At 40.0% G+C, this 72,089-nt stretch overlaps 2 protein-coding genes across 3 annotated transcripts in view; one reads left to right on the top strand and one right to left on the bottom strand.

Annotated features, from left to right (window-relative positions):
* The window catches only part of HOOK1 (hook microtubule tethering protein 1), a 58,395-nt gene extending 33,173 nt beyond the window's left edge, over window positions 1-25,222 (top strand). For both annotated transcript variants that reach the window (XM_081087465.1, XM_081087466.1), the window contains 12 exons: window positions 837-1,038; window positions 1,579-1,689; window positions 5,792-5,879; window positions 5,967-6,027; window positions 8,486-8,626; window positions 10,785-10,878; window positions 13,361-13,395; window positions 13,949-14,031; window positions 14,658-14,758; window positions 17,474-17,575; window positions 20,056-20,124; window positions 23,795-25,222. In XM_081087465.1, the coding sequence (XP_080943591.1) occupies window positions 837-1,038; window positions 1,579-1,689; window positions 5,792-5,879; window positions 5,967-6,027; window positions 8,486-8,626; window positions 10,785-10,878; window positions 13,361-13,395; window positions 13,949-14,031; window positions 14,658-14,758; window positions 17,474-17,575; window positions 20,056-20,124; window positions 23,795-23,965 (1,258 nt within the window). In that variant the 3' untranslated portion in view covers window positions 23,966-25,222. The remainder of the gene's footprint in view (window positions 1-836; window positions 1,039-1,578; window positions 1,690-5,791; window positions 5,880-5,966; window positions 6,028-8,485; window positions 8,627-10,784; window positions 10,879-13,360; window positions 13,396-13,948; window positions 14,032-14,657; window positions 14,759-17,473; window positions 17,576-20,055; window positions 20,125-23,794) is intronic.
* An 8,375-nt stretch (window positions 25,223-33,597) lies between these two features.
* Window positions 33,598-59,566, bottom strand: CYP2J2 (cytochrome P450 family 2 subfamily J member 2). The gene is made up of 9 exons (XM_081088527.1): window positions 59,129-59,566; window positions 57,357-57,519; window positions 54,017-54,166; window positions 52,543-52,703; window positions 48,838-49,014; window positions 46,753-46,894; window positions 42,501-42,688; window positions 39,297-39,435; window positions 33,598-34,418 (listed from the first exon to the last, which is right to left on the bottom strand). Exons 1-9 carry the CDS (start codon window positions 59,324-59,326, stop codon window positions 34,240-34,242), a joined length of 1,497 nt encoding a protein of 498 aa, XP_080944653.1. The 5' UTR covers window positions 59,327-59,566; the 3' UTR covers window positions 33,598-34,239.
* Between the last annotated feature and the right edge of the window lie 12,523 nt (window positions 59,567-72,089).

Genomic DNA, 72,089 nt, shown 5'->3' with positions numbered 1-72,089 from the left:
CCCGCAACCAAGGTACCTGCCCTTGACTGGAATCGAACCCGGGACCCTTTGGTCCGCAGGCCGACGCTCTATCCACTGAGCCAAACCGGTCAGGGCAAGAATGCTAACATTTATTTCAGGATCACCCCCGGGTTCTCTTAATTGTATTTGACAATATAAAATTTATATTTAGCTTTGGCCTATAAAATGTTGCTTAAATAAATAGACTATCCACGTGCTATTTATATGTTTTGTTATATTTTCGTAATTAGCCATTTTGATGCACAGTTTTTAATGTCCATTTGAAACAAAATCTGTATAACTAGTCATTTGAACCTGCACCTGAGGGTGAAGTGATTTGGTTTGTTTGTTTATTTTTGTTCTGGCTCAATTGGTCAGGTAAGCACAAGTCTAAAGGGAAATGCTTTATGAGACAAAGTATAAGTTGAATTAACCTCCAATGCATATCAGTTACTTGAAATAAAACTATATTAAATGTTATTTGTGCACAAAGCACGATTGGTCCATAATCTACAGAGTAGCTCAGAATTATTCAATTATATTTACAAACCCATTCTTTTTATACAACATGCTAGTCCTTGAAACAGTTTTATTTAGTGTGTCAAATTTGAGGCCTTTTTAGAAAAGCCTTTGTAACAAACAGGCTGAATTATAGACAGTGTTATGCCTGAGTCCGGTTCCAAAGTTCTCACAAAGTTTATTATTCTGTCTCTCTTTGTTTCTTTCCTTTTTTTTGCCAATTGAGAGTTTATTTGAAAGACTAATTTTTTCAGCCAGAAGAAAATGATGTGCATTGCTAGTTTTCACACAGTAATGTTTTGTCTTTATTATTATAGGGCTACCTCTGATAAAGCAAATAAGTTGGAGTCCACAGTTGAGATATATCGTCAGAAGCTACAAGATCTGAATGACCTTCGGAAGCAGGTGAAAACGTTGCAGGAAACAAACATGATGTATATGCACAATACAGTCAGCTTAGAAGAAGAATTAAAGAAGGCAAATGCAGCACGTACACAATTAGAAACATACAAGAGACAGGTAAGAAAATATCTTAATTTTTTTAATCATTAAAATATAAAGACTTCAACTTGGTTATTCCATTTGCACAGAAGTGAAGAAACATTGCCTATAGTAAACTATGAACTTATGATAAATTTCTTTTATGTATAATTTCAGTTCAGGGGTTGATCATTGAGTGTGAGTTATCTAGGTCTTCTACATTTTATTGGATCTGAGCATATATATATATTTTTGGATAGTTTATTTTTTTTAAGATTTCTAGTAACCAGTGATAAAAGCCTAGATAATGGGACTATAACCCAAAATATTCTGTTGTTTCCATAGGTTGGATGATAAATAACAATAAAAGGCTGATTGTGTATTTTGTCTAACTTATTACTTGGGTGTTTTAAAATTTATTTTAAATCTTCTTATCTACATGCTATTTCCACGAATGTTTAGACTTAGACTGTAGTCTTCCTATAATTTTATTTACTATCAGTTTTCCATTTATTGAGCTCTGAAATCAAACGATCATTATCATATATTCTTGTGTTTTACTTTTGTTTCTGACAAAAGGTTCAGGATCTACACAGTAAACTTTCCTCTGAATCCAAAAGGGCTGACACACTAGCATTTGAAATGAAGCGACTTGAAGAAAAACATGAAGCTTTACTTAAGGAAAAAGAGGTAAACGTCACTATAATTGATAAGTAAAATGTCTGTTTGCTTTTAGATTTTAATGTGATCCTTGCTGTTCTAAGAATAAAAGTGATATCAACCAATTCTTCTGTCTTTCTTCAAATTGAAGTTGTTGGTGTAAAAAAAAGTCTTGTAAAAATTCTTCTTGCAGTTTTGATAGTTTCCTTCACAAGGGAAAATCAAGTGACAGAGCCAAGGTCATACGTCTTGGTTTAATGTTTTTCAACTCAGGACTATCAACTCCTTGAAAGTGAGGACCATAGATGCAGTTTTTAGCAGCTTTATTAAGATACTACGCCGAAACGGGTTTGGCTCAGTGGATAGAGCATCGGCCTGCAGACTGAAGGGTCCCAGGTTCGATTCTGGTCAAGGGCATGTACCTGGGTTGCGGGCACATCCCCAGTAGGGGATGTGCAGGAGGCAGCTGATCAATGTTTCTAACTCTCTATCTCTCTCCCTTCCTCTCTGTAAAAAATCAATAAAATATATATTAAAAAAAAAAAAGATACTAGAAGCCCGGTGCACGAAATTTGTACACTCGGGGGGGCCCTCAGCCCAGCCTGTGTCATTTGGTAGTCCGGGAGCCCTTGGTGGATGTCTGACTGATGGCTTAGGCCCTCCCCCAAGCTGTTGCAATCAGTAATCTGTCTCTATAGATTTGTCTAGTCCAGCAGTTCTCAACTTGTGGGTTGCGACCCCTTTGGGGGTCGAACGACCCTTTCACAGGGGTCGCCTAAGACCATAGGAAAACACATGCATAATTACATATTGTTTTTGTGATGAATCACTATGCTTTAATTATGTTCAATTTGTAACAATGAAATTGGGGGTCACCACAACATGAGGAACTGTATTAAAGGGTCGCAGCATTAGGAAGGTTGAGAACCACTGGTCTAGTCTATCCAGAATATGTAATCATACACTTGGTGGTCTTGTGACTTGGTTCCATAGTTAGTATAATGCTTTCAAGGTTCATCCATGTGGTAGCATGTATCAGTGCTTCATTTTTACTGCTGAGTAATACTCCATTGTATGGATATACCACACTTTATTTATCTGTTCATCAGTTTATGGACTTTTGGGCTATTTCTACTTTTTCATTGTTAAACAGATAATGTGGCCATGAACATTTATATACAAGTTTTTTATTTGGACGTATCATTTTTTGAGTATGGAATGGTATTGCTTGGTCATGTGATAACTAAGTTTAACTGTTTAAAGAACTAGACTGTTTTCTAAAGTGTATGAGCCATTTTTTCCTCCCACCAGCAGTTTTTGAAGGTTCTAGTTTCTACACATCCTTACCAATACTTACTATTTTTAGTTTTAATTATCCTCCTAGGTATGAAGTGGTATGTCATCGTGGTTTTGATCTGTAGGTTCCTAATGACTAATGATATTGTGCATCTTTTCATGTGCTTATTGGCCATTTGAATATCTCCCTTGGAGAAATGTCTCTTCAAATTTTTTGCTCATTTTGCTTTACATTAATTGCTTTTTAATTATTGATTTTTAAACTTCTTTTTATATTCTAGACACATATCCTTCTCAGATATATGACTTAAAAATATTTTTCTCCTTTTCTGTGCATTATCTTCTCACTTTTTTTGATGTTACTGTTTACAGAATAATTTTTATTTGATGAAGTCACAATTATCTTTTTTTTTCCTCTTGTTACATGTGCTTTTGTGGGTAGTGTTTCTGTGAAAGCATTGAGTAATTTGAGGATATAAACATTTACTCCTGTGTTTTCTTTTATATTTATATTTATTGGTTTTATATTTAGTCTGATCAATTTTTGTTAATTTTTGGATATGGTGTAAGTGTCTTAGCACGATTTGTTGACAAGACTGTTCTTTCCTCCACTGTATTTTGGCACTGATATTAAAAATGAATTGGAGCCCTGACCGGTTTGGCTCAGTGGATAGAGCGTCAGCCTGCGGACTCAAGGGTCCCAGGTTCGATTCCGGTCAAGGGCATGTACCTTGGTTGTGGGCACGTCTCCGGTGGGGAGTGTGCAGGAGGCAGCTGATCGGTGTTTCTCTCTCATTGATGTTTCTAACTCTTTATCCCTATCCCTTCCTCTCTGTAAAAAATCAATAAAATATATTTTTTTAAAAAAATGAATTGGGTGCCCTAACAGGTTTGACTCAGTGGATAGAGCGTTGGCCTGCGGACTGAAGGGTCCGAGGTTCGATTCCCGTCACGGGCATGTACCTTGGTTGCGGGCACATCCCCAGTGGGGGGTGTGCAGGAGTCAGCTGATTGATGTTCCTCTCATCGATGTTTCAAACTCTCTATCCTTCTCCCTTTCCCTTTCTCTCTATAAAAAATCAATAAAATATATTTTTTAAAAAAATGAATTGGCCATGAGACTGTAATGATGGATATGTTATACTAGTACATTTGTCAAAACTCATAAAAGTAAAGCAGAGTTAAACCTAATGTGAACTGTCATCATTAGTTAGTAGTAATAGTGTATCAATATTGGTTCATTTGTTCTTACAAGTAACTATACTCATGCAAGATGCTAATGAGGGAAACTAGGCAGCATAGGAGTGGGAGAAGAGGGAATGTACTATCTACTCAATTTTGGGGGACAAAATTAATATCTATTAATTGATTATTAAAAGTAAAGATAATTTTGACCATAAATGTAAGAGTTTATTTCTGGACTTTCAATTATTTGTCACTGATTATATGTCTAGCTTGATGTTAGTACCACTAAGTTTTAAAATTGGCAAGTATGAGCTCTCCAAGTTCTTTTTAAAGATGGAATTGTCTGAATCTGTAGATCAGTTTGGAAACTTTGCCACCTTAATGGTATTAAGTTTCTCGTCCTTAAATGTTGGATCACATTCTATTTATTTTGGTTTTTAGCTTCTTTCAACAATGTTTTATAGTTTTTATTATATAAGATTTGGACTTTTTAAATTTTTATTTTGAGTGTTTTGTTATTTTTGTTGCTATTATGAATGAAATTATTTTCTTTTTTATTTTTATTGCTAATATACAGAAATATAATTTATTATTGTACATTGATACTGCATTTTGCAATCTTGTGGAATTCACTTCGTATTTCTAATAGCTTTTAGTGGGTTCTCTAGGATTTTCTAGATACAAGATCAGGACATCTACAAAGAAGAATAGTTTTGTTTCTTGCTTTGCAGTTTGAATGCCTTTTTCTTTTTCTTGTCAAATTGTCCTGGCCAGAACCTTGAGTATTATGTTGAATAGAAGTGTCAAGAGTGGCCATCATTCTTTTGGTTCTAATATTATGGAGAAAGCATTCATTCTTTCACCATTTAGCACATTTTAGCCATGGATTTTTTATTGCTGTTGTTTTGTTTTGTAGATACCATTTATGGAGTTGACCAGTCTTTATTCCTAGTTTGTTGCATATTCTTGCTTTTTCTGGTTCATTGAGATATGTGATTTTTGTCTTTTATTGTATTAATGTGGTTACTTAGTAGTGTGGTTAGTAATTGCAATGATTTTTAGATATTAAGCCACAAATTCATAGTTCCAGGATGCTACTTATCACTTTTTCAGTAGAGTTTCACTCTAGTGATAAAAAGAAATAACAATTCTCCAGCATCTTGTACGCATAAAACTATATTTCATGTACTTGATAAACATTATCTTATTGGTTGCTCAAAACACCTTTGCAAGAGTTTGTATATGTCAGTATTCCTGTTTTGATGAGGATACTAAAACCAGAGCGTCACATCTCTTGCCCCAGATAATATAGCTAGGAAGGAGTGAAACTGGAATTCAAGCCACAATCTATTTGCCTCCAAACTCCATGCTTTTTTTATTACTCTGCAGTTGTATATTTTTACTGTGTTGCATAATTACATTCATTTGGTTCAGAGACAAACTAATAGGGAGATCACAAGCTTTGTGTTATACAAAAACTATATAGTTATGTGATTTATACAAGAGAAAATTACCCCTTAGCACTAAAACTAAAACATTGCCATTTTTAATTAAATAAGCAATAATTATCAAATTAAATTATTGTAAGCATAAAGTATACCACCTGTGGGCATAATTAAAAATTTTGCTTATATGAACAATTCTTTTTTAGAGACTAATAGAACAGCGTGATACGCTGAAAGAAACGAATGAAGAGCTTCGGTGTTCACAAGTACAACAGGATCACCTAAACCAAACAGGTAAATTTTGTCGAATTTAGAAACGTGTTTTGTTTTTTTTTAATGGTAGAAATACTGAATTATTCATCTATTTTTGTTGTTATTTAGATGCATCTGCTGCAAAAAGTTATGAGAATCTTGCTGCTGAGATTATGCCAGTGGAATATAGGTAAATTTGTTTTTATTAATTGATAATCTATACTTAATATTAGAAATATGATGTCTTTTTGTTGTTGTTAGTCCTCATCTAAGAATATTTTTCCCATTGGTTTTTAGAGAGAGAGAGAGGGAGGGAGGGAGGGAAGGAAGACAGATACATCTATTGGTTGCCTCCTGCACGCAGTACCCCAACCAGGTACAGATTGAACCTGCAACGAAGGTATATGCCCTTGACTAAGAATTGAACCCTTGACCCTTTGGTGCTCGGGCCACCACTCTATCCATTGAGCAGTACCAGCCAGCACTGCTTAAGTTTTCTAAGTCAGCTTGTTATTGCTACTCTACCAGTTTCAAATTTATCATAAGTAAAATTTCACAAACTAACTCACTTATTCTAGTTTTTATAGTATGACCTTTATTGTGTTGAACTTTTTTTCTTTATTCTTTCAAACTCGACGAAAAATCTTAATACATGGCATTCAAATCCAGATGGTAAAAAGAAAAGGAGAGGAGCTGCCAATAATAGAAGGAGGATTAAGCAGAAGTTAAATTACAAATTTTAGAGGTTCCTCTTGACCCATCTTTTATCTTGGGATTTTAGTGCTATGTTTACGTAGACATTTGACTAATCTGGCATTTTTATGCTTTTCCTTTCTTTGATGACAGCTGTATTTATTCAGTACTGCAAACTCTATTTAAATGGCTTTATTGAGATTCACCTATTTAAAAGTGTAGAATTTGGTGGGTTTCAATATAGTCACAAACTGTGCAACAATTATTGCTGTAAAATTTCAGAACATTTTTATTCCTCCAGAATATACCTTTATGTAAATAGCAATTATTCCCCACTCCTGCCTCTTCTCTACATCCATCCTCAGGCAACCAGTTATCTACTTTTGTCTCTCAATTTGCCTGTAATGGATATTTTATATACATGGAATCATATAATATGTGGCCTTTTGTGACTGGCTTCTTTCACTAAGCTTAATGTTTACAATGTTGTTGATTTTTATTTCAGTTTTTGGTCATGCTAGACAGTAAACCATTTGTACTTTTTAGTTAATATCTAGTGATATTATTAATATTTTTTAAATGGCCATATGAGCCTATTTTTTAAGGTTATAGTGCTAGCATTCAGAAGACTAAAAATTGAGATTGATAGTGGTTGCTTTTGGGGAATGGAACTTAGGAGGGGAGCAGGTAGGCCTGCATTATTTATTTTCATTTTTAAATATATTTTTATTGTTAATAGTTACTTTTTTATTTAATACTAAAGGCCCGGTGCACAAAAATTTGTGCACTTGGAGTGGGGGCCTCAGCCATGCCTGTGCCCTCTCGCAGCCTGGAACTCCTCAGGGGATGTCCACCTGCTGGTTTAGGCCCGCTCCCTGGGGTATCAGGCCTAAGGTTGGCAGTCAGACATTCCTCTGTCAGCCCGGGAGCCCTAGGGGGATGTCCACTTGCCAGGGGGGAGCAGGCCTAAGCTGCAGTTGGACATCCTTAACACTGCTGAGGAGGCAGGAGAGGCTCCCGCCACCACCGCTGTGCTGACAGCCGTCAGCCTAGCTTATGGCTGAGCAGAGCTCCCCCTGTGGGAGCGCACTGACCACCAGGGGGTACCTCCTGCATTGAACATCTGCCCCCTGGTGGTCAGTGAGTGTCATAGTGACCAGTCTTTCCCAGATGTTCTGCTGTTAGGATCAATTTGCATATTACCCTTTTATTATATAGGACTAGAGGCCTGATGCACGAAATTCATGCATGGGTAGGGTCCTAGGCCTGTCTGTTTATCAGGACCCATCGGGGATTTCCTTCCCTAGGTTGCCGGCTGCTGGCCAGGGCCTTCCTTTCCCAGGCTGCCGATGAGGCCTTCCTTCATTCCACGCTGCCCCCTGGTGGTCAGCACACATCATAGCGAGCGGTCAAACTCCTGAGGGGACAATTTGCATCTTAGCCTTTTATTATATAGGATAATTTCTATCATTTGTATTTAAAAAACATGTATAAGTCTTTAATAATTTTTTTCTCTAAAAACAAAAATATCTAGAGATAGTCATATGACTGCAATTATCATAAAAGTGTATTTAAAAATTGTGTACCAACTGTGGTTTCTTAAATCTATTGCTTTTCCTTTACGTGTTCTTTAAGAATATGCTCTATATTAGCTTTGGTAAATAGTTTCTAAATTGTAAAATTAAAATAATACAAAATATTTCAGGAATTTGCATAGTCATTTAACAATATGTAGCATAATCTTACATCTTTACCTTTAAAATATTTACTAATTGTTTTTGAGACATAGTCTTATAATGTACATAGTTTTTTCTTTAAAACCTTTCAGAAGCTATGGTAAAATTTTAAAATGACAGCTATTGAGTTGCCAGGCATTTCCCTTTTTAGAAAGTTAAGAATGTAAAACTTCTTATACTTAAAACAATTGAAAAATAAATTTTACTTGTCAACATTAGGGAGGTGTTTATTCGACTGCAACATGAAAATAAGATGCTTCGCCTGCAGCAGGAAGGTACTGAGAACCAGCGCATCGAAGAACTCCAGGAGCAGCTAGAGCAGAAGCACCGCAAGATGAATGAACTAGAAACAGAGCAAAGGTGACATGCTCCTTCACAGTGAACAAGTCAGGGTGATTTAATTACCATCCACAAAATCGTGGTTCACAGAAGCGGAAAATATCATTGTAGTTCACATAATTAGGATTTTTTAAAAATATATTTTTATTGATTTCAGAGAGGAGGGAGAGAGAGAGATAGAAACATCAATGATGAGAGAGAATCATTGATCGGCTGCCTCCTGCATGTCCCCTACTGGGGATCAAGCTCACAGCCCAGGCATGTACCCTTGACCAGAATCGAACCCAGGACCCTTCAGTCTGTAGGCTGATGCTCTATCCACTGAGCCAAACTGGCTAGGGCTAATTAGGATTTTTAGAAGAAGATTAATTTTTGTTGTTGTTTTTAGTCTCTCACTACCATTTACTTTTAGCAAACTCTGTTAACCAGGTTGCTTATCCTTGAATTTTGTTTGCATGTCTTCACAATTTAGAGAAAATATAACAGATGAATAGATGACAACCTGGCTTTCTACTACAGTCTGGTGCAGAGATGGGACATAGATTGTGTTGTCAAATTTGAATCCCACTTCTTTTTAAACTTGTTAATTATTTGGTTCTGAGCAAGTTACTTAAATACACACTTGGTATCTTCAGCTGTAAATTGGAGGTGATACCTATTTGAAAGTTATGAGGATTACAGAAATGGTTTACTTATATAATACCAATGAGAGGTGTTCAAATATTATATTATTAAAAAAAACTAGAGGCCCGATATATGAATTCGTGCATGGGTGGGGTCCGGCTGGCCCGCCCTGATGGGGGCCGATCAGGGCCAGGCCAGCAGGAGGTTGGCCGTCGGCCCTGCCCCTGATCAGGGTTGGGAGGAGGCAATCAGGGCAAGGCCGGCCAGGAGTGGGCTGAGAGTAGTTGGCTGGCCGGCCCCACCCCTGATCGGGGTTGTGGGTGCCATTCATGGCGAGGGGCCACAGGAGGTTTGGGTGGCCGATTGGGGCCCCCATCAGGCTGGTTGGCTGCCACAGTGCTTGTCATAGTGACCAGTTGTTTTGCCGTTCCAGTCGCTTGGCTTTTATATATGTAGGTATGACATTTAATATAGTGGTTACTATATGCCAGGCACATTTCTAAGCACATTTTGGTATTAACTTAGTAAATCCTCATAATAACTTTATGAAGTAATAAGTATGATTACCACTGTTTTATGGGTAAGGAAGTGAACTACAAGGAGGTTAAGCAGCTTGCCCAGAGTTACACAGCTGATAATTGTGGATCCTACATTGACCCTCTGTCAATCTGATTCCTGAGTCTGTGCTTTTAACCACTATGTTAATCTTCCCTTTATAAATAGCATACTTGGAGTGAAGGTTTTTAAATGTACTTGACCAACCTCCACTGGATTTTAGAAACCACAGGAATCTGAGACACTTGAACCTTGTCTCTCATACTTGTATGCACACATTACATCAGCTGTGGTAAAATGAAGAATGCATTTTGGCTTTCTGAAGAGACCATTAAATGTTACTGACACAGTTTAATATCAATTGAAACTGGAGATACTAATTTTTAGCTTTTAGAGAATTAATATAGGAAGCTAGATGTATCAATAGATAATTATTATATTATGCGATAACTATGTGAAGAAAGTCAGACAGATACTCCTCTTGCTGGTAACTTCCAACAATGGTAACTCTAAAGCAGGTTTTCAAGAAATGAGATTATGGCAAGTAAAAAAATATACATTAGTTGGTAGTGCCAATCTCTTTAATTTAAATAACAAGTCATGAAGCAATGGTTGGAAAATAGTGACCTTCCTCTTTTAGTACACTGAAATCTGAAATAGGAAAAGGAAACCTAGTTTCCATTCATTAAAATTGCAACTGTAGGAAAAGCAAGCTAGTTTTCTAATTTTTATTCCAGTAAGTACAGTGTAGAAATGTTGTATTTTTACTACTGACACATAAAGTACCTTAAAATTTTAAATGTGGGTAAATATACTTGCAGGATAAAAATGTCATCTTTTATTAAATATTTCCTTGAAAGTAGCCTCCTATATACTGTATATTATACCTCACCACAGAACATTGTTCAGCATCTGTTATTGCTATTAAATACACCTCTTTAGACCCTTAACTACTTTGACTTTCAATACAAATAAACCCATATGATTCATCTTAAAATAGGCTGAGCAAAGAGCGCATCCAAGAATTGCAGCAGCAGATTGAAGATCTCCAGAAGTCTTTACAGGAACAAGGCTCCAAGTCTGAAGGAGAAAGTGTAAGTACCTGAAAAATTATGGTGATTCTGCTCTTTGGCCTCTCTGTTAGGTCCTGATGCCCAAATTAACCTTGTATTTGAAAGTGCTACCCTTATCATTGATGACACCCTTAAATACCGTATATATTTGCATAACAGATGCAGTGATTTTGCCAATTTGGAACCTGTAAATTGATCATTTGTATTGGAAGGTGATTTCTATCTGTCCTTCAACAGCTAATACTATGTTCATAGCAATTCCTGACTGAGACCTGCTGCAGTTGAGGCCTTCCCAGTTCTGCTGGGAACCCAACAGGGCTGGCCTGAGACAAACTCTAGTGAGAATAAGCATCAGCTAGAATTGAGGAAAACTTTTAATAAGAAAAAGAAGAATGAGAAAATGATTTCTACCAAAAGAGCAGACCTCAAAAGGACAGAAACCTTAATGCATTCTTGAAGACATTGCCCCTTCCATTCTAGCTCATGACCTTGCCATTTCTAATGGATTTTGATAGCATATATTTTGAGAGCAGAAATAAGAGAACTTAAAAAAAGAACTTAAAAAAGATCAAACAATGTGGCCGATGTGTCTCAGTGGTTGAGCATTTACCCATGAACCAGGAGGTCATGGTTAGATTCCTGGTCATGGCACATGCCTGGGTTGCAGTCTCCATCCGATTGGGGGTGTGCAGGAGGCAGCTGATCAATGATTCTCTTTCTTCATTGATGTTTCTAACTTTCTCTCCCTCTCATCTCCCTTCCTCTCTCTCTCAAATCAGTTTTTTTTAAAAAGGATCAAACAGCCTAAATATACTTAGCAGTGTTCCTATAGTTGGCTCTCTATGTATAGAGGGGAAAAAAGAAAGAAGTAATAATTGAGGGAGGGATGTATTTAACTAAACAGCAAGAAGATAGGGCTAATTGTGTGTTAGGTAGACATTGATTAGATGGAGTGTTAGGTGATTCTACCTGTGTTGATGGGGGGCGGGGGGAGGGAGAAAACTCAGAAGAATAAAGAGATGAAAAGGAAAATTGAAAGGGTTACATTTCCTTTCTGTCTTTTTTATGCTTTATATGATTTTTTCTTTTTTTCCTGGGGGCTTGGAAAATAGAAATCGTCTCATGCATGGCGGCATCTCATATGTGCATATATACGGTATTGTAACCTCTCTAATACAAATATATTTTTAAGGCACATTAGGGAATAATTGAAAAATTGGATCTATTTGGGGGAGTACATATTGGATTAAGATTTTAAATTTCTTTATCTTTTAAAAAATAGTGTTAGTGTCCAAATTATATTTCAAGGATATTTTTTCCATTGATTTTCAGAGAGAGGGGAGGAAGGGAGGAAAATGAGTTGGGGGGGAAAGAGAGAGAAACATCATGTGAGAGAGACACGTTGATTAGTTGCCTCCTACATGCATCCTGACCTGGGCTGGGGAACAAACTATAAATCTAGGTACATGCCCTTGACTAGGAATCAGGCCTGTGACCCTTTGGTCCATGGGCCGATGCTCTAACCTCTGAACCACACTGACCAGGGCTCAAATTATATATTTTTAAGCTCTATAGCTATTTAGTAGGTGATACAGAACTACTATTGCAATTTACATTTCTGTATGTTTTTTTTAAAGAGGAAATTTTATGTTTTGAATTTGATTTTTTAACAAAATCTAATGACTTCATTTTTATATTAATATTAAAGTGTTTGCATTTATAATGATAAAGGTTTATTATAAAGATAAGTTAGTTATTTCAGTCCATTCTTCATTAAAGGCCTAAAATCTTAAGCATTTTATTTTAAACTAGAGGCTTGGTGCACGAGATTCGGGCACTTGGAGGGAGCAGTCTCTCAGCCCTGTCTACACCCTCTCGCAGTCCAGGAGCCCTTGGGGGATGTCCAACTGATGGCTTAGTGCTGCTGCGGAGATGGGAGAGGCTCCCACCGTCGCTGCTGTGCTTGCCGGCCATGAGACTGGCTTCTGGCTGAGTGGCGCTCCCCCTGTGGGAGCGCACTGACCACCAGGGGGCAGCTCCTGCATTGAGTGTCTGCCCCCTGGTGGTCAGTGTGTGTCATAGCAACCGGTCATTCTGCCATTTGGTTAATTTGCATATTAGCCTTTTATTATATAGGATAAATGATTCTGTAGCCATTTCAGTGTTTGATACTCCTCCATATATCACGTTCAGCTTGCATTTTCTATTTTTCAAGTTCAAATTGCATTTGCATTGTATTCAGAAAGATGAAGCATTTTCTTTCTACTATTGTATTCTTACTTCATTTCCTATTCTTCTTTCCCTTTGAAGTGAAAAATACCTAAATTTTATGTTTTTAAAAGTTTATTATTAAAAAAAAAGTTTATTATTAGAAATACAAATTTTTAGCACATTTATATTTTAAATAATATATCTTCAAGAGGAGATAAAGTGATTCTGATGTCTGGAAAATCTATTGTTGCCACAATAGTTATCTTACAGCAACTGTTTTTAATTTTTATAGTCCAGCAACCTAAAGCAGAAGTTGGAAGCTCATATGTAAGTAAAATTGGTATTTCATTTCAAATATGTGAGGGGAAGGGTTTTAAAAGGATCTAAAGTTAATATCCTTTTCTGATTTTGTTTGATGAAAACAAATACGCTGATGTCAATTGAATGTTCACCACTGCCATTAAAAAGTGAAAAGAAAAATGTGCTAGAAGGCTCAGCCTGCCTGCCGGTGATCCCAATGCTCACATTTTTCATTTACTAATGCCATTGAAGAGTTTACAGAGCTGGCAATATCGGCACTAGATTATGTGGAAATGAGGGATGTTTATCCTATAAAATACTTCTTTTAACTTTCTTAGGAATCAAAGGTTGTAGGGGGAATAATTGCACATTTTTAGCACCCATCATGTGCCAACCAATTTACCTCTTCACAACAATCCCTATAATATTTGGCAGAAATTATTCTCATTTCATAGGTGAGGAGAGTAAGGATCAGAAAGTGACGAGCCCACAGTCCACGAATGTTATGTGGCAGAAAACCAGTTTTCATTCTTAAATCTGTTTGGCTCCAAAGCTCCTTGCTCTTCTTTCTACTGCTTAGGGAAAAACTAACAGAGGTACATGAAGAATTACAGAAGAAACAAGAGCTCATTGAAGATCTTCAGCCAGATGTAAACCAGAATGGTAGGTATTTGTAAAAACCTGGTTCTAAGGACTTGCCCTTTTTAGTTGACAAATTACAAGAATTATGTATAAGTTTTTGGACAAAGTATAGATGCATACATTGCAAATAAGTGCTATTATAATTTTTAGTGATTTAAGTAATAAATGATCTAATGTTGATGCAAAAAGTAAGTTTAATAAAGTGAACTTATGATATATAGGAGTATCAAACATTTTGTAATATAGCATTAATACTATGAAAATATAAATAAATGAAAGGATTTAAAATCAGATTAAAATGAACTTCAAACATTGTATAAAAGAATGTTTTATTTTCTCATGATGGCTGTGCTTAAATTGTAAGGTATGTTTGCTCATTGAAATAATTAATTGAAAGAAGAGAAATAGCTAAATAAAGCAGATTATAGATATTTTTAAGAAAAAAATAATATGAAATGATCGAGGATGTGTTGGTTGCAATTCAAAAGTTTTAGATAAAAATTCACTACAAACAATAAATAAAAGGTTTCTCTTTTAAGTTATTTTATGTGTCCCTAGAAAATAAATGTGATAAATGTATATATTTGTGTGTGAGGATGGAATATTTTAAACAGGGAGTAATTGGTTGTTTTCATTTTCAACAATAGCACAAAAGATCAATGAACTTGAAGCTGCTCTTCAGAAGAAAGATGAAGATATGAAAGCAATGGAGGAACGATATAAAATGTATTTAGAGAAAGCAAGAAATGTGAGTCATCTGTCTTACAGAACTCCCACCTCTGTGACGCAGGTGCTAAGTAGGCCTGTTCCACCTGATTGTACTGCTCTTCTTGTTTCCATGTCACGTCACTTCCTTCCCCACTCTCTGTCTTGCCCAGGTCAGTCCTCCCATTCTCTCTCACTCACCAGCCTCAGGTAAAACGACACATGGCTTACAGAAGCAGTTAAGCATGGACAGGGGTGACCTCTTTAGAGAAAATGACCACTATGATATGTGGCATTGTTAGCTTTAAAATGAAGGCATGTTTGCCTTTTGTGAAAATTTAGCTTTTTAAATTTGTTTGAAAGTATTTTAGCATTTAGTCTAGCTTAGGCAATTATATACTGTTCTAGTGTTCACCACACTAATTATTCTTTTTATTTGTATTCTTTACTAAATATCTGTAAGTGATATTCTTATAAAATCTTTTATTTTCATGAATACCATATATTTTCCCAATCATAAGTGTTCTTTCACAAAATGTCAATGTATTGTTTTCAATTTACTGAATGAAAAAAAAAAGAATTTTGTGATGAAGTTTTATAATATTGCTAATGTCTGCCCTTTTAATGTTTTATATAATATTCATTAAGGCGTAAATAGTATCTGCAGTAGCAGATAAACTGCAAGATCTTCTTAAAGCTTAGCAAGATGGATGTTACATGAAATCTAGTCATCAGTGGGGGAGGCACTCTGCTCCATGCAGTCATTCAGTCTTAAAGCGAGAGAGGCACCACCTTCTTCAACATACAGTTCCCAAGTTCACTTGACATTCTCCAACTAGTGGATGAGGGAGTGAGCATAGCTTGTGTGGGAGGTAGGTCATGGGGTCAGACCTGGAAACAGTGTAAACCACTTTTACTTGCCTCAGTGGGCAGAGCTCAGGTACATAGCCACACTCAGCTTCTCGGGAGGTAGTCCATGCCACAGTTCGGTTTCTCTGTTTCAGAAGTGTAAGTGCCTTTAGTAAAAATATAAAGCATAGAAAGGTTCCCAGATACAACTGCTGTTAACCTTTGAAATACTACCTTAACACCGTATATTTTTCAATGGATATTTCTCTATGTTTCTTTACCATAATATACACATATATGATTTGTGTGTTTTTTAAACTTAAAAGAATTTCCTCATGGAATATAAATGTAATTTGATTTTTATTGAGTGTCTCTTATGCTAAGCCCTGGTCGTGCAGCATAAGCAAGACAGACATCACACTTACAGAACAGACTTTGCAAAAGTAAAAGAATGGTGACATAATATTCAGTTGTATGATATATCACAGTTATTTAGTTGTCATCCTATTGTTGAAAATAGCTTGTTTCCATTCTTTTTTCTTTTTTTGTTCCTAGAAATAAGGCTATAGGCAACATAGTTATTCAGAAAGCTTTTGACTTATTTTGGTTTATCATAACCTTGTTCCTAGGTTAATGGGTGAAATAGAATTATTGGGTCAAAGGTTAAGAACTTCTTAATAAGATGCTTTTTCTGTATTTCTAAATGATACTCTAAAAGGACTATAATTAATTGAACAGAGCAATGACAAAATACCATATTCTTGCCATCATTGAATATTCACATTAAAAAAAATGATACTTGTTTGGTAGACATGATTTTTTTCCCCCTCTTACACTATTTGGGGGAGAGTTTAAAATAGTAACATATGTCCATTATAGAAAATTCAGGAAATATGGAAAAGTCACAGCCATACTTTTTATCACTAGAGTTAACAGATTATGATTTTTTTCTTTGTAATTAAATTATAATTTAAACTCTGTATGTTGTGTGTATGATGTGAATCCCGTGAGGGCAGGCACCATGTCACTCATAACTTGCTGTACCCCCATCTGTCACTGTGCCTGCCACTTTCGGCACTCAGTAAATCATTTTGAATGAACAGCAGAAATTGTTAGGCACATTACCTTTGTACTCTTTTTTTTCTATCATCTGTAACTACATACAATATTTTCCTAAATCATTAAATAATTTTAAATATTTTAATGGGTTTTTAATTACAATATGCAGGTGACTTTATTACTGGCAACTTGATTTTGCTGTAATTTATTCCTGATGCTTCTAAATTGATTTACATAGTTTAGCAAAGTCTCAGAACAACATTGTGCTAAAACATATGAGTTTTACTCAACTTTTAGTAATTTAATATGATTGGCACCCCAGTGTTTGCAGAAAATAGTCACCAATATCTATTATATTGATCTTATGTATTGAATTACTACATTTAACTAGATAGTAAAAAAGATTGTTGCTAAGAATTTTTGTGTGTATTACTCTTACTTTGTACAATCAGCAGTTTTCACTATAATTACTGAATTCATTTTAACATTTTAAATAATGTTTAAGGCATATAAAAGTAGAAGGCATCTTACCTCCCTCATTTCTGATATGCTTCAAGACTTCAGTGCTCAAGGTTTGATACGGCCAAATAACTATCCCTGATTATTGAGCCTTGGAGAAGGACATTTGATTTTGAGATGGGGATTTTTTCATTTTGTACTGAATTTTTATTCTCTTTCTCATCTATAGAATAAGTTATTTTGTAATTCAAATTAAATTATGAGACAAATTATAGTTAGTTGCTGGATCACTTTCTGCATAATTTTCCACTTACACTGATTTTGTAGACTGTGTTCTTATATTTCAACAATTTATAAGATAAAGTGAACCTACTTTTTTTTCTTTAAACAGGTTATAAAAACTTTAGATCCTAAATTAAATCCAGCATCAGCTGAAATAATGCTGCTTAGAAAGCAGTTGGCAGAGAAGGAGAGAAGAATTGAGATTCTGGAGGTAAAACTTCATATTCATACCTCTCCTCTTATTATTCTGTATAATCCTGATAATTAACTATTGACATATATTAGCCATTAATTATCAAGTCTCACAAGAAGTTAGAAATACTCTGTTTTAGCACTGTATGGTCATTGCAGAGCATCTCACTGGCCCACAACATTGGTCTCTGCAGTTTGTGCTCCCTCCTGCATTGTATCTCCCTCCCTCCTAACAGCCAGTCTCTGGATGTCTCTTATAAGTTTTTAATAGATTCCACTATCATGCTCCTTTTAAAATTATGTGGATGAGAGTTCAGTCAGAAAAAAAAAAGGAAATGAAAGAAAGAAACCAAGCTCGCCTTTAAATAGAGAACTGTATTCAGTTCACCAAATTTATCTTATCTCTTCTCCCTGATCCTCATGGGGACCCAAAAAAACCTACTAGGTGGAATTCCTGAGAGAAGGAAGTACTTCAAAATCTCAGGAAGCCCTTGAATAAAGTGCCAGTCTGTTACTGACCATGCAAAGTTATGGTGGTAGTAACATTTTTAAATTTTAGAGTTATTTTTATATCAGTAGTTATGTTATTTTTATGAACTGGGTGAAGTATAAGTATGTCAGTATCAAATTGTATATTCTTAGTTTTTTATAATTGGGCATGTTCTACTTTGCAAAGTGCTTCACAAAACTACTGTTCTTAATACTATGGTAAGATTTGATGTTATTCTTGAAGTCAGTGTATACTTCCTCATAATCACATATGGATAATTGCAGAACCCTGTTGAATTCTATATACTCACCTTGAAATTCTCATAATTAATAATTTGAATCAACTAGGAATGCTTTATTTCAAGGAAACATTTTATGTTCACTTATAACTTTCTTCATGTTATTTCTGAGCCAGTAGATATGGGCTGTGGTAAAAATATTTTGTTTAAAGATTTAAAGACTTGAATACTCAGAATATACAACAGTCTTATGTGTACTTTCTATAAGTTCCTGTTCAGGCCATATTGGCTGTTATAAAAAGCACTGGTTAGCGGGTATCTCTCTGCAAAAATGCTATTCATTCTTGAGGATTCAACTCAGGTGTGTTCCCTTAATTCTCTCTCCAGAGTTTGTCCATGTGCTGTGAACTCATGAATTCATTCCACAGTATCATTCTTTGAATTAGGCTAGCAGGCTGTGAATTGAGGCGAGAGGCTGTATCTTATATCTCTGTACTCCCACCATTAAATATTACATAAATCAGAAGCCAAGTTGTCAGCTTTATTAGTAACTTAAAGTGATCATCTTTCTCCTTGGTCAGTGTGGCTCAGTTGGGTGTCATCCCAAGCCTAAAGGCTGCTGGTTTGATTACCAGTCAGGGCAGTCAATGCCTGGATTAAAAGCTTGATCCCTGTAGGGGGTGTGCAGGAGGCAGCCGTTCGATGTTTTTCTCTCACATCAATGTTTCTCTCTCTCTCTAAAAAAAATCCAAAAAAAAAAGTGATCACCTTTCCTCTCTGGTCCAAGTAACGAGACTTGGATTGAGTCTCTGAAATCTAAGTTGCTCTGACTATTCACTTCCCAACAAAAGCCAGTGAGAATGGACAGCATTGTTGGTGCTTGAAATGCAGCTCCCTAACATGTATGGTGACAGAGTGGTGCCTCTACCTCTAGGGCTCTGAGGAAAAACTACAGTTAAGTCACAGCATTTGGGCCTTTAATTTATGTGTATTTATCTGTACACTGAAAGAAGTAAAAAGAAGAATAAGGTAAATAGCAGAGGTTATTCTGTCTGCCATCTTTCTTGGGGAGGGTTTGCCTGGAGCTGGTGTGAGCCAGAAGAAAGGCATCTTGCATCCCTCATTTTCTGTATGCTTTTTGTATCATTAGCATCTTGCTGTGAAAACATTCAAATGTTTTAAGGTTATAATTTTTTTAATGAATCAACTATATCTGGTACTCAGTAAAATAATACAAGTAGTTGTATTAGAGTAATTAAGAAATGGATGTCAGTCACTATGGTGGCTTGTAACTATGACCAGAGGCAGTCTAGTACACAGGTCATTAAGAACTGAGAGATAAAAACCCATGCTAAGCTTTATAGGAGATTTAAAGGATTTTCTGGAATATTTTTTATTACATCCTTCTTCTCCTTAGTTATTACTTTTCAAAATAGGTGCAGCTCTGTAAACCAGTTGTTACTTTTTTCTAGATATAAAGGATAGTAGCATAAAAATCACTAGTTTTTGTGAGCTTTGTTTTTGGTTTTTTAATACCTGTTTTACCAGTAAAATTTCTGAAATAAAGATTTACTAGTTGCAATCTTACTCCTTTATAAAGCTGTTATACATGCATTTCTCCATGATTGAGTCTATATTTCGACAGTTTTTTATACCTCAAAATGCATTCATCAAATTCTCTCAATAATGAGCATACAAAGAAATGTTATTACTATTTTTAGTAATTTGGGGTTATTTGGGGGATTTTAATAGTCTTCGTATCTTTTTCCAGAGTGACTGTAAAGTAGCAAAATTTCGTGATTATGAAGAAAAACTAATTGTTTCTGCCTGGTATAATAAGGTGAGTTGAAATTCAGCTAATGATTGGATGTTTAGAACAGTGTTCATCAAACATTTTGATCAGGAAACATTGATGAAAATAATATTTTATACCACAGATCAATCTATACACACATCATATATGTAAACAAATTACCCTGTGTGCATTGCATTCAGGTATTTTCTGTCATACTCTGTTTTTTTAAAAAAAAGTGTTGGTCATAATCCCAATTAACTATATATTTTAACTTAATGTGTTTAGTTGATTTTTACTTTTTCAAAATCAGTAAATTAATTTCATGACTCATTCACCTTTAATTAAAGCACATGAAGTGTACATGCAACAGTCCATAAATATTTTTAAAATTGCATTATTTGAGTTAAAACATTATATTTGTGTTCCATAAAGGTTTCTTTAGAAATGTGAATATCTCTGTAATGCAACATGAAGTGCTTCTAGTAATCAGCATTTATTTTAATATTCCCTGAAGCCTCTCAGTGTGTCTTTAGTGTATTATTTTTTTTAAATCCAGGGACTACTCCTCAGTAGTTGTTCTTACAAGGAGAAAAACAGTATAAAATAATTTGAAATGTTTTTTATCTTTTTACTCTGAGTATCTGTAGGATGTTTTTAAGAAAAGTAGCATTTCATGGTTCTTTTGGGTTATTCTAATCAGCTAGAATAGATATTAATATAAGCACAACCTACCGTAGATGCTGCTTCTTTAGAATGAGAAAATATCAATTTATAGGACCCCCCCCCCCCCGCATCCTTCACCACATAGAACTAGTCCCTCCTCAGACATGCTTTGTTTCTTTCATGCCTTCACACTTTTTGTTCTCTTTTCTTTTCTTCCGTGCTCTATTTGGTAAAATCTGACTTAATTTAACAAGGCTTTGAAGGAAATTACTTGTGAAGTGTTCCCAGACTCTTTTCCATCATGGGTTAATCATCCTGCTGGTTAATATAGAGGACTATGGATTATTTTCTTTGTTCTGTGGCCCTTTTAAAAAATGTATTTTATTTTATTTTTTTCCATCACCATTAATCCTTCTATACCTTCCTCTGCCTCCACTACCTCCTCGCCATGCAATCACCACACTGTTGTCCATGAGTTCTTTTTTTTTTTGCTCAATCCCTCCCCCATCCCCCAGCCGCTCCCATGCCTGAGCTGTTAGTCTTGTATCTATGAGTCTGTCTCTGTTTTGCTTGTTATCTCATTTTACTCATTAGATTCCACATATGAATGAAATCATATGGTATTTGTCTCTCTCTGACTGGCTTATTTCACTTAGCATAATATTCTCCAGGTCCATTCATGCTATCTCAAGGATAAAATTTTCTTTTTTATAGCCAACTAGTATTCCATTGTGTAAATGTACCAGAGCTGTTTTATCCACTCATCTGCTGATGGACACTTGGGTTGCTTCCAAATCTTGGCTATTATAAATAATACTACAGTGAACACAGGGGTGTATATATTCTTTCGAATTAGTGTTTCTGGTTTCTCCAGATAAATTTTCAGAAGTGGAATCACTGGGTCATAAGGCAGTTCCATTTTTAATTTTTTGAAGTATCTCCATACTGCTTTCCACAGTGGCTGCACTAAGTCTTCATTCCCACCTTGTTTGTTGATATATTAATGATAGCCATTCTGATATCTCATTGTGGTGTTACTTTACATCTATGTGATGATTAGTGAACTTGAGCATCGTTTCATATGTCTATTGGCCATATGTCCTTTTTGCTCTTTAATTGGATTGTTTGTTTTTATTTGGTGTTGAGTTTATAAGTTCTTTATAAATTTTGGATATTAACCCCTTATCAAATGTATCGGCAATTATGTTCTCCCATTCTGTGGATTGTCTTTTTATTTTATGGATGGTTTCCTTTGTTGTGCAAAAATGTCTTAGTTTGATGTAGTTCTATTTGTTCATTTTTCTTTTGTTTCCCTTGCCCAAGGAGATATATCAGAAAAAATATTGCTACAAGGAATGGCCATAATTTTACTACCTATGTTTTCTTCTAGGATTTTTATGAGCCTAACATTTAAGTCTGTAATCCAGTTTTAGTTTATTCTTGTGTGTGGTGTAAGAAGGTGGTCTGGTTTCATTTTTTTTGCATTCATCTGTCCAATTTTCCAACACTTTTATTAATAGACTAGCTTTACCCCATTGTATGTTTTTGCCTCCTTTGTTCAAGCATTAATTGTTGTAAAGGCATGGGGTTATTTCTGGGCTGTCTATTCTGTTCCATTGATCTATATGTCTGGTTTTTTTTTATGCCAGTATCAATGCTGTTTTTTTTAAGTATTTTTAAAAGAATATTTTTATTGATTTAAGAGAGAGGGAGAAAGAGATAGAAACATCAGTGATGAGAGAGAATCATCGATTGGCTGCCTCCTGCAATCCCACTATTGGGGATGAAGCCCGCAACCCCGGCATGTGCCCTAACCATTAATCGAACCATGACCTCCTGATTCATAGGTTGACATTCAACCATTGAGCCACACCAGCTTGGCACCATGCTTTTTTGATAACTGTGGCCTTGTAGTACAGTTTGATGATAGGTAGTGTGAGTCCTCCAACTTTGTTCTTTTTTCTCAAGATCATATTGCTATTTGGGATCTTCTGTGGTTCCATATAAAATTTTGGAAAAATTCTGTGACATATGCCATTGGTATCGTGATAGAAATTGCATTGAATTTATAGACTGCTTTGGGTAGTATGGACATTTTAATGATGTTAATTCTTTCAATTCATGAACAAGGAATATGCTTCCACTTATTTGTATCTTCTACAATTTATTTCTTTGGTGTCTTATACTTTCCCAAGTATAGGTCTTTTACATTCTTGGTTAAATTTATTCCTGGGTATTTTACTCTTTTGAAGCAATTTTGAATGGGATTGTTTTCTTAGTTTTCCTTAAGCATGCATCTGAAGACATTGTTAAAATATTGGACTCACCTACAGAGCTTCTTACTCACTAGGTTTGGGTAGCATTTATAGGTAGAATTTACATTTTTTAACAAGTTCTCATTGGTGCTAATGTTAATCCAGGGGTTACACTTAGGTAACCATTGACCCAAGCTTTTTTTTTTTTTTAAATATATTTTATTGATTTTTTACAGAGAGGAAGGGAGAGAGATAGAGAGTCAGAAACATCGATGAGAGAGAACATCGATCAGCTGCCTCCTGCACATCTCCCACTGGGGATATGCCCGCAACCCAGGTACATGCCCTTGACCGGAATCGAACCTGGGACCCTTCAGTCTGCAGGCCGACGCTCTATCCACTGAGCCAAACCGGTTTCAGCGACCCAAGCTTTTATATTGTGTTATGGGTGCTCAATGTGGGTGGAGTGATTGCCCAAATGCAAAATTTTGCTTTGGAACCTTTTTATTTTAATTGTTCTTGTAATTAAAGTTAGTTTTAGAGCATTATTTTAAGGTGCTGTTTTTAATGATTTTATATTTAATGGCTTAACATAGAGAAACTAGGTTTTATGCCCTTGTTTTCTTCTTACCAGCAGTACCAGATTAACTTCTGCACCCTTATTCTTTAAATTAAAAAATGAGGCCAACACCAGCTTTGTAGTATTGTTTCGAGGATTAAATAACTTTATGTATGTAAAAAGCACTTTAAAATCTAACTCTAAGTAGTCATTTTATTTTTTATTTATTTTTGTTCAGAGTCTAGCATTCCAGAAACTGGGGATGGAATCTAGACTTGTGAGCAGCAGCGGGGCTGGCAGAGACCCTGCTGCATGTCCTCCTGCACGGTCTTTCCTAGCACAGCAGCGGCACATCACCAACTCCCGAAGAAATCTCTCTGTAAAAGTTCCTGCTGCAGCCTCTGATTAAACTGCTAAAGACAACAAGCAGAAGTGCCCTTAAAATAGTTTGTGTCTTTCAACCAACTACCGAATGAAAAAGATGTTTATGATGCTGGATATCAGCTGTTCAAGAGGCACGGAATTAAGTTTGCTGGCTGACTTTGAAAACAAATTTTACAATTAGCTATTTCTCTGAGGGAGCACATTTGAATAATTAGAAGATGTAATTAGGCACCCATCTAAACATTTGTGTTTTGAGACTATTATAATTTCAAATTGACTTTGTATATTTCAGTTTAGTGTTTTCATTTGTGTCAGTAACTTGGTTAATTTGCAATGTGTAATCAGTAATAAGTAATTTAAAAATACATTTATATTCATTTTATTGTTTTGGTTCATATAAAAATAACCTTAAGGTAGGCACATGTAGAACTATACAAGAGTTATATTTTTTTACTTGGTATATACAAGACTTGACCTGTAGCCTCTAACTCTGTCATTGAATAGGTATATCTTATCATGAAGTAGAAGATAGGACATTTGGAAGTTTTGATTGTTGAAATGACTTTGCTATAGCAAAGTGACTAATAGGAAGTTTTACCGATTCAGAAGAGGTTATATACTTCTGTTACCTACCATAAAAAGGGCTTCTATGTGGCAGGGTGGAAATGGGAAGGGTAAATGGATAAACTGATTTTAATGAGAGGTGACTTTCTGATGGGAAACAAGCTAAAAGTATAAAGTGATACTTTGTGTGAAACATCCACATGCTCTTTAATATAATTAATAACAATAATTATTTTACTTTTAAGCATAAAATTATCAGGATTTCTGCTAAAAATGATACAATAATTTTGCCTCCTAAGAAGAAATGGTGCAGCAATGAAACAATTTGGAATCAAGTTAATTTTGTTTAATAAGTAAACAGTCTGTCTTGGGCTGTGTTTATGGTATTCAGTTCGTTTTTGCCCAAAGCCCGTTATTTTCAAAGGTGTTACTTTCTCATTTTTTAAGAGTTACCTGTTGGAATTTTAATTAGATGAGTAAAATATGTGCTGTTCAATATTGTAGCCACAAGCCACATTTGGCAATTTTAGTTAAGCTAATTAAAATTAAGTTTTTGGTTGCACCAGCCACAGTTCAAATGCTCAGTATCCACATTGGCTAATGGCTACAGAATTAGTGCAGATATAAAATATTTCCATCATTGCAGAAAGTTCTACTGGACAGTGCCATGCTAACTCTTCTTATAACAACATTGAAACACTCCTTGCTGTTAGACCACAAAGGTAAAAAGAAAAAATGTCAGGACTATTTCAGTATGAAAAGGAATTGTGGCAAAAACTAGCATTTGCATTCCTTAAAGTGGAATAGCTTGTGTTGTGACATTCATAGTTCATCTTTCCAGTATTTTTCAGCAGCTGCACACTTATCCGCTTGTGCATAGACCAGGCAGGGGTCAGCACACTTTTCTGTAAAGGGGCAGATAGTAGTAACTTTAGGTGTTGTTGGCCATGTGATCAGTAGCAGATAAATCAGCTCTGCCCTTAAGTATGAAAGCAGTAGCCATACACAGTATGTAAACCAAATAGGTGTGGTTGTATTTCAATAAAACTTTACTTACAAAGACTGGTGTTAGGTCAGATTTGGCCTGCAGGCTGTAGACCTCCTTGGGTCTAGAGTTTATTCTTAGCCTTTCCTTGAAAATATAAATATTGTTCCGTTAGCAATGTTACTTATTTAGATTCTTGGTTTTTTTGATTCTCACCAGTAATTTTTCTTTTAATTACTGAAAATACAAGAATTGCTTCCATACTGTATTTTGGTCTCTTAGATTAGGGCACATCTGTCAGGATATTTTGTTTTATCGGGGTTACTTCTGTTGACTACCTCTTAGATTTTGGTGTCTTTTTTCAGTGCGGTTTTATAGTTGGTTTGCTTCTTCATATAGCCTTATAGTCTCTGTGTGCCTATGACTTTTGGTGAAATGAAAATGTATTAGCATGCCAATTAAAATTTTCTAAATATATGGCATTTTAGAATATTTTGGTCAGTGTAAGACATGAGCTCTTTTGGTATTTACTACTTGCTTATAATTGAAAATAAATAACCTTGTCAAACTCCCTTTTACTGAAAGTTATTGTAAAACATCAATGCCAATAAATTAATATTTTCACAATTCAATTGCTCACAAATTTTTGATTATACTTGGAATTTCTACGTAATTTGTGCAATTTATGAATAAGCTAGATTCTTTTATCTTAATAGAGAAAAAGCAAATTTTGTGATTTACTACTTTTCTAGTTTATAAGTAGAATTTAAATTGCTTGATACTTAAGTATTTATACAAGACTAATGTAATTTAAAGTTCTATATTATTGTGATTAATCATATGGAAATTCAGGAATTGATCAGAAGTGAGATTGTTTTCCACATCTGGTTAATAGAGTGAGATTGACACCCTGTGGGTGGTAAAGCATTATAAATATTCCTCATAAACCATGAATTATATATGTCTGTGTTATAAGTGATGCTTAAGTGCATATACCAGGGAAGAGAAATTTAGCATTTATTATGTGGTAATGAGTTGAATGTCCCAGTGATAATAAAGTAAAACCACAGACCATTTGGAAATGATCTTTATTTTGAGCATTTGTTGTGTAATTAATATTACTTTCTCTTTTTAAAATGAAAAGTATGTATACATATGGCAATGATGTTTACCCTGAGATTAACTTAAAGTATTGAGAAATATTTTAAGTTCACTGTATTTTTTTTTTAATAAATAAGGCTGTTGAACTAATGATTTAGTATAGATTAAGAATTAATGTCTTGCCCTGGCTAGTGTTTCTAAGTGGTTAGAGCACTGGCACATGCACCAAAGGGTCTTTGGTTCAATTCCCTGTCAAGGGTGCATACCTGGGTTGCAGGTTCGATCCCCAGTCCAGGTTCGGGTGCATGTGGCAAGCAACCAGCCAATTTCTTTCTCTTTCTCTCTCTCTCTCTCTCTCTCTCTCTCTCTCTCTCTCTCTCTCTCTCTCTCTCTCTCTCTCTCTCTCTCCTCTCCTTCCCCCCATTATCTTCCCCCTCCTCCTCTCTCTTCTACTTTCTCTAATAATCAATGGAAAAAATTATCTTCGGGTGAGATTTAACAACAACAGAAAAGAATTAAATTCTTGTCTAGAAACATTAAACTGGGCATTCCTTATGAAGGTATCATCTTGGATACTGGAGTGCTGATTTGAATGTTAGATAATGTTTGTACACCTATACCTGTTACTGTATAGTGGCACACCTGGCTCTATGGGGTGGCTTATAGGGCCCAATATTACCGTGTTAGGTTCTCTCTGTGTATATTTAACAAGAACCATTCCTGTGTAAAATGAGTGTATATGGTTGTATGTATACAGTCTTATTGTGAACCTTTACATTGCGAAAACGTCGTTTGGGAATTTGTAAAGCACTAAAGCACAACTGCAAAAGACAGTGGTGTGCAGTTATTAAACGTGATGTAGCTTAATTGTAATGTTTAGTTTATTAAAGGTCCTTTCTATTTTCCATGGCAAAGACTTTGACACTTGAAAAATAGAAGCAATATTTGATTTATTTTTGTAAGTATTTAGGATATTTTAAATAAATGATTGTCCAATAACAGTATAATGTAAAGTGTTTTAGTAAATAAAGTTTCTGATTCTGTGTGATGGTTATGATTGATTTTTATTAGGTACAGGTGCATGTTTAATTTGCTTTAAATAAGACTTAAAATATTTAGATCAGAAAAGGAAAATAAATAGCACTAATTTAATTTTTTTTAAATATATTTTTGTTGATTTTAGAGAGGAAGGGAGAGCGATAGAGAGATAGAAACATCAGTGATGAGAGAGAATCATTGATCGACTGCCTCCTACACGCCCCCCATTGGGGATCGAGCCTGCAAGCCAGGCATGTGCCCTCGGCCGGAATTGAACCCGGGACCCTTCAGTCTGCAGGCCGACGCTCTATCCACTGAGCCAAGCCAGCCAGGGCTAATTTTTAAATTTTGTTCTATGTTTGAGGTTTTTTTTTGGTCAATGAGTAGATGTGTAAAAGTAATTTTTTGGTTTGCCCAGTTACATCTCCAGTTTCACCACTGGAATCTAGGCATTTTGCATTATTGTGGAATTCAAAACATTTCTGTGCTTTCTTTGGCAGAGACTGCTACTCATCTCTCAATTTCCATTCTCTCGTTTGTCTTTTTGTAATAGAACACCATATTTTAGCTTGTTACATTTACCTTACATCTAGGGGGGGAAAATAAGTACTTTTTGGACTCTCTTATAACTAGGTGATTTCACTAAGTTCCGGCCAAAGAAATGTGAATAGTAGTGATGTGTGCCTATTAGAAGAATGGGTATGTTTGTTCCAGCCCTTTCCCCTTCTAGAATGCCATGGTCTGAAGGTGACTATCAAGGACAGTGGACCAACAATGAAGAAAGGACTTGCATCCTTGAAATCACCACCTAGCCATATCAGTTGCGGACCTGTAGTCCATATTTCTCTAAGCAAGCAGTTTTTTATAGCTATTTTATTTTGGTGTCTCTCTCTTCTGACATCTTATTTTATTTCCCTACTAGAGGCCTGGTGCGCGAAATTCGTGCACCGGGCCGGGGGGGGGGGGGGTCCCTCCGCCCGGCCTGTGCCCTCTTGCAGTCCAGGAGCCCTTGGGGAATATCTAAGTGATGGCTTAGGCCTGCTTTTCAGGGCTAGGGGGAGCAGACCTAAGCCATCATTCGGACTTCCCTAGCACTACTGTGGATGATCAGTGCGCGTCAGCTCCTGTGTTGAGCGTCTGCCCCCTGGTGGTCAGTGCACATCATAGTGACCTGTGGTTCCACCGTGCATATTAGCCTTTTATTATATAGGATCTGCACAGGCTTGTCAAAATAAGTTGTGAAAGTTTTTGAAAAGTGCAGGTGCTCCATGTTCTTGGATTATGTTTTGAAAAGGTTTAACTTTAACCTTGGTGTTAATGGGGGCTCAATAAATGTTTGTTTAATGCCAAGAGTAAAGTTAATGTGCCAGGTATGCAAAGGTGGAGACAAAAGTGAAGTTCTGTCTCACGTTAAGTAGATCTTCATGATCCCCAAAGACCACGATGCTCTAAATTTAACTTTCTGGACTGGCTCGACATCATGTAATGTTATGAGTGGTTCATTAAGAGCGACTCAAGGTTCTAGCCCAGGGGTGGGCAAACTTTTTGACTCGAGGGCCACAATGGGTTCTTAAACTGGACCGGAGGGCCAGAACAAAAGCATGGATGGAGTGTTTGTGTGAACTAATATAAATTCAAAATAAACATCATTACATAAAAGGGTATGGTCTTTTTTTTTCAATAGTTTTATTCATTTCAAACGGGCCGGATCCGGCCCGCAGGCCGTAGTTTACCCACGGCTGTTCTAGACCTACACTGACCAATATGTGGGCTGCTAGCCACATAGATACTTAATCATAAATTTTATTTCCTCATTACAGCCACACATGGCCATGGCTACGATATTGGACAGTGCAGTTAGAGAACATTTCTGTCATCACAGAAGGTTCTCATGGACAGCTCTGTTCAGAGGCGTAGGTTGAATGGACACGTTCTGTGTTTCTTAGAAGTTCCCCATGATGTGGGATCACACACATGTAGTGAAGTGAAGCTTTCAGACATATCCCTGCACAATGACATGCCCAGGGTTAGAGCTGCAGTGGGTTCTCAGCTGGCTATGGTTCTGATGGCGAAGTGCTCCCTCCATCCTTTGCTCAACTGGCTGCAGCAACTTGCTCAGTGTATATATGATATTTATATATAACATATAGTGTATATGTATTATAAATTCATATTTATATATTAAAGTAACAGTGTGTATATATATAATATATATACTATATATATGCTATATATAGCATATATATATATTTCATATATATATATATATATATATATATATATATATATATATGTATATATTTTTCCCCCCTTCTGTTTTGCCCTCACAGGTTTATCAGACAGTGTAGGATAAGTTATGCTATAGTAACTAACAGTCTCAAAATTTTAGTGGCTCTCAATAAAATAGGTTCATTTCTCACATCGCATATCCATTTTGAATCAGCTATGGCTCTGCTCTATGTCTTTGACACCTGGATGTAGGCTGACAGGCCCTTATCTAGGACATTGCTAGTTTCATGGCCGAGGAAATGGAAACATGAACTACTAGCTCACTCTTAAGCACTGAGAAGAGACTCATGGAACTTGTGCTCTCATTTATTGGCCAAACAAATGACATGCCTTCCTGCATATATCAGGGTGATTATGTGTAATCATCTCACGGGGAGGAACACCACAGAGAAAGGCCACCGGAGAGGGATAGTGGCTCTTTTGACCAATCTCATCATCAACCACAGATATTATTAATTCTATTTTGAAGACTGGGAAATGGGTTCAGAAAAGTAAAGTGTCCTGTTTAATGTGCAAGCAAAAATTAATAAATGAGAATACCTGGATTGAATTCAGGCCAGTGTAGCTTCAGAGCCCTAACCCCAGTTTATCTGACTCCCCATGCTATCCAACCCCCTGCACTGAGTCTTTTAATGTTGTTTTATGTGTTATCTTTGGACCCTTGATGTATTTGGGTGAAGAGAAGCCTTTTTTTTCTGACCTTGACAGTTGTACTAGGCACTGTCACGATTCAGTGCCAGCCCTGGAAAGTGAGCCTTTGCATTTGACCCTTTATTCTTGCTTAGTATCTGTTTCAAAAGTAAGAGGGAAAGGTTGTTAGATTTTTCAGAGCAGAACAGATAGCTCATGGTGCATGCACAAAAACACAGTGTGACCCAAATAGTAGAAAATACCCATCTAGGAACATTAGCCTGTTCTTAAGAAATAAGCATGGGGAAATGGAATAAGTGGCCCCATTCCAGAAAGCCAGCTGGGGAATGGAACAGTGAGCTAAGAACAAGCCTTCACGTTGCACTGTGTCACTGAAGGGTTATAACAGAAGTTGGCATCGGACTGAGAAATAGGACATTGGAGTGAGGTGACAGGACAGTGGCAGAGATCTGATTTTAGTCAATAGGTACAATCTAGTGCCAGCCTACAATGATTTGACCCTTTTTTTTTTTCTTTTCTTTTTTTTTAATATTTTATTGATTTTTTACAGAGAGGAAGGGAGAGAGATAGAGAGTTAGAAACATCGATGAGAGAGAAACATCGATCAGCTGCCTCCTGCACATCTCCTACTGGGGATATGCCTGCAACCCAGGTACATGCCCTTGACCGGAATCGAACCTGGGACCTTTCAGTCCGCAGGCTGACGCTCTATCCACTGAGCCAAACCGGTTTCGGCGATTTGACCCTTTTTAATTAAAAACTAATGAGTAGATTTTTATTGATTTCACAGAGGGAGAGAGATATAGAAACATCCGTGATGAGAGAAATCATTGATTGGTTGCCTCCTGCATACCCCACGCTGGGGATCAAGCCTGGAACCTGGGCAAGTGCCCTGACTGGGAATCGAACTGTGACCTCCTGGTTCATAGGTTGATGCTTAACCACTTAGCCATGCAAGCCAGGCAATTGTATCTTATTTTGTTCATTTTCTTGGTCCCTACCAATATTCTTATTATTAAAAAAGACATTGTTCTTAATATTGAAAAAGACACTGTTCCTGCCCCCAAGGAATGTATTACTTAACTATTGCTATGTAACAACGCACCTCAGAATGTCCAGGCTTAAAACAATCATTTAAGGTTGGCAATTCAGGCTGGATTCAGTTGGGCAGTTCTTGTTTCAGATGGGGTCACTCATGCATCTGCATTCAGCTGTTGGTTATGGTTGGGTCTAGTTCATCTCAGTTGGCCCTTTGCACAGCTCTGTGGTGGGCCAGCTGTCAGCTAGGGCAACATGACAGGAATAATGAGGCCATGTGTTTCTCCTCATCCATCAGGGTAACATGGGCTTATTTAAATGGTGGTCGCAGAGCCCCAAAAGAGCAAGGAGAAGCCCTAGCTCAGAGAAGTCATTTCACCACATTCTGTTGGCCAAAGTCAGTCAGCAGGCCACCCCAGAGGAGAGGGAAGTGTACACAGAGTCCATCTCTTGATGGGGAGAGGTTGTCAAGCTACACTGAAAGGGGTGTGAATACAGAGGGGGGATTATGATGACTATCTTGGGAAATGAAAGTTGTTCTCAGCCATCTTAAATTCCATAAAAACTAAACACGGTGATGAAACTTATGCTTCATGCTATGAAAGAGTAATTGGCACTGGACTGGCTCTTCTATCATAAACAACCAGAAAATTAGGCAAAGTAAATAAAAATAAGTTTTCAGCTATTGGAAAACTGACACTTCAGAACTGTGATTCCCAAGAGAAAGGAACAAGTGAGATGATCTCTAAAATATCTCCAGCTCTCCCTTCCCCTCTCTCAAAATCAATTTTTTAAAAATATTAGGGAAAAAGACACACAAAAACAGAGCCTAGAGACCTTTTCTGCACAGGGTCCTCTCCTGCAAATGGCACTTCAGAGAGAAGCCTGCACTAAGCTGCCTGCCTCCTGCACTGACCTGCCTTTCTACACTCTTTCTGCCATTTGAACCAGTCCTTGAGGAGTTTCTAGAATCCTGTTTCAACCAATAGGACTGAGGCTTCCCCGCCCAATAAAGTGGCACAGCTATATCCCCATTAACATCTCCACCAGCCAATCAGAGCAGCTCCATTCTGACCAATATGGCCATGCCTTTTGGACCAAACTATAAGGAATTGAGTTCTCATTTGCATGAGGATGGGCCAATCAGGGAGGAGGGGCCGGGACTTTTGTCACGTAAGCCAGTTCCCCTCTGGCTCAGGAGGGCACTTTCCCTTCCCACCAAACACTGAAAACTGTTTCCTTGGCTAGAGCAGAAACACTGAAGACATGTCACTGGAGCAGAGGAAAACAGCCCCTCACAGGGACAGAGAGAGGCAGACTGGCGCAGAGTGGAGGGGTGCAGAGTGGAGGAGCGCAGGGCAGAGGGGCAAGGCCATAGGGCCGCCTCACAGCCCCGCTGTTTTCACAGCCTTGCTGTGTCACCATTGAGCTGTTTTGCACTGAATACACTTTCCTTTACCGCACCTTAATTGTGAATTCCTGTTGGTGTTGAATTGGCACCAAGGACCATCTGTTGACATGAGTTAGAGCTCTGAATTCCCTGTTCTGACAAAGCAGCTTCCTTGCCCAAGAAGCTGTCCTGATTCCTCAGTTACCCAGCCAGCCCCTGGCTCCTGGCTGGAAATATGTAGGGCATTCCGAGAGGCCCTTTGCTGGACCCTCTCCCTACTGCATGCAGGCCCCGTGTGCCTGACCTGGGCACACTTCCATACTAACTCCGTGTGTCCTGCTCCTTCTCTGCTCTAAATCCTCTGTCCCTGGACCCAGTTTTAATATACAGTGCAGTTTGCATGTGTCTGTGTCTCTTTGCAGGACAGCAGTGGGGAAAAGACTCACAGCCTGGATTACTTTCGGGTAAAATCTGTGCGTTGGCCAGGGTGCCACAGAAAGTGGCATATGCTTGCACATGGTGTGTCAGACACTGATGCAAAGGAAGAGGGGAAGGGGCCCTGGAGCTTTCAAACTAGGCGAGAAATAAGAGAGGTACAAATCAGATGAAATCTTTGTGTAATGCTTGAGCAGGAAGAGATCTCATATTAGAATCCCTCTAAGGAGCTTTGAGGGGGAGAAAGGAGTCATTTTTTCATTACCAGAAACTTCAGCCATCTATTCCCCATGGTTTCACCATAATTGTGGTCATACTCTTGGCTCTGAGTCCCAATCCATCCATTAGGTCCAGATGAGTGCTGGGTGCTTTACATTTATTCCACACGGAGTGTGTGAGTGCCTCACCATCTGGAATCAGGACACATGGACAGCAGAGCAGGAGTGCAGCTCAGATCCTTCACCAAAGTCTTTCATTTTACAGATGAGGAGACTGATCATATTATGTGAAGTATTTTGGCCAATTTCTCAGTCTCCTACTCAGGTGATCTGATTGGGAAAAAGAAATGGAAGGCAAGATCCCAGATATTTAGGAAGTTCAAGGCCTGATATGATTGGTTTTATTCTAAGAATATCTTTGGGGGGGTGTTTTCTAGAGATACATGATTTGTTCAAGGCTACATTGCAGGAGATAAAACTGAATTTGAATCCAGTTTCCACTCTGGTCCTCCCTTCTGCGCAAGCCCCCGTGCCTTTGGAGGACATGCCCATTCTTCCTGCTTTCCCTTCCCCCTCCTCCCCCAATGCCCTCATGCCCGAGGAACTGCACGGAGGCGGTGGTCTACTGGGGAGATGGTGACGCCCATTCTGAACTCCAAGCTCAGCTTCTCGTTGTCTGGGGGCTTAAAGGTAAATTTTTGCAAAAGGGAGGTGAAGAAAATGAACAGCTCAGCCTTGGCCAACTGTTCTCCGAGGCATACCCGCTTTCCTGGAAGACAAGAACAGAAGACAAGTTATCTTTCCAGCTGGTGTCGGTGCCCAGAGGGATTGAAATCTTCTCCAGAGTCTTTTAAATCTTGAACAGAGGGAGGGCCTGCTAGGCCCCGGGGCTTTCTGTACAGAGGCTCATTCAATCTGACAACACCAGGCTTAAGCAAAGCACAGACAACTTATGTCAGGACTTGCTCCAGTGCCTTCAGGGGTCAGGCAGGTGGAGGTGCAGGTTGTAGACAGTGATTGAAGTGGGAGGCCTTGGTTGACCTAGAAAGTGGATGTTTAGCCTACAGGCTCTAAAAAAATCAACTAACAACAATGACAGAAGCAGAAAACAAGACTATTAATTTTTTTCAAACCTTAAAGGAACACTACCCAAAAGTATAAGCCAGTAAATGTCAGAGCAGAGTGTGTAAAGTACAAGGCCTCTTTCCCCTGCTCATATTTTCCTCGTTGATGATTGGGGACCTCGCTGATGTGGATGGCTCTCTACCCTGGACCTGCTTTAGCCCCCCTCCTTGACGGGCCTTAAGCCTGCCGGTCCTTCCTCCAGTAGTGCCTTTGCTTCTAGCACAGAGTGTGTAAAGTACAAGGCCTCTTTCCCCTGCTCATATTTTCCTCGTTGATGATTGGGGACCTCGCTGATGTGGATGGCTCTCTACCCTGGACCTGCTTTAGCCCCCCTCCTTGACGGGCCTTAAGCCTGCCGGTCCTTCCTCCAGTAGTGCCTTTGCTTCTAGCACAGGGCCCTAGGCTGCATCCTTTGCTCCACAGCTCACACATAGCCCTGTCCAGGCCACATCCCTGTCCCTGTTGTGTGAGTTCAGAACTAGAGGTAGAAGGACAGAGATCCAGTTCTACTCCTCCCACTTTCTAGACATGGGATTCGGGGAAAATTAAGTAACTTCTTGAGGCATTGGTTGAAATGTGCGCTTAACATGGGAATTTTATTTTAGATATTGTGTGAGCTACATGTGGAATCCAAATAATTTAATACTGTAGAGAGCAAAACAAAGTATTTTAATACATCTCCTGGATAATACAGATTCTAGCTATACAATAGCTTATCTGTAAGTTCATCCTGTTTCTTATTAAAAAAAGAAATTTGGAAGAACACAGTTTAAAAGATGGCTTTTAAATAAATCTCGTGGGTGGTAACATTACTAAAATAGTTTTTTGTGTATTACAATTCTTTACTGTGATACTTTTCACATCATACCTTTTATTCTGAAATAATTTCAAATGTATGGAAAACTTGGAAGAATAATATTGAAAAAATGTATTTTTCCTGAGCTATTTGAGAGTAAATTGCCTATGTTACCCATGAAACCTTCAGGATGAATTCCCTCAAACAAGGATGTTATCCTGCAGAACCACCAAATCAGGAAATTCCCACCATCTTCTCTTCAGATCTCAATCAGGTTTTGCCATTCTCCCAATAATGTCCTTTCTCTAGTCAAGGGACCCAGTTTAGTATCAGGAGTTGCATTTGGCTATCGCACAAGAGATTTCTCAACTTCTCTGACTTTGGCACTTGGAAGATGACAGACCCACTATTTGGTCAATGTCTCTCATGTTCCCTCATGATTAAACTCAGGTTGGGAGGTCATGCATTTCTGGGGGCAGGGCCACCCAAGGGAGGCTGCTGCTTCTCATTGCACCCTATCAGGTGGAACACGCTTTTGATTTGCCCCATTATTGGCGAATTTAACTTGATTACGGTGGTGTCTATCCTTTCTCCCCTGTAAAATTATTATTTTCCTCTTTGCAACTGATAAGTACTACTTTGAGACTAATAACCATTCCCTTTGCTATTTTTTGCCCAAATTATTAATTACTCTAATGGTTGCCTGATTGGAAGTTTTAAAATTTCATCATTCCTTCCACATTATTAGGATCCTACTAAAGGAAATGCTCTCTCTCCCTATTTTATTTATGCACTCATTTATTTATATTGGTATGAATTCACAGATTCCTATTTTATTGAAGGGGTTAAAATTTGTTATTAGGGTTTGGATCTCAAGATACTCTAGGTTTGGCTAATAAGTGAGCATTCAAGCTGGTATTTTCTTACTTTGGACAAAAAAAAAGTTCCAGGCTTATCTCATGCTTTCCCTTCCCCAACCTGGAATTAGCCAATTTCCCCAAAAGTCCTGGTTCCTTTTAGTGGATAATGATTAGATCTGGGCATTAGACATGCTTATTGGTATTGAGGTGGTGTTGCTCCCAGGCATTTCAGTGGGTAGAGCAACTCAGTATCTATATGTATAAAAGGCTCATATGCTAAGTGTCCCTCCGACCATCTGACTGGTTGCTGTAATGCACACTGGCCACAAGGGGGCAGATGCTCAATGCAGGAGCTGCAGTGATGCGCACTGGCCATTTACAAAGAAATGGCACTGCAGACCTGGCGCCGACAAAGCAACACTCGGCTTCCCCCAAGTGGGATACAGGCCCCACCACCACCCCAGAGCGATACCTCACCAAATCGCAGCTGACACTGCCAAGACCCCATGGCTCAAAATGTGGCCCACAGCCCAGGCCTGAAATGGTAGCAGTGGGCGCCGGGTAATAATGTCACGTAGCAACACCTGGCTTCCTCTCCCTATCAACTAGCCTCCTTGGAATTTCTTCAGCCAAGGAACATGACTTGCTTTATAGCCAGGTGCAAATATTTTACACTTTAACCAAATATCTGTGAAGCATTTTCCCGTGCCTCATCTCATTTGATCCTCACAGAAGTCCTGGAGTAGGTAGATAGGAGACTCGGTAGAATCCTATTTTCTTTTCATTAGCTGGAAAATGGAGATTTAGAAAGTTTAGAAACTTGACCCAACTGAAAAGAAGAAATGATAGACCTTGAAAATGACTTCAGGTTTTCTTACTGCACAGAATATAGTCAAACACTGCTGCAGTTAAATTTTATTTTACCCTTTGTTCTCCCTACATGATCTACAATAATAATCTGCTTCATGTTGATACTTAACTGCTGTGTTGCTGACAATTAATTATCTGAAAGAGAAGTTGGGGTGCTTCACTGGGCTGGAAAAAGTTTAGCTAAATCAGAAAGTAGGTCTAATTAAACAAGTTTATCTAAATATATATAGTTCTCACTGGCGCCAATCGCACAAGTGCGTTTCGATCTGTCATTGTCAATCATGAATTCAGTTGACACTTCTATTATAGAGAAAAGCGAATAGCGATATTAAAGTATTTCTTCTAATTTCCTTTCAATGTGCATGAATTCGTGTACCAAGCCTCTAGTGTATATAACACGAGTATATATTTAAATGTGAGGATATATATATATGCACCCATGTTTACGTCTATATTTACTTCTGTATCTACCTATCTACCTACCAATCTATTAAAAATCCAAAACCGGTTTGGCTCAGTGGATAGAGTGTCGGCCTGCGGACTGAGAGGTCCCAGGTTCGATTCCGGTCAAGGGCATGTACCTGGGTTGCGGGCACATCCCCAGTGGGAGATGTGCAGGAGGCAGCTGATCGATGTTCCTCTCTCATCAATGTTTCTAACTCTCTATCTCTCTCCCTTCCTCTCTGTAAAAAATCAGTAAAATATATTTTAAAAAAATCTGAGTTCGTATTGATAACCTCTTATTTCAGTCCAACACCACAGAGTTCATTCTATTATCATCCCTTCCCTGTTTGTAACTTCCCCCCATTATCTTCGATATGTTTACTTATTGGATCAGTGTCCCGTGTACATAACTTATCTCCCATCAGTACCGTAGCCACTCTGTGCAGATCCCGCCTCATCTTACTGGAGCTCTGACACCCACTCTAGGCTTCTGCTGTCCCCTCCCCTTTGCAAATTCCCTGCTCACGCTGCTTGGGCTACAACACCCCTCACTGGTCACTACCACCATCTCTCTTGTGTGTGTAATAATTTTTCTCCCTAAGTAATACATATTCAATGCAAAACGAAAAAATAAGTGTAAAAAAGGGAAATATAAACAGACAATGACAGATGTAAAAGATGCCACAGTTGACCCCTCAAGCCTCAGTTTCATTATCTCTAAAGTGGCGATAGTAGTATGGACCCTGTAAAGTTGCACTGAACACGTGCTACATGAGATCAGGTGTTTTGTTTTTTCCGCTTCATTCATTGTCCTATGCCCAGGGCTGACTGCTGGCTCAGGACACATTTCCAGAACTAAGGAACTAACCCATGAAACATACCTAATGCAACACTAAGAAATATACTGAGAATTTTTGTTATTCATTTTACAATGTTATGAGTTTAAAAAACCTTTGAAACTGGCTGCTTGGAAACATGAGAGCGTTTTCACAGCATCTTCCTTTGCACCATTTAAGTTGTCTACCCTGTAAATGTATTAACCAAACTTTTACAGCATAATTAAAATGTAAAGAGGCAAAAGGGGGTACATATAGAATAGAATCCCATCCAGTCAAGGATGGCATTCAGCATCAGTCCTGATGCCCATAATGATAAGCAAATAGCCCCTTTCCATGCCCCTCCACGCCCTTGTATTATAAATTGGCTCTAGTTCTGTGTGAATGGGTGGCCCTTAGAAATTCTGTGAAGATGGCAAATGCCCAACCTTTTTTTGTGAGCAAGAGGCAGGGTCTGTGTCTCTGTCCCCAGTGTTCCGGGGCACAGAACAGAGTGAAGCTGGAATCTTCAGGCTGCCCTGCCTGCCAAGCAAGGGCTGAGGAAGAAAGAGCAGCCTGGAGCCATGCCAGCCCTGGGAATCCTGAGCTGGAGCAGGAAGTCACGCTGGGCAGGGCTGTTTGGAGGCATTCCAGCTAAAGCAAAGGATGATGGGAGAGGAGCAAGGGAGGGTGGAGAGGAGTTCTGGATCCACACCCTCTTATTTTGTAGAACTCACCTATTGAGAAAGGCAGAAAGGCGTCCCTTTTCTTCAACTGTCCATTCTCCAGAAAATGCTCCGGATTGAATGTGTTGGGGGTGGCCCACTCTTCAGGGTCCCTGTGCAGTGCGGTCAGATTGGTTATGACCATGGTCCCCTGGAGAAGGCAGCAAAGACTCAGGCAAGGCTTGACCCATGCAACACACCCATGCAGAGGGCTGGAAGTCCCCTGCTCCCAAGCCAGGGCCTGACCATATCCTCACCCTCCACAACCCATTGTCTTCTGAGCCCAGCTCCCCACCCCCAACCTCCTTGCCATGGTACAACTTGCAATGATGGACTGCAAATGCCTGCTGGGAATTTCCTAGGGAAGTATGGCTACTCTTGACTGCAATATGGATGTTCTCTACAGGGACCAGTCAGTGTAGGACCTGGAAGCAGACACGCATGCACCAATGAGAGAATAATATAGAGCTTTGCCAGTCAGTACTGTACCAAAGTCAACCCAGCTGCTCAGTGAAGTGGTGACCATGGCAGTTCCAGCAAGGTAAACAACGTCTCATTCATCCCTATTTCTCCATTCTCTTCCCTCCAATGTCTACTCTACTGCCCAGGTTTAATAATAGAATCAGGTCATCCAGTAAAAGGAACCACTATTCAACAGGTACATATCAAGAAACGCAAGAGTCCTCCTTAATGCCTCCCTTTCCCCCACTGAGCCTTCAGTGAGGCTTGTCAGTTTTACTTTAAATTTCTCTTAATTCTGTCACCTCCATTCTATGCCCACTGTTGCTCTCTTACTCCTGGCTACCCCTTGCTTGCCTATACTCATAAAAGCTGGCTACTATGCCCTACGTCCTCTCTTCCCCCTTTCAATCTGTTCCATACTCTGAAAGCCCAGTGAGCTTCAAATAAGGTTTAATCGTGTCACACCCACCTACCCACCCACCAGCCTTGAACTTGATAGAACCCTTCACCAGCTTCCCATTGCTCTTGGGTGACAGAGCCATTGCCTGACCTCTGTCTGGGCTACGGTGTCTCTGCCTGCACTCCCATTACATCAGCCTTTTTTCAGCTGCTCAAACAGCTCGGTTCCCCTCATTTCGTACCTTTTAAAACGTTGTTTTCAGTGTCTTAATGCCTTTCCTCCTAACTCTTAAGCATGTTGCTGCCCTCACCTCAAACATCACTTCCTTTGGAAGCCTCCTCTGACCACTCCTGCTATTACCCCCATTCCAGCCAGTCTGCATCTTTACAGAGATGTGGGAGTTTTTCCAGAGGGGCAGTTGTCATGGTTTCTAAGTACGTACTTGCATGGTTATTTTCCTCAGGTTTGTTTTCCCAGGCCTGAGCATTTCAGATGCTTAATGCACATTTGTTGAATTAATAAAGGATAACTGTTATGTTAAGTACTCTCTATACTAAGCACTAGATGTAACATTCGACATGCATGACCTCATTTTACTTCAACCTGTGAGGTAGGCTTAATGCATTTTACAACTAAAGAAATGGAAGCTCTGAGGGGTTAAATAATGTGCCCAGAGTCACATAATGGAGGAGGTAGAGCCACGGTTTCTGTTAGGTCTACTTGACATCAAAGCCATGGCAGCTTAGCCTCTACAACTTAGTCACTTAGATCTCTCAGTTCCCAGGATGGTCATGAAAGTGGATGTTAAAAATAAGTGGTAGTGCCCTAACCGGTTTGGCTCAGTGGATAGAGCGCCGGCCTGTGGACTGAAAGGTCCCAGGTTCGATTCCGGTGAAGGGCATGTATCTTGGTGGCAGGCACATCCCCAGTAGGAGGTGTGTAGGAGGCGGCTGATTGATGATTCTAACTCTCTATCTCTCACCCTTCCTCTCTGTAAAAAAGTAATAAAATATCTATTTAAAAAAAATAAGTGGAAGAGCTGGGATGGTTCCTGGAGCTTACATGAATTGCTATAAAAATGCAAACAGCACCTGTGACATGATTTAGACCTCAGCCTTCACCTATAACATGGTCAATTGGCAAGAAATCATAAATGCAATAGCTGCAGGTATAGCGGCTTTTCCTGACTGCAGGGACAATGACCAAAACGTGTACAATGGGAAATCCCCCCTGGTCCTGCCTCTTAAGTTCGTCTCCAGGTACGACATATGCAGAGGGACATAGACAACTGGAATGGACCCACAGAGGTTGACCAAAGTGGTGAGAAAACAAGTGAGCTGTAAAGGTGCAGTGTGCAGAGAAGGCACTAGGGGGCATAGGAGAGATGTCTGCTGAGATCATAAGCCCGGTGGGCAGAGTGAGATCAGAATTTCCTTTGTGAGGACACAGAATTAAACAGGGATGAATTGAGAGCAACTGCAAGAAGACCCTTTTAAGGTCAAAGTCAAACAACTCCTGTGTAGAGAACATGATAGAGTACAAAAAAGATGAGTCTGGGGATCAGAACAGATCTGGTTCTTGAACCCAATTCTTGTCACTTTGTAGTTGAGGGACCTTACACAAGCTGAATCGCGATGAGACCTTACTTCCCAGTTTATAAAATAGAAGTAACAGACTTATTCTGAGGACCGATTAAGATATTTCAAAAGAAACTATGTAGTCCCTGGAACATAATTACTACTTAACAAGTGTGTGTTCTTCCTCTCCTTTTCTAATACTTAATATTGCACACACTTGGGTTGGTTTCTCCCACCACAGGGCTACAAGTCAAAGCTGAGAAAACACCTATCAGGATATTACGTTAGAAACACCAGCATTAATGTGATGTTGGCCCAGATGGTCTCAATTGTCCCTTTATATTTTAATGTTCTATAGACCTAGGATTGTGAAGCAAAATTTTCTGAAGTGATTCTGGCAACTCCCTAGTCCTGTGAGATGCTCTACCAAGGCCAAGAAGAAGATTCCATGCAAAGTCAGCTGCATCTCCACAAAGATTCACAATTCTCCTTTCATAGTAAAAACACTGAGAAATCCCACGGCAAAGAAAAGCCAGTCTTTGCCTAGACGTATTTGATCTAGGAGTCCCCCTTCCTCTCCATAATAAGTATTAGTACCCTAGTTGAATTAACGTTCTAAAGACCACACCAGAAGAAAAATAAAGAATATTGAAACAAGCATAATATCTCTCCCCATTAAAGTGATTCCCTAGGACAAGAATCTGTCACTTTTCAAGTTCAGATTCCTAACATTTAAAGCAATAAGCTTTAAGATCAGAAGCCGGAGTCCCTCATTACCTTGGGCAGGTGGTATCCAGCCAGGGTGGTGGCATTGTTTACTTCCCTGGGCACATTCAGGGGGATGATATTTCCCAGTCTCTGCACCTCGTGGATGACGGCATTGGTGTAGGGCATGAGCTCCCGAGCATCCATGCTCGGCTGCTGCGACGGGCCAATTACTCTGTCGATCTCAGCTTGTACTTTTTCTTGAAAAGAAAAGAAAGTTTTTATTTACAGGGAACTCATACAACTTAACAAAAGGGAGATAAACAATCCAATCAAAAAATGGGCAACGGACCTAAATAGATACTTTTTGAAAGAAGACATAAGGAAGGCCAAGAGAAATATGAAAACATGCTCAAAGTCACTAATCATCCGAGAGATACAAATCAAAAATGACAATGCGGTACCATCTCACACCTGTCAGAATGGCTACCATCAACAAATCAACAAACGACAAGTGCTGGTGAGGATGCGGAGAAAAAGGGACCCTCGTGCACTGCTGGTGGGAATGCAGACTGGTGCAGCCACTGTGGAGAACAGTATAGAATTTCCTCAAAAACTAAAAATGGAACTCCTATTTGTCCCAGTGATCCCACTTCTAGGAATATATCCCAAGAAACCAGAAACACCAATCAGAAAGGATATATACACCCCTATGTTCATAGCAGCACAATTTACCATAGCTAAGATTTGGAAACAGCCTAAGTGCCCATCAGCAGGTGAGTGGATTAAGAAACAGTGGTACATCTACACAATGCAATACTAGGCTGTGGTAAAAAAGAAGGAATTCTTACCCTTTGCAACAGCATGGATGGAACTGGAGAGCATTATGCTAAGTGAAATAAGCCAGTCAGAAAAAGATAAATATCACATGATCTCACTCATTTATGGAATATAATGAACAACATAAACTGATGAACAAAAACAGATCCAGAGATAAAGAAGCATTGATCAGACTGTCAAACCTTAGAGGGAAGGTAGGGGAGGGTGGGGGTAAGGGGAAGAGAGCAACCAAAGGACTTGTATGCATGCATATAGGCCTAACCAATGGACACAGACAACAGGGGGGTGAGGGCATGAGTGGGGGTGTGGGTGGGCAATGGGGCAATAAGGACACATATGTAATACCTTAATCAATAAAGAAAAAGACCCCTACACCTTTGCTACATCTTTCTGTAGTAAATTCTGTATGTTGAAAATAAAAAATATAAAAAAGAAAGAAAAGAAAGTTCTTGCATACTATACCTTTCCTTGAGCTTGTGAAGCTAAGGAGTGGGATAACTAGGATCAAATGCTAAAATTATAGTGGCTCCATGGACTCCTGTTTGTCAAGGAGGTAATAAGAGTGGAAAGTGGGCCCTGGAATAAAACAATTCTAGTTGTAAGCTTTTGCTCTACAAAATTATGTTGCAAGTTACTTAGACTGAGCCTCAGCTTCCTCTTCTTATTAAGTGAGGCTAAATCTATTTTCATCTTAAGGATAGTTTGAAATTTATATTAACTGATTTAGGTGAACACCCAACAAATGATAGAAACTGCTAATTGTCTCCCAATATCTGTCCCCCGCCTTTTTTTTTTCTTTTACAATAATTGATATTTTAGCTGGATACCTGATTACTCAGCCAAAGACTACATATTCCAGATTCCCTTTTTACTACGTGTGACCATGTGACTAAGTTCTGACCAACAGAAAGTGTGTAGGAGGAATGTTTAATAATTGGAACATACCCTTAAAAGAAGGGTGTGTGCTTTTGAACCCTTCTTCCCTTCTCATTGGGGAGACATATTTGATGGTGCCAATACGAACATTATTTTAGCTATATCAGAACAACACAATGGAGAGAGCTTGGAACCCAAAGGGCTCTGTAGAGCGCAGTTCAAATTTGATATATAAACTTCTACATATGTTTTTACCGTCCATTTAAAACAGTCTAGAGGCCTAGCTGGTTTGGCTCAGTGGATAGAGCTTTGGCCTACGGAGTGAAGAGTCCCAGGTTCAATTCTGGTCAAGGGCACATGTCTGGGTTGTGGGCTCCATCCCCAGTAGGGGGCATTCAGGAGGCAGCCGATCAATGATTCTCTATCATCATTGATGTTTCTATTTCTCTCTCCCTCTCCCTTCCTCTCTGAAATCAATAAAACATATTTTAGAAAAAACCCAACATTCTAATCATGGTAAAATACACATAAAATGTATCATTTTAACCTTTTTAAGTGTATAGTTAAATCGTGTTAAGAATAGTCACATTATGATGCAGCCAATCTTCAGAACTTTTCTAACGTGTGAAAGTGAAACTCTGTATTCATTACACAACAAATCCCCATTTCCCCCTATTCCCCAGCCTCTGGCAAGTAGCAGTCTTCTTTCTGTTTCTATGCATTTGACTCCTCTTGACACCTCATATAAGTGGAATCATGCAGTATTTTGTGTGTGTGTGAGGGTGTATGTGTGTGTGTGTAACTACCTTATTTCACTTAGCATAATAGCCTCTAGGTTTACCCATGTTTAAGCATGTGTCAGAATATCCTTCCTTTTTAAGGCTGAATGATGTTCCACTATACTCTATATTTTCATCTGTTCATCATCGATGGACACTTGGTTACTTCCACCTCTTGGTGTTTTGTGAATAATGCTGCTATGAACATGGGTGTAAACATCTATCAGCTTAACCATTATTATTTTGGAGACTCTGCTATAGAAGCTAAGTCTGTATCCTAACTAGGTAGCTTTTACACTTTTAAAAAAAATGTAATTCACAGTTGCAAAGGCATTTTGCATTATGACTCAAGCATACATAAATATATACACGATATATATATATATATATATATATATATATATATATATATATATAGAGAGAGAGAGAGAGAGAGAGAGAGAGAGAGAGAGAGAGAGTTGCATGAACAAACTTACCCATAGTACTACATGGAAAGCACTCTGATCTTTTCTATTCTACTTTTATTTTACAAAAAAAAAAAAATGCCCTAGCTTGTTTGGCTCAATGGATAGAACATCAGTCCCCAGACTGAAGGGTCCTGGGTTTTATTCTGATCAAGGGCATGTACCTCGGTTGCAGGCTTGATCCCTGGCCCTGGTCGGGGAGCATGAGGGAGGCAACCAATCAATGTGTCTCTCACATTGATGTTTCTCTCTCTCTGTTTCTCCTCTTTCACTCTCTTTAAAAATCAATGGAAAAATACCTTCAGGTGAGGATTAACAAAAAAGAAGTCTTGATCGACTAAATAAATTTTATATCCCTTTAATAAACTGTTACCAAGAGTTTAAAAAATTGTATCATAACAAATCTGATCTCTCATGTGCTCAAACTATTCTGGGACCTGGAGAAAGAAAACTGATTATAACAGTCACTGTCACTGAATGGACTACAGTTTGTGGGGAAGATGTACAAATAATAAGCAATAACACAGTTACGGAGGGGCATCAGGTCATCTCTAGAGAAAGAGAATGCTACTAATTTTCTAGAGGATTGGAAAACATGAGAGGTGGTGTTGAACAGATTCTTCAAGCAGAGCTAGTTGTTTGCCAAGTAGAAAAATTAGGAAAATACATTCTTGTAGAAGGAAGAACAGGTGCAATGACACAGTCACAAATAATGACAATGCAAAGAAAATGACAGGTAATTTAATGAGGCCCCCATGCAGGGTGGGTGAGTTGAGGCTGGACAGGAAGTAAGAGGCACAGCAGAGGGAATGACATATCAAAGTAAGAAGTTTAAACATTTTCTATAGAGCAATGCAAGACAACCTAAAAGGAGAGGTTAGGAACAGGTCTTTTTCCTCCCTCCGTCCCTCCGTCCCTCCCTCCCTCCCTCCCTCCCTCCCTCCCTCCCTCCCTCCTTCCTTCCTTCCTTCCTTCCTTCCTTCCTTCCTTCCTTCCTTCCTTCCTTCCTTCCTTCCTTTCTGTGTTGTCTGACATCTAACTTCCCCTAAGACCAGATTTCTTGTGAGAATGTAACTTTCCTGGAACTCACCAATGTACAATTGTACAATGTACAATTTCCATGTACAATTAACTTCACTGTTTTTCCTAGTAGAGTTTCCTGAGTGCAGGGACTCTTACTATATTTGTATGATATGGCTCCATTACAGTCACGACAGAAAACATGAAGAACGTGCCTATTCTCAAGTCCACATGGCCTGGTGACTGTCCTGCCTACCTTTCCTCTCCGCCATGGTATCTTCTGCTCCCAACTTTGGGGCGGTGTGCCCAGGAGGCATTGCTGTGTCCTGGCCCAGGCTTGCTCACCTTGGATTTCTGGGTTGAGGGCCATATAAAGGAGACCCCAGCGCAGCGTCGTTGAAGTTGTCTCGGTTCCAGCAAAGAAGAGGTCCAGGGTACTGAAGATGAGGTTTTCCTCATTGAAACTGGAAGCATCATCACCCTTATGCTAGAAAGCACCATGTTTGTTAGTTTATTTAGGGTTCTTGGTGGCCACAATGCATGGAGGCTTCATCCTGGGGAGACAGATGGGAGGAAAGAGCCCCAGAGAAAGGCTCTGCCTTCAGTCTCCTTGGGAGGCAGTCTTATCACAACAATATTGTTAGCATAGTCCTACCCCAAGGGCTGGAAATGTTTCTTAGTTTGGGTGAATGAAAATCAAGACAATGATTTTTTATGCCTATAATTTGGGAGAAGCTGTTAGTATAGTGGAGAATCAGACTTGGGTTCAAATATTAGCCACCCCATTCACTATTTATATGACAAAGGGTAAGTTACTTATCCTCCCTGCTTCAGTTTCCCATCTTATATAATAGAAATATCAAAACACACCCATGAAGATAACATTATGAATCATGTGAGAGGCAAAGGGCACATGGCAAATACTCAACAAATGTTTATACTGATACTAGAAAGAATAAACTGAATTTGTCTATATGCAACAAGTTGTATATCTCTCAGTAAATCTTTTCCTTCCATATGAAAACTCTCTGATTCTAAAAATCATTCTTCATGGCATTTCATCATTTTTACCACCTTCTTCTGAGAGCTTTAATTTCTCAACATTCCTCTTAATGTGTGATCCCATATAGCACATGAAGTTTCCTCCTCTGAGTAGAAATCAATATTTCTATTAATGTAATGCCAATACAGTGAAATAAGAGAGGGGATGGGAAAGAAATTCATCACTCTGCCAACTTCCACAGGAGTAACAACTAATGTGATAATAAAAAATGAGCCCTAACCGGTTTGGCTCGGTGGATAGAGCATTGGCCTGCAGGCTGAAGGGTCCCAGGTTCGATTCTAGTCAAGAGCATGTACCGTGGTTGTGGGCACATCCCCAGTAGGGGGTGTGAAGGAGGGAGCTGATCGATGTTTCTCTCTCATCGATGTTTCTAACTCTCTATCCCTCTCCCTTCCTCTCTGTAAAAACTCAATAAAAAAATGTTTAAAAAAATGATGACACTGATACAAAGTCTATTAATCAGAAGAATTACAGTGTTAAATACTACACATCTAATTTGGCTCCCCACCCCTATTTCTTTCCTATAATGTCAGAAAGTGGACAATATAGGGTCCTACTCAGTCCTTGAGGATAAACTCTCCCACGCACTCAGCTTTTCTTGTAGGGGTAGATCATTGGGCACAGGTCCATATAATAATAAAACAAAGTTTTGAGGTTCAATTCTTATTTTTCCTTTTTCATATAGTTCCTTCAAATATGGAGGGTAGAGAATAGAAGAAGAAAAGGCAGCATTTGTGCATTCCCAAGACCTCAAACCAAATACCATTGAACCCACATCTTTATTCCTAATTGCGTCATCCATCCTGAGTTAATGCTACTCTTACACTCTATGAAATTCTGCCTCTGTTTTTACTCCCTTGTGGTAAACTGAATAATGACTCACAAAGATGTTATGTCTAATCTCTGAAACCTGTGGATGTCATATGGGAAAAGGAACATTATAGATATGATTAAGTTAAGGGTCTTGGTTTGGGAAGATGATCCTGGAGAATCCCAATGGGCCCAATGCAATTACAAGAGGCCAGAGGGTTGTAAGGAGAAGATGTAAGGAAGGTAACAGAGAAGATGCTACACGGATGGCTTTGAAGATGTAGGACGGGGCCATGAGCCAAGCAATATAGGCGACCTCTAGAAGCTGGAAAGGTCAAGGAAACGTATTTTCCCCTCGAGCCCTCACAGGAGCCAGTTTTGCCAACACCTTGACTTGAGCCCAGTCCAACTAGTTTCAGACTTAAGACCTCCAAAGCTGTGAGCTAAAAATCTGTGTTGTTGTAAGCCACTGAGTTAACTTGTTACAGCATCAAGAGGAAACCTGTACATCCCCATTGGTTCTTCAAAAACAAAGCACAGGAAACAATTTTCCTCACCTTTTCTATTTCCTTGAGGTATGCATCGATAAAATCTCTTGGTTCTTCAGGATTCCAATCTCTCTTGTGGTTTTCAATCACACGAGAAATAAACAACTTCAGTTGCTCCCATTTGCCAAAGAGTGTTTGGTGGAATCCAGGAAGGAAGTTCATTATCCGTGGAAAGGTATTATAGAGCTAATGGAGAAAAACAGAACATGAAGCCACTATGGTGCCGTATCCCACTTTATGAGACAACAGAAACATTCTCTTTCCGGCTCTTGTTTGTTTACACTTAGACCTTGACCTTCTGATTGCTCTCATCCCTCTTCTCATCTCCCTAGCAAAGCATGCCAGTGCTCTATCCCAAGTATATTGTTTTAGGCCACTTCTCACCACCCCAACTGCTTTGTCATCCTTGTACAAACCACCATTTCTTATCTGGGTGCTGTAATAGCCTCCAGCAGGCTTTCTGATTCCATTCTTAATCCCATTCCCAGTCTATTTTGACAGAACAGAGTAATCATTGGATGGTCTAATCCAGTGGTTTTCAACCGGTGTGCCACAAGAAGTTTTAAAACATGTACTTCCTGACTATTTAGTCGTGGGCACTAACCTATTTTCCCTTAAATTGTCAAATAAAAAAATGACAGCAGCCAACACAATAGCCATCCAGTGTGAATGAATAAAAATTACACCTATTTTTTTTGTCACATTGGCAAAAAAAATGTATTTTGTGGTATGCCATAGAATTTTAGTAATTAATTCGCTTGTGTATGCCATAAGATGAAAACGTTTGAAAATCACTGGTTTAGTCAGATCATTTCACTTTTTGATCATTAATTCTCCAGTGATTTCCCATGACATGCAGAGATGACTTCTACATCAGTCTCTGGGCATAGAACATGAGCGAGTCCTTGCATGCACCTGTCGCATGCTTTGCTGTCACTCTCTGCCACCTTATCTTCTCCAGTCCAGCCCTATTGGTCTCTATAATGACATCAAAGGTGTTCCTCTTTAGGTCTTTCCATTTGCTATTCCTTCTACCTAGATGGCTCTTCCTCCAAAATTTCTAGAACTCCAGCCCCTCACTTCATTAGGGTGCCACTCAAATGCATCCACTTGGAGTGATCTCACCTAATGATCCTATAAGTGGCAGTAGCCTTGCCACTCTCTTTCCATTCCCTTATCCTATTTTATTTTTCTTCATGGCAATTATCACATGTGTGAGAGAGGTATCTATCTATCTATCATCTATCTATCCATCCCTATATAGATATACTAGAGGCCTGATGCATGAAATTTGTGCAAGAGTAGGCCTTCCTTCCCCCAGCTGCTGGCATCAGCTTCTGTCTGGCACCCGGGACCTGGGCTTCCCTCTGGCCACCGGCATCTGTGACCTAGGCTGCCCTCTGGCCACTGGCAGGCACCCAGGACCTAGGCTTCCCTTGCAGCCCCGGCTTCGTCTGGAAGGTCATCTGGAAGGATGACTGGTCTAATTTGCATATTACACATTTATTATTATAGATAGAGATTTAGATATGTGAGTTAAACATATATATATATATATATATATATATATATATATATGTATTTCTCTGCCTCCATAACAGTAAGACATTTTTACTGAAATAAATTGGTTTTTGAATATATTTTCCCTAATAATATCTGATAGGAAACAGACAGCATAACATAATGGAAAATCACCTAGACCAGTGGTCAGCAAACTGCGGCTCGCGAGCCACATGCGGCTCTTTGGCCCCTTGAGTGTGGCTCTTCCTAAGCCTTAGGAGTACCCTAATTAAGTTAATAACAATGTACCTACCTATATAGTTTAAGTTTAAAAAATTTGGCTCTCAAAAGAAATTTCAATCGTTGTACTGTTGATATTTGGTTCTGTTGACTAATGAGTTTGCCAACCACTGACCTAGACCTAAGACATGACATGGGTTTGGCTATTAGCTCTGTTGCTTTCTAGCTATAGTATTTTTATATATATATAAAAATATATATAATATATATTTTTAATAAATAAATATAAATATATATATAATTATATATATATAAAAGCCCAAGTGATAGTTATGACCGGATGACCAGAGGACCAGATGACTGGCTGGTAGCTATGATGTGCACTGACCACCAGGGGGCTAAAGCTTAATGCAGCTCCTGTGGTTAGTGCGCTCTCACAGCCAACCTACTGTGGTCCCTCCCTCTGGCCAGCCCCAATCAGCCAGGCCGAGGGACCCCTCCTGTGCATGAATTTGTGCACTGGGCCTCTAGTAATAATAATAATAATGAGGAGGAGGAGGAGGAGGAGGATGAAAATGAAGAGGATATAACTTGTTGCTCTTTTGTTTAACTTGGTGCCTGTGGGCCTCAGGGTTATTCTGGTGACTCAATGATATGCAATCCATTAAGAACTTAACACAGAGCCAGTGGACCACTATTAGGCTTTTCTCACACACTGCCATGTCTGCCTGCACACACTAGGATGCTTCATTTCATCTTTAAAGGGTTGTTGTGAAAATTAACTTAGATCAAGTATGTGTAGTTGTCCATCAAGGCACCTCGTCTATTTTTGGACTCCAAAAAATGCTTATCCCCCCTCCTCTGCTGCCTCTTCCTACTATTCCAGGCATTTATTTTCCCTGGAGAAAGTCAGCGGGGTGCCCTCTGAGCTCTCACCTTTCCTGGGTTCTGTCTTATTAGGAAGAACAAAAGTGGAATCACTGGGTTGGGGACTACCATGGCGAAGTGAGCACTAGGAATTCAAAAATAACTTTGATAATAATAATAATAATAGCTCACATTCATTATAGCCTTTTCATATGCTAGGACGCATGATAACTTCTTTATCCATTTTGATACGATAGAGCCTTAAAGCTCTAAGCAAAGATGCTTGTCATAAATAAATAAAAAATAAATCCACTTCTAGATACCAGAGAGGTTACCTCAACACTTGCGCTGGTTTAAGACCAAGAAGCTGAACAGAGTTTCTGACTCACAGACCCCCAGGGACAAAAATGGAGCACAGGGTCCACCAAGAAAGGGGTGAGGTTTGAACCCCAAATGTCTTTACCCTATGAAATTAGATTGATAATATCCTGTTGATGGGTGTGTGAACAGTGGAACAGTTTTGGAAACTTTTAGGCAGCATCTTCTATGTCCAGGTTTACACATGCAAGAGTAATGAATGGATGTGTCCACATGAACAGTTGTACTAAAATGTATATGGCAGCTTTATTCATAACATTCAAAACCTGGAAACCATCCAAGTGTATATCAATAGAGAATAGAGTGACAAACAATGCCATATTCATAAGATGAAATGCTATTCAGAATTTTATAAAAAGGGCAACTAACACAAATGAATCTCAAATAGTTGGCCGATGGAGAGAGGAGATCTGAGATGGCTGGCTTAGGAAGGGACATGAGGGATGGGGGGAACTCAAAGGTAATGCACTACTGTCCTTTTTAAATAAAACAACATAGGTGCACAGGTGTATGCTATGTAAAGTTTATTGCTTTACATGAATGTTAGAAATGTTCTTTGTATATAATAAATATTTTAAAATACCAAAAACACTAGAGTCACACTAGTTGATTTCAAACAAGTTGGTGTTGAAGTCAGTTTGAAAAGGTTATAGTGTAGCTTATAAAAACATCTGTGTCTGACATCAGCCCCAATATCACTAACCAAGATATGAAAAGAGAACCCCTTACCTGGGTCCACATTGACACCTCCATACCTATGATATCATCCAGCAACCTCAGCATTTCTTGGAACTGACTATCCTGGTACTCAAAGCGCTCCCCAAAGGTGATGGAGCAAATGATGTTGGAAACTGCATTGTTGATCTTGAAGTGAGGGTTAAAAGGCTGTCCTGGAGGTGGAAGAAAAGGTGGACCCTTGAGCTTGGTTTGTTTCTGTTTTCTACTGAGAGTCTACATGACATATGACATATGACATAATGAGCACAGAAACACATCTGAGGCTCTGGCCATAGCACCCACCCTGGATCTGACAGCAAGTGCTCACTTAATGCCTGGGAAGTCAAACTGATGGCCAGTGTTTAAAATCAGTAATGTCGAACTGATGTACTTATTACCCGCTACACAACGGGGAGAGAAGAAGGGTTGAAACATTCTGAGGCATGCAACCTATTTTGCAACAAGAGGCAAAACATTCTACAATGGCATGGAAGAGTTCTTATGTTTTCTGCAAGAAGAAGGAGGAGATGGAGGAAGAGGAGGAGGAGGAGAAGGAGGAGCAGGAGGGGGGAAGGGGGAGGAGGAGAAATTAGGAAAAAATCCAGACAAGTGGATTGAGGAAGTAGGAGCTGACATCCTCTCACTGGAGCCCACACTTCCAGGAATGATTAAAGGGAAACAGTTAATGGCTGGAGGCTCCTGCATGGTCCTGGGAGACATGACAATAACAACGCCCCCTCCCAAACAGAAGGCGGAGTCAGAATTTGACACCACAATGTTTGGGGACAATCCCCTGACCCACCCACATCCTTGGAAACAAACTGCCAATAACTAACTGACCAGCAGCACAACTCTGTCAAGTTGGCCCACATCCACCCTGCCAGAAGCAGGCTGTACTTTCGCTTCTTTCATAGTGGTGCTGGTGCTCTGGCCGCTTTCTTTTCCTCCACTTGAATAACTTGCTTTATTCTCAAAAAAAAAAAAAAATCAGTAATGTCTTTTGTATTTGTTAATCCTCACCAGAAGATACTTTCTCTATTGCTTTTCAGAGGGGGGGGTGGGGGGGGGGGTGGAGGGGAGAGGGGGAGAGAGAGAGAGAGAGAGAGAGAGAGAGAGAGAGAGAGAGATCACACACATCAACTGGTTGCCTCCTGCACGTGCCCCGACCAGGGAACAGGGAGCAAACCCCCAACCCAGGCATGTGCCCCTGACTGGGAGTCGAACCCATGATCCTTTGGTGCATGGGCCGACGCTCTAACCACTTAGCAACATTGGCCAGGGCATAATCAGTAATGTCTTTAATGCCTGTCTTCTTTTGCTTAATTCTAGCGCTCCATGAGCACAAGGCCATGGTTAGTTGTACAGTTATATCCTTAGTGCCTAACACACTGCTGGGCACAGGACAGGCATGTAAGTACTAACTAGTATCTGTTCAGTGAATGAATGAGCCACTGTCTCCAGCAGCTGACCTAGGAAATCTACCCACCATTCTCCTCTTCTATCGCCTGGTTGAGGTGGTAGGCCTCCTCCTGCATGCGTTCCTCTAAGCTCTTCCTTCCTAAACCAAAGTTCCTCAGTGTTGTCAGCGTGAACCTTCTCTGCTCCTTCCATTCCTGGCCATTGGACATGATTAAGCCTGAACAAAAGAAAGACAACAATGGGTACAGGGACTTGTATGAGATGGCAGAAGGGGAAAGGGCATTAGGCAGGGAAAAGTATTCAGAGGAGCCCTCCCAGAGCAATGAATGTAATTGCCAACATGTACTGATGGTTTGCAAGGCCAGGCACATACGCATTTTTTTATGCATTACGTAATTTCCTACTCACAGGAAATCTGAGGTAGATACAATTATCACCCCCTTTCCCACTTTTGCTGATGAGAAAACCGAGGCACAAGGGATAAGGTAACGTGTGCAACGTCACACACAGAGGTAGTAAGCAGCTGAACAGGCATTCAAGTGTGCATCCCTGAGTGCCCAGCCCACGCTTTGATTGCCAGCCACATAGGTAGATTTATGTATTTATGTTACGCTGCATACTAGCAATGCAGTCCCAGGGGAGAAAACCCAGGTTTGTAAAGAGGCAAGGCTTTGCTGGACCTTAATAGATGAGTACATGCCTGAAGAAAGCAGAGGAGTGGATATCCTGTGCAGGCAAAGGCAAAGACAACATCTTGTTGTGTTCAACAGACCATCCTTTCTTTCATAACATGCTCCTGTCACCTCTGCACTTCCAGAGCACTCACTCTTCAATTCCTTTTCACCCCTGGCTCCGGCCTCCACCATCGCCATGAAATGGCCCTCCTCGCCGGAAAATCCAGGGATGCTTTGCAACCTCACCTTACTTGGTCTTTCAGCAGCACCTGACCCTTTCTTCCTGAAACTCTCTCCTCTCAGGGCACTGCACTCTCCAGAACTGTCCCCTAATCTCTGAAAGCAGAGAGCTTCCCATAACTCTGGCTAGTTTATCTCCTACCAAGTTCTGAAATGCTGGAGTTCTTCAAGGTGAAGTCTTCTCTTCGTACCCTTACTCCATTCCTGGGACATCTCACTACATCTCACTACACTAACGTCTGTTGACAGTGACCCTCTATTTCTGTCCCTGAGCTCCAGACACAGATATACAGGTGTCTGCTTGACTTTGCCAATTTAGCATTCAATCTCAGCCTGTCCGTGATTGAATTTATGCTTTTCTCCATGCAACTCCCCACCCAAGCCTAACCACACACCTTGTCCTCCAAATGTTCCTTCCTTCCATCACTCCACCCATTTGGGGGTCTGCCTCAACACATCAGTCTCCCTCCAGTGTCCCTCCCTCTGGTCATCATGTCTTAGGATTTACCTCCTGAATACCTTAAATCCATGTATCTACTCTGCCACTGTCCCATTTTAATCTACTGACCTTTCTTGCCACCTCTTTGGTCCAAGCAACTACTTTCTCTAACCCAGTGGTCGGCAAACTGCGGCTTGAGAGCCACATGCGGCTCTTTGGCCCCTTGAGAGTGGCTCTTCCACAAAATACCATGTGCGGGTGTGCACGTACAGTGCGATTGAAACTTCGTGGCCCACTTCGGTACCGACTTCTGCGCATGGGCCACGAAGTTTCAATCGCACTGTACGTGCACACCCGCACATGGTATTTTGTGGAAGAGCCACTCTCAAGGGGCCAAAGAGCCACATGTGGCTCTCAAGCCGCAGTTTACCGACCACTGCTCTAACCTAAAATGCTGCACCAGTCTCTTGCTTCCTTTATTTTATTCTCTACATTGCAACCCAAATAAGGCTTTAAAATGTAAATATGATGATTCTTTTCTCTACTGAAAACCATCAAGAACTTCATTGGTATTAGAATAAAAAACAACATCCTTATTGAGAACTTGAATAAATTATTCCAGGCCAAGCTCAGCAGCTTCATCTCCATTTAATTATTCCATTGAGTCTCTGTGCTTGCTACACTGGCCACTTTTTCCTTTCCTCAGGTTCACTGTCCTTCTCACCTCAGGGACTTTTTATATTCTAGTCCCTCTGCCTGATTGCTTCTTCACTTTATTAAATTAAGTGTCATTTACTTACATTTGTTTTTCCTGAATCTCAGGACTAGATTAGATACCCCTAGTAAGTGCATCTGCCCTCATCTACATAAAGGCTTTAAATTATTACGGATAGTTGATAGTCTTTCTCTCTGAATAGAATTTGACTTACATAAGAACATGGATTTTATCTGTTCTCATTGTTGTATCACTGGTGCCTTGCACTGTGCTTCACATTGCAGATAATAGAGTAAATGGATGGAGAGTGAAGCAGTAAACTATTTCAAAGAGGACTTGGGGAGCACTTGAAAAATATGGTGCTCTGGTAGAGCAACACATTTTCATTTAGATTTTTAAATGTTTCACTTTATTTAATGATCATTTAAACTATTTATGCCAAACTGATCTAACATAGACTGAAAGGCTTGAGATGCCCTGTGGACACCTTAATGATAAAGCATAAGGAACTAGAGGCAAGAAGAAGAAGAAATCACAAAAGCAACAGAAGGAAGCAGAGGCACATCCGCGTTCCTAGGGGAAGAGACTGGCAGTGGGAAACCAGAAAGAGCTAACACATCGCTGCCTCCTCTGCTCACATGGAATGAAGGGTTACGTGTTTATCAAAGCATCCAGAGTGAGTGAATGCACACCGCACACCATGCACGGAAGATGCTGTTTTTCCAAATTCCCGTCATTAGGACTGGCCCTGCTTGATCCTCTGAGAGTGTCTTCATGGGGAAATGTGAGCATCAAGCTTTCTATAAAGTAAAGGGTGTCCCAAAATTTATGCAAGAAGTAATTTTGATAGAAAACACAGGTTTATAATTAAAAATTGTAAATTTTGTATTGATTCATAAAGTATACAGTATGGGGTTATGTATGGAATAGCATATCGGGTAAATGGCCTCCTCCATGGCTTTGCTGGCACATACGCACTCTTTTGTTGAAATTTTCCATGACCGAAATGCGGTTGCTCAGGCAATAACAGTTAATGGTGCTCGCTATCGCGACATGATAATCCAGTTTTTTTGTGCCATGGAGGCCATTTACCCGATATTCTATTCCATACATAACCCTATACTGTATACTTTATGAATCAATAAAAAAATTACAATTTTTAATTATAAGCCTGTGTTTTCTATCAAAATTACTTCTTGCGTGAATTTTGGGACACCCTTTAGGAGTTCTATAATGGGCTTGGTCTCTGGGGAGTGCTGGAGAATTACAGTCAGAGGCACGGCTAACAAGCCTTAAAAATATTAAGACATCCACATCCAACATTGGTCAAGAAGCTTACCATTTGTCTTAAAGATCCGTTTTCGAACAGGGGACATGGGACGGTCCAAAATGTTGTGACCCTGGTGGACAAGGGCTTCTTTGATTAAGGGCAATCCAGTTATTATAACTGAAGACCAGGCACCAAACTCCATGCTAAAAAGGTTCCCGTATTTCTTCACATACTGAAAAGTAAACAGTCACAGTTGAGCACGCATATCTCTGTGTCCAGGAAAGAAAGAGTGTGGAGCTGGGGGCTGTATGGATGGCCTGGCGTATGCCTTGATTCCTCTCCTCCTCCTCTCAACTTGCCTGGGTGCAAGTCACTACTACTGAGCATGGACATACCTTATAAAACATTCATTCAGAGTAAGCCGATAAGAACTGAGTGAGCATCTAGCCTTGTCCTGAAGTGAGTTATGAAGATATCGCTTCAATAAAATAAACAAGGTCTCTAACCTCACGCATCTTAGAGTCTAGTAAAGGGAGAGAATTCAGTACACGTGACTAACCAGGATGGCTGAGACCCATGTACTGCACATCTGGTGTAGCAAGCACAGACTTTTCTTTTCATTTTTAAATGTATGTTTTGTTGTTGACAAGCATGGACTTTTCAGTAAATCATATCATTTACGCCAAAGAGAACACTTCCTTTCTCAACACGTGTGAGAAGACAGAAAGTTCCTTATCCGGCTGGGGCCCGGTGTGAGAAAAGCCGTTCGGCTCTGGGACTGTGTGAACCTTAGCTCTCTGGTCACTAGCTCTGGGCTCCTGAGAAAACGGTCTCACTTTTTGGAGCCTCCCTCCCTCCAAGGGTGCTGTGAGGGAGAAGGAGGGCAGCAATGTGAACGGCACTTTTTTTTCTGGTACCTGGCGCCTGGAGGAATGCCTGGAGGAATGAAGGCGCTCTGTGTGCAGAAAGACGTGGTGTGCGCTCCTGGCGATGGAGAGGACCGGAGTGCGGGGATGTGCCGGAGGATGGCACCGCTGGTCACAGCGGCCACTCTCGCTGGGTACCATGGTGAGCACCTTTCATGTTTTATCTTATTTAATCTCACAAGTGTTCCAGGGAGTAATAAATTTCCCTGTCTTTCAGAAAAGGAAAATGACTTGGAGCCGAAGGAATGCAGCCAAGGTGAGGAAGCTATAGAGTTGGGGAGGGATTTTCCAGGCATTGTGTAAGATTCCAGGACAAGACCCTGAGGTGGCTCCAGGGCCTTCGAGTTTAGCGACCTCACGGTGTAGTGGGAACAGAGAGTGAAAGTGAGACGTTGGCAAAATGAGTGAAGGGGGTCAAAGGTACAAACTTGCAGCTATAAAGTAATAAGTCCCGGGGACGTAAAGCACAGCATCCTGACTATAGGTAATAACGCTCTATTGCATATCTGAAAGTTGCTGTGAGTACATCTTAAAGTTCACATCACAAGAAAAAATTTTGTAACTACGCGTGGTGACAGATACTAACGAGACTTACTGTGGTGATCATTCCCAGATGTATACAAATATGGAATCATTATGTTGTCCACCTGAAACTAATACAATGTTCTATGTCAATTATACCACAGTTTTAAAAAAATGTGGTGTAATGACAGAAAACTACATAGCTACTAAAGTGAATGAACTAAAGCCCCGTGTATGCAAACTTTTAAGGCCTACTCTCTTAGCAACTTCCAAATATGCAGGACACATTAGTAACTACAGTTAGGTGCGCTGCTCTCCATCCCTGGGTCCCCGCCATGGTCCTTGCCTTCAGGTCAGGGTAGGACCCCACCCAGCACCTGTGCCCGCTCCTACCTTCTGAATGGACAGGTGCGGCTGCTTATAGTCCAGTTGGAAGAAGTTCCCAAGGAGGGGCAGCCGCGCGGGCCCGGGCGGGTAGTTCTTTGGGAGCCGGTTTTTGAAGAAGTTGGCAAGGAGCAGGAAGACGACCGCACCCAGCAGGAGAGAGCTGGGATGGAGCACCCTCCAGACCGCCGCCACTAGGGAGCCCATCGCAGAGAGCCTGGCTCTGAGGTCCACTGGCTCCAAGGCGCTCTGAGCAGGTGAAGTCCCACCCGTCGCTGTCGCAGCAATCCCAGCACTGCAACCCTCCCGCCCGCCCCCACTCAGCCGCGCCCCTACCCTGCCGGCCCCGCCCCTCTGAACTTTGTCCCCGCAGTGCGCCCGCACCGACCCCAGCCGCGCCCGCTGAACCTGAACCACCGGCTTCTCCCTGCGTGTCCCGTCCCTTCCTCCGCCCCGCCCCCCCTCCACCCCACCACCCGCCACCCGCCACCCGCCACCTCCGCCCCGCCCACAGCCAGCCTGCCCCGGCCAGACGCCAGGCACTGGATCTCAAGGGAGAACCCGCAGCCAGCGATCTTGGAAAGTCTTTCTCTGAGATTGTCGGGACTCTCTGGTTTATGGATTCAATGCAATTCAGAGAACGTCACAGACTTTGAGTCTCCGTGTTTTTCTTTTCTTTCTTGTTTTTATCCTTACCCGAGGACAAGGGAGGACATGCTGAGAGAGAGAGAGAGAGAGAGAGAGAGAGAGAGAGAGAGAGAGAGATGCATCTATTGGCTGCCTCGCTTAAGGTGCCCCAACCTGAGAACGAACCCGAAACCCAGGTTTGTGCCCTGACTGGGAATCGAACTGGCAACCTTTCGGAGCACAGGACGCTGCTCAGCCAATTGAGCCACTCCCTGGCTGTTTATCAGTCACCATCAAGTTCTCACCCAAGGATCAGGCATATGAATCCTGCCTGGTAACCAGTCAAGCCAGCAGAAGCCTGATATTTCCTGGGCACTTACTATATGCCAGGCAGCACGCTTCCCTCTACAGACATTGCTTCCTTCTGACGAAATTAGGTTGATCTCTTCTCAGTCCCATCTTGCATCAAGGAATAGACAGAAGTACCGCATATGTGGTGAATAAATGAAGCCGCTGGTTTGCAAAACATCCAAAGGGAGGTCCTATATTTGTAACTCTTTTGAAGATTAAAAAGCGTTACATCAAAGCTCCTAGCTGGGGTATATACTGGAAACTGATATAATAAAGTACATCAATTGTAATTGGAAAAAAAAAAGATTTAAAAACTAAAAAATAAAAGTCTTAGAAACAAAGAAAAAGCTCCTAGCACTGACCCTTGGATAGGTGATTAACACTGAAGCCAGGTCTCTTTCCAAAGTCCAGAGGGAGAGACCAGGCAGCTTTGCTTTTATGCTTCCAGTCGCCATCTTCCTGTTCACTGCAGTTGTCATGCATCCATGAAGTGTTGTGACTATTTACATAACTGTTATTTTTAAAGAATTATTGTAGAACTGCTTTTAAAAATCCCCCAGCATTATGTGTTTGAGATCTTTACAGGTTGATACCTGAGGCTTTATAGTTCATTCATTTTAACAGCTAGGTTTTATTCTGTCATTATACCACAGTTTTAAAAATTGAGGTATAACTGACATAGGACATTATATTGGTTTCAGGTGTACAACATAATGATTCCATATTTGTATACATTTGGGGAATGATGACCACAGTAAGTCTATTTAGTATCCGTCACCACACGTAGGTACAAAATTTTTTCTTGTGATTTGAACTTTTAAGATCTACTTAGCAACTATCAAATATGCAATGCAGTGTTATTAGTGGTAGTCATGGTGCTGTGCTTTACATTGCCAGGACTTATTTATTTTGTAACTGCAAGTTTGTACCTTTTGACCCCTTCACTTATTTTGCCAACCTTCCACTTCCTGCCACTGGGAACCACCAATCAGTTCACTGTATGTGTGAGACTGTTTTTTATTTTTAAAGACTCTACACATGAGATCACATTATTTGTCTTTCTCTCTGTCTGGTGTATTTCACTTAGCTTAATGCTCTTGAGGTACATCCATATTGTCACAAATGGCAAGATTTCATTCTTTTTTATGGCTGAATAATATTTCATTATATGTAGTTTCTTTATTCACTTATTCACCAATGGACATTTAGGTTGTTTCCACTTCTTGGTTATTGTAATAATGCTGCAAAGAACATGGGGGTACATATGTCTTTTCAAGTTAATGCTTTTATTTTCTTCAAATAAATACCCAGAAATGGAATTGCTGGGTCATATGCTAGTTCTATTTTTACACCACAATTTATTTACCCATTTCCATGTCAATGAAAATTTATATTAGTTATCTCCCTCCTTCCATTTATAGTTTGTTTGTTTTTTAATACAGTAGAGCATTAAAATAGTACTGAAGGTGAAAGGTTGTGCCATGGACTTGGATGGATGATGTCACGTTTAAGATAGATTATCTCTATTGACTTTTCTTAGACTTTGCACAAAAGAAGTGCTAGACTTTACCTGAAAGCTGAAAACAGTAATGGTTTACATAGATTGGTAACAAACTTATTTAATCTTCTGTAAGAAGAAAACCCGAGATCACTTATTGGAAAACAAAGATGAAGCCTCACCTTCCAATGTGCTTTCTCATTAGCTCTTTCTGAAGTCAGATTTTAAAGCGACTGGCAGTGTTTCTCATACTGAATGCTCTCAGCACATTGGGTAGTCTATGATAAGTACAAAGGGAAAGGAACACCTTCTTATTCTTTTTACTCTAAGAGCTTATTATGATCAGTACAAGCTTCCCTAGTTGAATATTATTCCCTTCTTCCTCCATGAAGTCAAAATACAAATCAGCACAGGTATTTTGTTCCTAAAATTTTAACATGTAATATGACTTTTTAAAAGTATTTTGTAGAAAATTGTGTATATATTGTATATGTACCCCAGGTTCAAGGTAGTGGCTTTGATTGATACTCTAAAGAAAAGTGAATAATGCAAAAATTAATATAATTAGTTATAACCATAACTAGAAGCCCAGTGCACAAAAATTTTTGCACTCAGGGGGGGAAAGGGGGGTCCCTCAGCCTGGCCTGTGCCCTCTACCAGTCTGGGACCCCTTGGGAGATAACCCCCTGCTGGCTTAGGCCTGCTCCTGGGTGGCAGAGGGCAGGCCCAATCCCTAGGTGCAGCCCCTGGTTGGGCTCAGAGCAGGGCCGATTGGGGAGTTGGGGCACTGCCCCCTGTCATGCACAGAGCAGGGCGGATTGGGGGGTTGTGATGCCACCCTCAGTCACGCTCAGGGTAGGGCCGATTGGGGGGTTGGGGCACCGCCCCCTGTCACACTCAAGGCAGGGTCGATGGGGAGGTTGCGGCGCCACCCCCTGTCATGCACAGAGCAGGGCCCATCAGGGGGGTTGGGGCTCCATACCCTGTCATGCACAGAGCAGGGCCAATCAGGGGGTTGGGGCGCTGCCCCCCGTCACGCACAGAGCAGGGCCCATCAGGGGGGTTGGGGCTCCGTACCCTGTCACGCACAGAGCAGGGTCAATCAGGGGGTTGGGGAGCTACCCCCTGTCTTGCACAGAGCAGGGATATCAGGGGGTTGAGGAGCTCCCCCCTGTCACTCACAGAGTAGGGCCAATAGGGGAGTTGGGGCACCGCTCCCTGTCACACTCAGGGCAGGGCAGATCAGGGGGTTGGGGTGCTGCCCTCTATCACCCACAGAACAGGGCCGATCAGGTGGTTGGGGCACCGCCACTCTCACACTCAGGGCAGGGCCGATGGGGAGGTTATGGCTCTACCCCGTCACACACAGAGCAGGGCCCGTGGGGTGCGATGGGGGGGGGGGCATTGGGGCACTGCACCCTGTCACACACAGAGCCGCAGGGCGATCAGGGGGTTTGGGCGCTGCCCCCTGTCACGCTGATCCCGGTGCTGGGAGGCATATTACCCTTTTACTATATAGGATAGAAGCCTGGTGCATGGGTGGGGCTGTCTGGCTTGCCCTGAAGGGTGTCCTGGATCAGGGTGGGGGTCCCCACTGGGATGCCTGGCCAGCCTGGGTGAGGGGATGATGGCTGTTTGCAGCTAGTCACACACCCTTCAGGGTGGGGGTCCCCACTGGGGTGCCTGGCCAGTCTGGGTGAGGGGCTGAGGGCTGTTTTCAGGCCGACTGAAGCTTCCCAACTGCTCCTTTTTTTCTTTTTTATTCTGGGCCAGCTTTAGCTCTGGCTCCAGCTCTGAGGCCTCTGCTGCTGAAAGAAGGTATCTGGTTTGTTTGGGTTCTATAATCGAAACAATGTATAACTCCAGCTCTGAGATCCTGGGCTTGCTGAAAGCAGGTTTCTGGGGTTTTGTTTAGCTTCTATATTTGTTACAATGTTTCTTAAACTGCAAGGTCAGAGGCCAGCAAGGCAGGCGGGGAACGTTGGAGTCCTCCGTCACTGAAGCAAGCAAGCCTCAAGTTAGTTTCAAGCTGCCTGGCTGCCGGCCACCATCTTGGCTTGAAGTTAATTTGCATATCTCACTGATTAGCCAATGGGAAGGGTAGCGGTCGTACACTAATTACCATGTTTCTCTTTTATTAGATAGGATGAGATGACTACAGGGTTTGATCTTCAGTGTCATTTATCATTTTATACTTTTTCCCCTTAGGTTCTCTATCTTCTACTAACCAATTCTCTAAATCACCGAGTTCCTCTAAAAACAAACAAACAAACAAAGAAGGGGGAAAGATAAAGGAGAAAGCATTACATATTTTGTTTGTCAAATGATATCCATGGAAACATGTAAAACAACTAAGTGGAATATTAATTGCACAGTAAGAAATTCTCACATTAGTCTTTTCATTGGTCCTTACACCACATGAATCCCTGAATAAATTGGTACTCCACTAATAAGTTAATCATTAATTGTGGTTACAACTATTAAGTAATTTTTTCAGCATTAATTAAAATTTTGGTGTGAAATCTGTCTATCCAGAGAAGTAATGCTGTACAAATGTTAACAAATAATTTAGTGATTTTTCGATATTAAATTATATGTTAAGTATTTAAAGTGAATTTGAGATGAAAAGTTAGGCATATTTTATAAACAACAATGATAATTTATTAACTTGAAAATGTTTTCTTTTAGGAATTAGAATAATTTGATATTTTTATTTCTATTAGTTGTCTTGTATTTTCTTCCACCACATAAATACATTCTTTGGCAATTAGAAGTCACAAATGTTTTTTGAATGCTTTTAAGAATTTAGTTCAAAAATTTATTGATGTTATATATTATTTTTACTGAAAAATAACTTGGCCCATCATATCTCTTATGTTTGCTAAGGATTTTTTTCTTAATCTGAAAGTCAAAGGAATTCCTGTAATAATTATAATACACTTATTCCTATAATAACTATATATTTAAAAAATTTCGGCCCAGCCAGTGTGCTCAGTGGTTAGTGTTGACCTATGAACCAGGAGGATGCTGGTTTGATTCCTGGTCAGGGCACATGCCTGGGTTTAAGGCAGCCGTGGGCAAACTACGGCCCGCGGGCCGGATCCGGTCCGTTTGAAATGAATAAAACTATCGAAAAAATAGACCGTACCCTTTTATGTAATGATGTTTACTTTGAATTTATATTAGTTCATACAAACACTCCATCCATGCTTTTGTTCCGGCCCTCCGGTCCACTTTAAGAACCCATTGTGGCCCTTGAGTCAAAAAGTTTGCCCACTCCTGATTTAGGGCTTAATCCCAGGTGGTGGTGGGGGGAGCGGGGGCGGGATGCAGGAGGCAGCCAAATGATGTTTTTCTCTTATTGATGTTTCTCTCTCTCTATCTCTCCCCTTTCCTCTCTCTAGAATCAATAAAAGTGCATTTTAAAAATAGTTTGGGGAACTCAAATTATATATCTCAAATGCCTTGAAAATTGGAAGGGTACTGTAAACTAGCATACAGTGGGGCCTTGACTTACGAGTTTAATTTGTTCCGTGACGGAGCTCGTAACTCAAATTACTCGTATGTCAAACCATAAAGTGAATGAGTGAGACATGTGATGCTGGGCTGATGTTGTGGCGTACCCTGTGACGTTTGCTGCGCCAACTAGCAGTGGCGTATCTGAAGCTGGCTCGTAACCCAAATTTTAGCTCGCAACTCAAAGCAAAAAATCGGCCGAGAAACCACTCGTATCTCAAAAAACCCGCTAGTTGGGACACTCGTAAGTCAAGGCCCCACTGTATTTTAGAATAGTCAAGAAAATACTTTTAATGCCAGTCTTTTATTTTAATTTAATTTTTTTTAATATAGAATACTTTATTTATTTATTTTTTTAATTTAAATTATTTATTGTTTAAAGTATTACATACGTCTCCTTTCCCTCCCCTATTGACCTCTCCCCAGCTGCTCCCAACCCCCAGCCCATGCCCTCATCCTCCTACTGTCTGTGTCCATTGGTTCTGCTGTTATGCATGCATACAAGTAATACCAGCCTCTTAGATTTCATAAAGATTTTGGTAAGAAATAATAGTAAATACTTTCAGTATTAACAAAACTCTAAAAATGACATTTCTATGAAACACAAAATACACAATATTAAAAATAGAGTCCAGAATTTAGCATTGGGTATTTTGAATTTATATTGTAATATTGAAATTGCAAGTATAGCATTTTAATATTTGCCACCATATTTTTATCAAAGTCAATCCTAAATTACTGAGCTTAAGAAATGTTAAGGAGGAGTAAAGATTTCCTCAAATGAAAATTGAGGGAATATGTTACAGTAGATCTGCCTTACAAGAAATGTTAAAAGAAGTTCTTCAGAAAGAAGAAAAAATATATAGGTCAGGAAATTCACATCTCCATAAAGGAAGGAAGATCATTAGAGAAGTTAATGGATGTAAAATAAATCTTTTGTTTTCCTTTTCTTAATTGATGTGATAGATAACAGTTTGTTCAAAATAAAAATAGTAACAATTTTTCAGTGATTTTAGTTTAATAGAGGCCCGGTGCATGAAAATTCATGTAAGAGTAGGCTTTCCTTCCCCTGGCTGCTGGCATCGGCTTCCCTCCGGCACCTGGAACCCGCACTTCCCTGCAGACACACCTAGGACTCGGGCTGGCTTCTCTCGGGCTGCCCACAGGCACCTGGGACTTGGGCTGGCTTCCCTCCACCCTGGCTTTGGCAGGAAGGATGTCCGGAAGACCTCTGGTCTAATTAGCATATTACCCTTTTTTTATTATAGATAGATAAGTTATATGATTGTTGCAATGTTATAAGGGACAGAGGAAGGAATTATGAAAATTTACATGGTACTGGCACAACTGATGAAGCAGTGTAGTGTTATTTGAAAGTATATTTGAATCCATTGGAAATGTATATTGTAAACTATAGGGCAACCACTTAACAAGGTTAGAAAACAAAATATAATTGATATGCCAAAACAGAAGAGAAAATGAAATTATATAAAATGCTCAACTAAGGCAGAAAAGAGGGAAAGAAAACACAAGCACCAAGAGAAAAGCATAGAAGACAGTAATGAATATGATAGACATTAAACTGTATAAATAATCACTTTAAATGCTAATGGTCTAAATACACTAATTTAAAAGATAGAGTCTGTCAGAATGGATATAAAAAAAAGACCTCTTTCAGATTGCTCATTTTTAGTGTATAGAAATACAACTAGTTTGTAAGTTGATTTTTGCATTCTTCCTGAACTTTGCTTTATTCATTTATTAGTTCTAACAGTTTGTGTGTGTGTGTGAAATCTTTAGTGTTTTCTATGTAGATGTCATCTGTAAAAGTCATTTTAGTTCAGCATCAAAAAGAATAAATTATTGGGGACTCTTTCTCCCTCCCCACGTGGGAGTCTGTGCTTGTCCTTCAATAAATTTCCACCTTTGCTATATCAAAAAAAAAATAATAATAAATTATTTAGGAGTAAACTTACCCCAGGAGGCAAAAGAATTATACACTGAAAACTACAAAATATTGTTGAAAGAAATAAAAGAAGACACAAATAAATGGAAAGACATTTTCCATTCATGGATTAGAGGACTTAATATTGGTAAAATGACTATAGTACTTAAAGTGATTCAACATAATCTCTATCAAGATTCAAATGGCATTTTTTACAGAGATAGAAAATCTATAATCATAAAAATGTAATATGCTAATTAGACTGGATGTCCTTCTGGACGACCTTCTGGATGAAGCTGGGGCTATGAGGGAAGTCTGGGTCCTGGGTGCCAGAGAGAAGCCGGTGCCAGCAGCTGGTGGAAGGAAGGCCTACTCTTGCACGAATGTCATGCATCAGACCTCTAGTATAATCATAAAATTCACATGGAAACACAAAGGACCCTGAATAACCAAAACAATCTTGAGAAAGAAGGGCAATGCTGGAAGCCTCCCACATCCTGACTTCAAAACATATTTCAAAGCTACCATAATCAAAACAGTATGGTACTGGCATGTAAACAGACATACAGACTGATGAAATATAATAGGGAGCCCAGCAATAAATCCATGCATATATGGTCATATGATCTTCAACAAGGGTGCCAATTTTACAAAATGGGGAAGGAATAGTCCCTGCAACAAATGGTGCTTGGTAAAATGAATAGCCACACACAGAAGAATGAAATTGTACCCTTATCTTATACCATATACAAAAATAAACTCACAATGGATTAAAGACTTAAACATAAGACTTGAAAATATTTGTAAGGCATCTGTAAGTTGTTTTTTAAATCTTTATTGTTCAGATTATTACAGATGTCCATCTTTTCTCCCCCATAGGTCCCCTCCACTCAGTTCCCACCCCACCCCAGGCCCTCACCACCCCACTGTCCGAATCCATAGGTACTGCATACATGCATATAAGATCTTTGTCCAATCTCTCCCTGCACACCCCATACCCCTTCCCCCCCCCAAAAAATTGTCAGTCCACTCCCTTTCCATGCCCCTGATTCTATTACATTCACCAGTTTATTCTGTTCATCAGATTTTTTATTCATTTGATTTCTAGATTCACTTGTTGATAGATATGTATTTGTTGTCACTTTGTTGTTCATAATTTTTTATCTTTACCTTTTTCTTCTTCTTCCTCTTCTTAAAGAATACCTTCAGCATAATCCTATATAATAAAAGGGTAATATGCAAATAGACCAAGCAGCAGAACAACTGAACAACCAATCTAAGCGTAATATGCTAATGACATGCTAAGGTGCTCAACCACTTTCTATGACGTGCATTGACCACCAGGGGGCAGACAACTGGTCACTATGATGTGCACTGACCACCAGGGGGCAGATGCTTTGACCGGTAGTTTAGCTTGCTGCTGGGGTCCGGCTTATCAGGACTGAGCGAGATGGACTGGACATGCCCTGGAGTCCTCCCTTGGTCCCTCCTCAGCCTGATCGCACACCTGTGGGGTCCCTTAGCCTGGCCTGTGCCCTCTCACAATCCAGGACCCCTTGGGGGATGGCAGAGAGCCAGTTTCAGCTTGATCCCACAGGCCACTCCTCTTGGGAAGCTGCCAGACGCAAGGCTCATGGTTGGCAAGCATGCTGCTGCAGTGCAAGCCTCTCCAGATTGGGACTAATTGGGCGCAAGCCCGCGGCAGGCACAGTGGGGCCAGGATGAGCGGGAGCAGCAGGTAGGAACTGCAAGCAGTGTTGGACTGCGGGTTTTGGCCTGATCCCTGCAAGCCACCCAGAGGGACCCCACCTGTGCACGAATTCATGCACCAGGCCTCTAATTTCATATGATACTGGTTTGGTGATGATGAACTCCTTTAGCTTTTTATTGCTTGTGAAGCTCTTTATTTGACCTTCAATTCTAAATGATAGCTTTTCTGGGTAGAGTAATCTTGGTTGTAGGTTCTTGCTATTTATCACTGAATATTTCTTGCCACTCCCTTCTGGCCTGCATAGTTTCTGTTGAGAAATCAGCTGACAGTCATATGGGTACTTCCTTGTAGGTAACTAACTGTTTTTCTCTTGATGCCTTTAAGATTCTCTCTTTGTCTTTTGCCCTTGGTATTTTAATTATTATGTGTCTTGGGTGATCCTCTTTGGATTCCTCTTGTTTGGGGTTCTCTGTACTTCCTGGACTTGTAAGTCTATTTCTTTCACCAGGTAGGGGAAGTTTTCTGTCATTATTTCTTCAAATAGGTTTTCAATACCTTGCTCTCTCTCTTCTTCTGGCACCCCCATAATGTGGATGTTGGTACACTTGAAGTTGCCAACACTGGGAGGAATTGACCTCCAGGCCAATTGGTTGTGAGGACCAGCTGTGTCTACAATGGAAGAGCTGCTGTGCAGTAGACACCCTTATGGGGCAGGACTTGCTTCAGTGGGGTTTTGGTGCTCACTGAGTCTGCCCCTTGAGTGTGTCTCTTATGGATGTGAAGAGTTGTAAGCTGGTATGGTCTCACACTGATTACTGGGTATACTGGCTCTTGTATCTCCAAGGAGGTGCAAAGTCAGCCACTGCCTATGGCCACCCAGCAGGAGCTACAGTGAGATCTGTAGATTCCTCCTCTTTGTATGGGTTTGGAAGTGCCCAGATGAGGCCCAGCTGTGAATCAAGGCAGGCTGCTGCTGGTACCAGCCTTGGGCCTTCTTTTGATAGCTTTGGGGCTCCCTGACCCAGCTGCAGCTTGTTTGACAGGTTCTAGGCTGAGAAAGGACAGGCCTTTCATATGCAAAAGCCACTTCACACAGCTTGGGTGGGGTTGTAAATTGGGTAGGGCGGGGTCTCAGGGAATTTCCAGGGTGGAGCAAACAGCAATGACTGCCAGTCAGCCCTGCACTGGGGAGGTCTAAGCTTAGGAACAATGACTGTTTCAAGCACCTCCGTCTGTAAGAAAGCCACCCCTGAATTCCTGCCCTGATGCCAGATAGTCCAGTTTCTACCCATATGTGTCTGGGTCGCCCAGAGTTTTGCCTGGCACTGGAGCTCAGAGCAAGCAGGAGCTTGTATCTCCCTCCCGATTAAAAAAGTGGCATACAGGGTGTCAGCCCTTTCCACGCCTGCACACCTCCTACCAGTCTTAATGCGCTTTCTTCTTTACTTCTCTAGTTGTAGTACTTCCACTCAGCCAGCTTTCCCACAGTTCTGGATGATAGTTGTTATGTATTTTAGTTGTAATTTTGATGTGGTTGTGGGAGGCAGCAAATACAGGTGTTTACCTATGCTGCCATCTTGGTTCTCCCTGGCATCTGTAAGTTTGATCACAAGCCATTGCAGTTTTTTGGTTTGGTTTTTTTTTTAACCCAAGAGTGATGTGACTGATTTCTTTCCTGTGAAATGACACTGCCTTCCTTGAAGAAAATGTGCTGTAGTTGTACTACTCTGGGTAGTGGTACTACTTGTTAAGATGGGGAAAACTGAAGGAAGAACAGATTTGAGTAGGCAAATATGACTCTTTCGGCCCTATTAAACTTGATGCATTTATTAGATATCCAAGTGGACATACCAAGTTGACAGTTGAATGGTCTGGTCTGGTGTTCTGGACAAAAGTTTTTTAAGTGATGGGATTGGGTGATATCACTTAGAAAGAGTATCCCTGAAGAGACTAAAGGATGCCAGCACTTAGGAGTTGAAGAGAAAAGAAGCCCACAAGAATCCATAAATAAAGACCAGACAAATGGAGAAACAGAGAGAAAGCTTTTGGTAACTGTTAGTAGGCTGAGAGTCTGAAAGTGCAAGAGTGGTTAGCAAATGTTATATAGGCATAGAAATGGGTCAAATGAATACAGGTATGGAGGAAGAGAAATAGGAGATTAGCCTACTAGGAATAATGCCGAGATCAGCCAGTAGTTCTCAGTAGATGGCCCAAGAATAAACAAGTCTGGGAAAGTACATTCAGAAGTTGAAGTTTGGCAAGGAAACAGCATTTCAGCCAGTCTGGACAAGTACTAGTACATGCCGTGATTTCAGGTTAGCAAGAGAAGCTTGCAGGATCTTGCAAAGGTGTTTCAAGAAAGATTGTTAATCTATACAGGGGTAAGAGGAGATGAAAAAGAATCTGGCATCTCAGAGAACATAGAGGAAAGATTTTCAAGAAAGGGGGGATGATCACTGTGCTGAATTTGCGGAAATAAAGTAAGATAATAGCGACGTGATACTTGGAGTTCTCAATGTGGAAATCACTGATGTCAGAGCACCCCAGTTGAGTGGCGGGAAGGAAGCCTGGTTGTGGTGGGCTGCAGGAATGGGAGCTGAGGAATGGAGACAGCATTCAGAAAGTAGCTGTAGATGTATATGCATTTGCAGTTGTAGTCATCCTCTTAAGGTACAAACTGTTGCTTACTATCACTATGATCCTAAACCTTGCTATTTTCACTTAGTACAATGTCCCAGCAATCATTTTAAGTATGAATGGATCTGTGCAGTTTCAAAAGGTGACTGTACATATTAATATTATAAACAATGCTTTAGAGAGGGTGTTACTTGCATTTTTAAAATTCTTGTGGGAGTATGTCTATAGGATCAATTTTAGAAGTAGAACAATTGTGTCAAAGGATATGTTTTTTTAAATACTGAGAAATATAACTACATTTTGCACAGAGTCCCCACTACCTATGTACCAAGTATTGATTTCCCCTCATGCTTATCAACTCAGAGCTAAAGATTACTTGCCAATTGGATTAATGAAAAATGATTGAGTCTGATTTCAATGTTATTATCTATTATTTTAAATTACAGCATTTAAAAGCTCAAAAGTGATGTGGTGCATATTTTTGTAAGAACCTTTTGCATTTACTTTTCTCTGAATTCATGACCTTCTCCCAACTTTTCTTTTCTACTGGTGAGTTGGTCCTTTCCTTATTGAGTTGGTTGTACCATAAACTATAAATGGAACTAGGCTTTTATCTATTATTTGTGTCACTCATATTCTCCTCACATTTTCCCTGGCCTTCTGACTTTGACTATAGTATTTTTGC

The sequence above is a fragment of the Myotis nattereri genome (genome assembly GCF_964212035.1).
Source record: "Myotis nattereri genome assembly, chromosome: 3".
Lineage (NCBI taxonomy): Eukaryota > Metazoa > Chordata > Mammalia > Chiroptera > Vespertilionidae > Myotis > Myotis nattereri.
The sequence above is the reverse complement of the archived record's forward strand: the minus strand, read 5'-3'. Positions and strand labels throughout refer to the sequence as shown.

Coding starts and splice junctions, on each gene's coding strand:
- CYP2J2 (XM_081088527.1), bottom strand. CDS start 59,326: ATGGGCTCCCTAGTGGCGGCGGTCTGGAGGGTGCTCCATCCCAGCTCT. Junction 39,436..42,500: donor CTGGATACCACCTGCCCAAG/GTAATGAGGGAC, acceptor TGCCTTCTCCAG/GGGACCATGGTCATAACCAA. Junction 34,419..39,296: donor CTTTCTGCCTTTCTCAATAG/GTGAGTTCTACA, acceptor CTTGTCTTCCAG/GAAAGCGGGTATGCCTCGGA.